The 72,089-nt window shown below is 44.3% G+C and overlaps 4 protein-coding genes and 1 non-coding gene across 5 annotated transcripts; 3 read left to right on the top strand and 2 right to left on the bottom strand.

The window, feature by feature from the left end:
- Positions 1 to 564: 564 nt before the first annotated feature.
- Positions 565 to 903, bottom strand: LOC136460533 (uncharacterized). Its single transcript, XM_066460193.1, has one exon. The coding sequence runs from the start codon at positions 901 to 903 to the stop codon at positions 565 to 567; it is 339 nt and encodes a 112-aa protein (XP_066316290.1).
- Positions 904 to 6,980: 6,077 nt separating this feature from the next.
- On the top strand, positions 6,981 to 7,088 carry LOC136462152 (small nucleolar RNA R71). Its single transcript, XR_010760670.1, has one exon. It is a non-coding gene; the product is annotated as a small nucleolar RNA R71 (small nucleolar RNA).
- A 26,089-nt stretch (positions 7,089 to 33,177) lies between these two features.
- Positions 33,178 to 33,567, top strand: LOC136460532 (TPD1 protein homolog 1B-like). Its single transcript, XM_066460192.1, has one exon. The coding sequence runs from the start codon at positions 33,178 to 33,180 to the stop codon at positions 33,565 to 33,567; it is 390 nt and encodes a 129-aa protein (XP_066316289.1).
- A 10,278-nt stretch (positions 33,568 to 43,845) lies between these two features.
- LOC136460531 (3'-5' exonuclease-like) lies at positions 43,846 to 44,463 on the top strand. Its single transcript, XM_066460191.1, has one exon. It carries the CDS (start codon positions 43,846 to 43,848, stop codon positions 44,461 to 44,463), a length of 618 nt encoding a protein of 205 aa, XP_066316288.1.
- Positions 44,464 to 46,149: 1,686 nt separating this feature from the next.
- LOC136460530 (uncharacterized) lies at positions 46,150 to 46,788 on the bottom strand. The gene has a single exon (XM_066460189.1). The coding sequence runs from the start codon at positions 46,786 to 46,788 to the stop codon at positions 46,150 to 46,152; it is 639 nt and encodes a 212-aa protein (XP_066316286.1).
- Positions 46,789 to 72,089: the final 25,301 nt, after the last annotated feature.

The following is a 72,089-nucleotide window of genomic DNA, read 5'->3' as shown; positions in this document are numbered from 1 at the left end:
TACTATGGCGGCACTGAGGCTAGGGGTGGTGAACGATGGGATCCATGAAGGAGAGGTGGAAAGCAGCGTGGGACTGCTGCTCGGTACCGACTGTCGGCTGTGCGCCAATGTTATGGATGAGGGTCACGAGGATGTCCATCTGGCGCTGCAGGTGGTCGAAGGTCGCCATCCACTCATCGAAGGCGTCTGTGGAAGGTGTAGGCTGCTGCACAGGCAAGGGCACCACAGTGGCTGTGGCGGTGGTGAACACGGGTGGAGCTGCGGAGGACAAGGCCGGTGGTGCTGCGGAGAACAGGGCCAGCGCAGCCTAAGGATGTGTGCCGAGCGGCATGGAGATGGGCACAACGGCGTAGGATCTGGCCATGGTCTCTGATACTAGATTGTTATGGATGGCGTTGGGGTTGTTGGGATCGAGAGGAGCAACCATGTGCCGAGCTGTTGAGGCCCGTTCTGGCATTCATATGCGCGTGCCAAGCGCATCACCTGCTGTAGGTCTTGCGGATTGTGGAGCTCGACATCCACACAGATATGATCTAGCAGTCCACCGGTGAATAGCTGTGCTTGCTAGTATGGCGAGAGGCGGCCTTCATGCGCCAATCTGGCCTGGAAAGCGTCCAGATAAGCTTCAACATTCGACGAGAACGGCAGCCTTGCCAAATCAGCGAGATGGTTGGTGCTAAGGGGAGGGCTGAACCGCTGCTGACAAAGCCGACTGAAATCATCCCATGTCGGTTGCCCGACGTCCCGCTCAAGAACGGTATACCACATCTGGGCCTTGCCGGTCATGTGGAAGGAGGTGAGCCACACCCAATCGACGGCCCGGGTCTGCTGTCCTCTAAAGAACTGCTCACACTTGAGCAACCATCCCAATGGATCTTCCGCCCCATCATAGCACAGGAACATCAGCTTGTGGTAGCGTGGCACAACTGACTAGTTAGGGTCTGAAGGCCGGTGATGCACTAATGTTGGCGACTGCATTGGTGCATGTGATCCAGAACCATGCATGATCTAGGACAGGGAAGGTACTGGCGAGGGGGATGGCGGAAAGGAGATCTCCGTGATCGGCACGCCTTGTGACGTCGGTGGCGCCGCCATTCGCCTCGGGCTAGCACTGGTCGCCATCTGTGTTGTCAGTGTGATCGGAGGAGCCAGTGAAGAGAACGACAGCTCCCACCCTGGTCTTTGTGGAGGGAGACCACCATAGCATGGCAACCCGTACTGAAACATGGAGGAGGAGGGCGGGCTTTCAATTGCAGACATGCGCAGTGACAACTCCATGACTTGGCGCTGCAACGCGCCCATGGCAGCGGTCATCCCATTGAACGCCTGGGCAAGGTCTACCGGGGAGAAATCTGGCTATAGCCCGAGCACCATCACCGAGACAATGGGCGCTGTCATGGTAACTATGGCGGCGGAGTTGACAGGCGTGGTGACTGATGGGTTGGCGGTGGAGGAGGGGGGCGGTGTGGGCGCGGAAGCCGTAGGAGCAGACATGGCTGATACTAGGTTGTTGCGGCTTAGGGACCGAAGACTATAGGAGTGGAAGGTGCGGGGCCTGGGCTTGAAGCCTCGATGATGAACTGGCGGCGCCGTGCTCGGTGCCTGGCTGAAGACTTGTGGCAAGAGATGGATCGTGAATAGTAACGCCTAGGAACCAAGGTGAGATAAACTCAACCCTAGGCTAACCTTTATTGATCCATAGAGTTTGATACATATAGGACTCAACTTAACCAACTATCCCTATCTTTTAGGACTCTTTAATCTCGACTAACCAAACCCTAATGACTATGAATCCCAACTAACCCAACCCTATGCGCCCCCTAGTGACCCCCCCAGCTCGGCACACGGTTGAGTCTAGCCACTACGGCGTCTATAGACTTTGCCGCACATAACACAACACCTTCGTGAGACTGAAATGCTAGCTCTAGGACATTGATAACAATGTATATGGAATTTATATATTTAATGATGGATTATATATATTCTTGTGAATTGGACTTGTAATTGTAGTTTATAGAATACTCTTGTGCTTGTAGTCATGGTCGTGGGGTGTTCGGCAACGCGAACGCTGGTCGCGGGGCGTTCGGCAACGCAAACATAGTTCGGAACGCTGGTCGCGGGGCATTCGGCAACACGAACACGGTTCAGAATGTTGGTTGCGGGGTTTTCGGCAATGCGAACGTGGTTCAGAACGTTGGTCGTGGGACGTTCAGCTACACGATTTTGAATTGTAAATTTGAATTTTTTTGGCAGGAAAACATACTGTAGGGGCGGTTCTAGATTGAACCACCCCTACAAATACCTATTTCCTCTGGTTATCAACCAAGTCATGGACCAGGTTGACCTCACCTAAGAAGGCTAATCCCTGCCTACGCAACGAAGAACACAAGCAAGAACAAGAAAGAACACAACCAAATTGCAGATGAACGATTAATCTCACGAGTTGGGGTCTCACAAACCGATGAACGGCGAAACTGTTCCCGACAGAATAATCTAAGCAAAACACAAAACCTAATGTAGGTGGCGGCTACTGATTATATAGCCTAAGGGACATCCAAGGATCCCTCTTCACGCCCTAAAGGTGTCCCAACATGTTACAAGGCCCAACGGCCCAAAAGACGACGACGCAGCGCTGTGACTAGATTCTAGATGTCAATTTGTTTCAACGATTCCCATTGATTCTGATGTAATTTTGATGTGGTACCACTTTCCATTGGTTTCCTTATGAAATTATCTTTCCATGCATATGTGGATCATCGAAAACGGAGTCCGTATGCGACCTGTACGTCTATTTTACTACACGCTGGTCCTAGAGCTCGAGATGGACTCGAACTTCAAGTTGGACTAGGCTTCCGGCTTAGGTTGGACGTCCTTGCTGGCCTCCTAAGGTGGTGGCCAAGGAGGAGGAATGTCCAAGGGCTTCCTTGGTGGGTTCTCCAAGTCCTTGGGGTGTGCTCCCACTTGGGCCAGGGTCCCAAGGATGAATAACAAGCCCATGATGACAGTGTATCCCTCAGCAGAAACAATAACATAATATCTTGATGGTTTGGAGGCTTTGCTGACATGATATTGAGATGAGACTAGATCTATTTGAAAGCTTATCAAACAAGCTTTCCATCAAGTGCTTATTGACTTCGATCACACTACGGATGGCTGAGTTATGGCCTTTCCAATGAAGCACTGTCGAGCTGCCAATGAACCTAAAATTCAACTTTGATGAACTTGCACGTTGAGACACATTTGTACCTACATTCAAATAATGACATGTACATGTGGAACCAAGTGAATTATAGGAACGAGCTCACCTTATAAACAATGGTCGTATCTGATGGTGGCATGTCCTCATCATCCTCCCCTTCTTGACAACAAACCGTCCTCGATTTGGGATTAGCTGAAAGAAACGTTGTTGATAGTAGCCAACATTGCTCCCCTTCTTGAAATTTATCATGTTTCTTTAAAACAAAACTAGGGAAACTCGACATGACAAGATTATAGCAATTGCAATCCTTTGGTTGATCATACTTTTGCGCAATATTTGGAGATTTCATATTTGAACAAATATAGACACGATGCACCATATACTCTCCTTTACAATTATATTTCCCAATAAAATGATATGTACAAGTAGACAACCACGGCAATTCAACACATTTAAGTTTCTCTTCTAAACTACTAAGAGCATATAAAGTATCAAACTCAATATAACCCAAAGTATTTGAAGAATACAATAATTTCTTTTCTTTTTTTTCGGTAGCAATGGGAAGCAAACGTTTATGTTCAGCATAAGTAATTGGTTCCAAAACATGGAAAACTGAAGCATCATCAACTAATTCATCTTTATCACAAGGAACATCAAGTAAATTATCATGGGACAAAGATAAATCAAGAGAGGGTTCCACTAACAATTGCTCTATGATAGCATGGTTTGTGAAAAAATTTAGTACATTAAGATAATTTTCACCTTCCATGAGTGTAGCACCATGGGCATTACCTGTGTTCTCAGTAGGAGTAATAGGTGCATTGTGAAGTGATGGTTCTGAATTTGCATATGAGGTTGTGAGCTCCTCATTTTCTTCCATGTCATCCTCTCGCTTATATACATTATCCTGTAGAAGGTTAGTCATAGCAAGAGGAATAACAACAGACTCTTCCTCTAAATGGTGCACCTCATCAAAAGAAGTCAAAACAGGAGGTGGATTAACAAAGGTTTCTCGCATAAGGAGTTTCATATCATTCTAAGTTTGAGGTTTATTAGAAGGATCTAAAGACTCCCACCAAGATAAAGCAGAATGTCGTAAAACACTAGCTGTATTTTTTACCTTCCTCCTTGGACACATAAAACGAGTAGCAAATATGTTATCTATGGCAATTTCCCACTCTATGTACTCATCAGCACCTATACCATCATAAGTCGGTGGATACGAACAACCTGTCATTGTTAGAAGACAGCAAAAGACAACACAAAAATATTATCCCTATCAAATGGCTACGTGGTTGCAGTGGTGTCACTTTTGACAACAAGTGGAAGCGTCTTACCAAGCTCTTACAAAGTTCTTACCAATGCAAGCAGTGGGCGGTACAACTGGTGGCTGGTTCGTGATACCTATGAGGCAGTGGTACCGAGATTGCAAGGACCTTTTTTCTGTACTGATCTGAAGTATATATGTGGAGCTTAGGAGGCATGAAAAAAAACAAATATATATATATATATATATGTGGCACACAAGTCAGTGACAGACAACAATATTGAATAAATGTTCAGAGCACTTGTCCTAGTTGCTGGCATATACGTGTTTCTATCACCAGTTGTGATAAACAAGAGAGGAAACAAGGATGAAAGGAAACAAGTATTAAAGGTAGCAACGGATATGAACAAGGCAAAAGGTACCACAAACAATAGAGCTATTGAGTGTTCCTTATGTGCTCCTTTTTGATATATTCTATTCTCTTTTACTATTTTTTTTCTTTTATTTTTTTGTCCAATATTTTTTTATTGCTTTTGCTCTTTTGATATTTTTTTCTCAGCAAGGAGCACACAAGAATAAACCACAAAAAATTTGAGCTCAATTGAATAAAAGATGTGGCCTATAGAAAATTAGAACTGTGCTCTAAAAAGCATACCAAAACTTGTGGGCCCAGAAACTCAATTTTCCTAATCGAATTTCGCAAATCTAATTTTTTTGAACCCAGAATTGCTGGGATGAAATAGATCTAAAATCTTCTAGCGTTCTCCGTAGATATAAAATTTTCCCCGTTTCGAGTTCGGATGCAAAAGTTATGACTTGTTTTAAGCAAGCTACTCGAATAAGGGTTTTAGTGGACACAAGATGCAAACCGATGGTGATACAGAATAGCGGTGGGTGGAGGGATCAACACAAACTAGAAAAGAACACAATCTAAACTAGCAACAAGACTTTGACCTAGGACACAAACTCAACAACGGAATCTGAAACTGAAATATGCAAAGGCTATAGTCGCGGAAGGTTCTAGGACAGGAAATAAAAGTATGGCACTGGACTATGGGACGAATGCGAAACACTCAAAACTAGGGAATAAATGTGAACCTGGCGGTATACCTTAGCTCTGATTACCACTTAATGGAGACAGGGATCCCGATCTTCCGTCAGGTACAGGTAACTATCGTTGTGGTGGAGAATGACACACCGATCCGGCTTCAGATCAAAAGATCGAACCCTGCAATCTTAGCACCACAACTCCTCTGGTTATCAACCAAGTCACGGACCAGGTTGACCTCGCCAAGAAGGCTAATCCCTGCCTGCGCAACGAAGAACACAAGCAAGAACAAGAAAGAACATAACCAAATTGCAGATGAATGGTTAAGCACTCGAAGTTAGGGGTCTTGCAAACCGATAACATCGACTGTTTAGGGGCAGCCTAGGAACCGCCCCTACAAATGCATGATTTGTAGAGACCCTTGCATAGGGGCGGCTGGGCAAACCGCCCCTACAAAGGGTTACCAGCCGCCCCTAGAAATTCTTTTTGTAGTAGTGATTAGTCCATTACAGAAAGGCATTATATTGTGAGATGAGGCCTACTAATGAGAGGGAATAAGGTAAGGAGGATCCTTTATAAGTATATAGTAAGGTTTGATACCTTTATTAGTTTATAAGAAAACTATAGACCGCGTTACATAATTTGCCATCGATCGGGGGTACACATGATGTGCACATTCTAGCGTTACCTTTTATACTTCAAATGTAGATTATTATAAGGCCTTCCATAAAACATTGCATCTACTAAAAATGATTTTAGGGTAACTTGGACACAGTAACATATGTTCTGAGAGTGTTAAACTTTGTTCTCCACAACTTTGTGATTCTATATTTTTATTATAGCTAAGTTGGTCTTTTATAGCAGAAGAAAAACTATTCATTTTAGTATTTATGTTTTCTAGGACCTTATCATTAAAAGCAAGCTTTTTAGAAATATTCTCATTAATCTTAGCTTGTTCTAAGATCAAATCTCTCAAGGATGGTTGTTTAGGATTGAAAGAATTATAGTAATTACCTGGGTACTTACCTTGGTAGTTTGACCGTTGTTGTTGTTGCTCCCATCCTTGCCTTTGTTGTTGTGGAATGGAATTATTGATGATAATGATTACATCCTCTTGAGATTCAGGGAAATGAACCCCAAATATTCTCCACATATGTTTTGGGCATTGTAAGCATCTTGAATAGGTTGACGATGCTTCTTGTAATTGGCTCATTGTTCGAGCCAATTCAATAGTATGTCCATCTTTGTTGAAAGTGCATAGACCTCTTCTGGTACTTCTTCGCTCTTATTGCATGTTTGAATATTGCATTGAGACTAGCCTTGATTAGAAGCTATCGTCTCCATGAGAGCTTCAACTTTTCCAAGGGTGAGTGACATAAATGCTCCTCTAGTAGTAGCATCTAGTTGTTCACTGAGCTTTCTGAGTTAATCCATGGTAGAAACTTTGCATGAGCAACCAATCTTCGATCCCATGATGAGGACAATCTAAAATGTATTCTTGGAAACTGTTCCTATGCCTCTAGAATGGTTTCTCCTTTCTACTGTTGAAAATTGGAAATCTTTCCTCTTAAGGCATTGGTCTTGCCTATAGGAACAAACTTTGCTAGAAAGACCTTCGAACATCTTGCCCATGTATGTTATCTTTGTTGGTGTAAAACCATTGCTTCGTCCTTCCCACTAACGAGAATGGAAATATGCGAAGTAGTATGATGTCTTGAGCGACGTCCTTGATGGTGATCGTGCTACTAATCTCTAGGAAATTCTGGAGATGAGCACTAGCATCTTTATGTGCCTTTCCTGCTGAATGGGGTAGCTTGCACCATGTTGATGAGGCTTGGCTTGAGCTCAAACTCAAGGTTGTTGGTTTGGAGTGTTGGTCCAGTGCGAATGTTCTCGGTGCTTGGAGCAGAGAATTCTCGTAGTGTTTTGTCAACCATAGTTTTAGGAACTGGTGTTGAGCTTCCTCTTGATTGACTTGATTCTGATTGATGGAGATTGTTGGTGAATCACAACCAATCCTACAATACCCTGTATAAGATATGAACAAAGACAAACAAGGGTAAGCCTGCTAAAGCAGAAGTGTATAGTTATGATTTCATCAATAAGTATTTATTTGATCAATTCTCTTAGCCTTGTGCCCCTCCCCGGCAATGGCAGCAGAAATACTTGTTGGCATTTCTTAGCATCACTCTTTACTAAGTTGTCATCCCTAGCAATGATGCCAAAAATGCGTCTTTGGTAATTATTGAGAACACTTGTAAATTTATATACATATATATATATTAAATATCCATAAACGCACATATAATATACCATTGTAGCATTTCACCTAGGAGTATACTAGGTATCGTTATTTATATTTTACCATAGGGAGGAGCGATGGGGTGGCTAGAGATGTTGACAAATATGCATACTTAAGATAAGATCATCAACTCTCATGCTTTAACAGGGGTAAGCCAAATGATAAATAAATGATAAGTGTAAGGCATTGATAATAATCCAGAGATAGGAATATATACTTATAAATGTAGTATGGCTAGGTAGGGAGATTAATGAAGAGAAAAGATTCCTAAGTCATTTTTTATTTACTAAGCCATTTGTACACTCTAGTATATATACTTTCATCCATAGCATAACCAACTCTGTATCTATGCATAAGGAACATTACTAAGGAAGATCAAGAATAGAGCTTGACTCCCTTCGCAACCATGTTCTACTTGTTCTACAAACGGAGAGTGGACTACAAAGGACTCAACGAGAGTGTCATACTCATGATCTACCACATGGCTCGGAGTGTAGAGTGCATCAGCAGGTAAACAATATTTAAGCACCACGCTTACATAATGTCAACCACTTAACTCACTCGAGTACTGAGCTAAGCGCTTTGCGAACATATGCATAAATTCATTATCAATCATGACTATATCAAGCATACTACCAAAGCAAACTAGGAACATAATAGATAGAAACATAGTATTGAAGTAGCACAAAGTCATAAAATATAGAGGGATACAATGGCTTTACCAGCCTCCAGACGGCGAATCTGGAATCCTGTGCAATAGCCCAACTCTACTTAAATCTTGCTAGCTAGCCTATACTAGAACTTGAAGAATTAGAGCTATATTCCCTTCTCTATGAAAACCCTAATTTTTGATCTGATCTTGCAATGATTGAATGCCTTAGGGAGGGCAGTAGGGGCTAGTATATATAGGCTGGGGCATCAATTCTAGACCCTCAGATCAAACAGACTTGAAAGAACGGCGTAGATGCAATCTAGAAGGTGGTGGAGAACCGACGTTCGAAGCTGGGGCTGACATGTGGGAATAGTGGGCCAGCCGGCTGGCCCCACCTATCATCCTCCCATAGTCTGCTTCAGGGGGATGGTTTCTGGTGACCTTTGATACCTTCTAGTGCCATTCTCGCCGTGGATAATTATGATTTAATTTGACGATTTGATCCATCTTGATAGTTTTCTAGATAAACCCTGCTAAAAACACAGATTCACCAAAACTTATCAAAATTGTTAGTTTAAACCCCTATGTCTATGTTGGTGATCATTTTCATGCCCTTTTTCAAGTTATGTGATGGTTCATGATGGATGATAACTACCTGTCAACAAACACCTTACTCAAGCTCTCAAGCTATTGGCCTAAAACTATCAAAAATATGTTAACTAAGCTCAAACCTAACCTTGGATTTGATCTCTAAGTTCACATATGGTGGCTTAGTGTTCTAACATTTGCTCTAGGTTCTCATAACTCAAGGGCACTCGAACACACATGAAATGGTTGGTTAAGGGAATATTTCTAGCCCACCAAAAGCTTCTGGCATTGAGAAAAAGCCTACAAACACAAACATCACTAGATGATATGATGCCCCCTAAAACACCTCATCAGATAGTCTAGTAGGGTACCTGACCATTTCTAGCTGTTGGCATTTGAACCATTGCCACAAGGTCCCACATCACTGAATAATTCGCTAGTTGGCACCATGTTGTCCACCATATCATCTGATGGCACACTCCATACAAGTGCCCACATGCCTCTGAGTAGCACCAGAAGAACAACCACCTCCTTTAGCTTCTTTATTGTATGAACCATTAGCCCTTTGACCAAGGCTTTCAATAATGTGCACACTTATGTTCATTATTGCTTGATCATGTGGCCTTCACTTCTCCTCGCGATATCATATGCTGAACTCTTGCTTCACTGTGCATCATCTTTTCACGTCACCATATGATCTGTTGGGCATGATCAAGTGCTCCAATGAAGTATCTTCACTTTATCTTATTTATTTTTGAATCTTGATCATTCTTCTTCTAGTTTGTTCATTAGCAATCAAATTCAAGAATTATCTAATGCATATTTGTTTGACTATAGCCAGCATATCAGAAGGCATTATCCTAGTGATCATGCTAGCAACTCTGTTTAACTATAATGCCAATGGTAGCTCCAATAGATCTAGGATAGCTAACATTTTGGCTGCCAAGTTGTGTTGCTGCATATGTATATAGAGTGGCACAGATTCTATAAGGGTGTGATTGATCAGGTGTAGGGCTTAAGCCTAGGTGCCCTAGTTGCACTATGATGTGTACTTTTTTTGAATTTAGTTACTTGTTTGGCTAGCTGCATGTATAAAGCAGTTAAGTTGAAGATATGCTAGATTCCTCTTATGGCCAGGCTTCATGTAGAAGGTGCTTCCTACAGTTTCTATCGATGTTAGAGAAGACTGACAAAGAAGAGAAATTGGCGAGAGCATGAACTGAAAAAGTGGATTACCTACTTCTTGCCTCGCTAAGTCAAGATAGTTCTCCTAGTCAACTATTAGAGAAGCAAGCAAATATATAGGCCAAAAGTTTTAGAGTGCAACCCAATAGATCATTGGCTTGGCAAGTACTCAACCCTAGAAGAGATCCCAAACAACTAACCCTATACTTATTCTATACCTAGCTAGCCCATCAAAAGCCCATGTCGAGGTTCCACATAAAAAAGTAGCTAACCTTACATCCTATCTACTACAACTCCTCTCAAAAACAAAATCAACAACCCTACCGCTCCTAGTTACACCCTCCCCCACTTCCAGCTAATGCGAAGACGAGATTAGGGTTGAAGCCCACTCACCACCAACCCTACAGTGCTCCCACATGCCACAACCCTATGCTCAACATGCCCTCACTGCTAACCATAGCCCATGTCCCAAAATCCTATAGGCCACAACCCTACTCACAAGACGCAACACATGAGGTAGTGCTGCTCATTTGCTCCAATTCAAGCTTCTCAAACCCCAAATGTGCTCATCTGTGGAACACCTAGATTCGAAGATGATGAGCTGCTACTTCACTAGATCCATGACCACGGTGATGGTGGAAGTTATCTTTGATGGTGGATGTGTCTACCTCCTATGTACTCAAAATCGATTAGTCCTTTAGATCCAATAGAGTGTGAAGGAAGGTGATAGTCAATCAATTTCTATGCGTGTGTGAGTGAGTGTTCGTGCTAGATAGGGACAGATCTAGCGGTGGGATAGGAGGGGCTCAAGAACCCCCTACTACTTTCGCACAAATGGAGCATTTCCTAATTTTGTAGACATGGAAGAAAGTAAGGAGGGGCTCTAGAATGTAAGGAGGGGCTGTAGAGGTTGAAGGCGACTTGAGCCCCCCTCTTCTCTAGATTCTAGAGCTGCCACTAGTGCTAGATGTGTATAACTATTTATTCTTTTTTACAAAGCATATGGCCATTTACTTCTAGACTGGTAGAGTAATAACTAATAAGAAATATGTGTATGTTTAATGGATCATGGATGTCATGTGAATACGTGATGTATGAAGAACTGATGAACATATATGGGTGACGAATTGATGAACATGTGTGGGGATTGGGAGATATTTCTCGATGATAATTCCCATTGCCATCCCTAGTCCTAGGAGCATCGTTGAACATTCAGACAAACATGGGCGTGTTTGGTTGGTCGGACTGTTGGCTGCATTGCATCCTCCTGTGCGTACATTCGTGGAGAGAAGCATGTTAGATACGCTGCATCTGCTAGCGACATCCTGGCCCGGTAGAACCAAAATACGCTCAGATGCAGGCTTTGTCAAAAAATGTCCGAATCGATCGTATCTCTAGAGCCAGGCTCCATGGATGCAAGGATAAAATGCCAGGTCCACATGTCAGTCACACAGACTAAATTGATTGCATCCACTCCTATACGTAACCAAGCAACATCTTAGATTTTTTTGTATCCGCTCATACAACCTCACCAATTAACACCATTCTTTTTAAAAATACGGTTCCACTCAACCTGCGTCTCCTCATCCGGATATACGATGCAACTCCAATGTGACAACCAAACACACCCCAAGTTGACTTGGCCAATGACCATTCAACATGACGAGGTGACATGGCAATGTGTGGATGGTCCAAAAAAACCATAGGCCAGTTCGCATACGAGTAAACATCGCATCTAATATTTCTATCTTTAACCATTAATTTCTAGAAATTCATATTGTTTAGCATCATAAGATTTATACTTTTACATTCATAATGAGAAATATATTATAATATATAATTTGCATGTTTTTAAACTATACAAGGTTATAGGGAGTTTGATGGTCAAAGCTAAAAGTTTTTGACTTATATGAAGTTAGAACTATAATAATTGTGAATCAGGGCGTAAGTATTTTTTTTTCAAAACGTAAATCAATCAAGGTATTGTCGGTGTTTCACCACTGATAGCCTGCCTCAGGGGTACTATCGATGCGGGACCCACTAGGATACCCCGCAAGGGAGAGAGAAGATCTAGTCCAACTAGGATTCTTCCCATATAATCGTAGTAGTAGAACTATTAGGTAATCCTATTAGGAAATCTCATTGCAAACCGACTAGGACTCTGGCCTCCTGACTATATAAAGGAGGGCAGGGCTCCTGAGAGAAGGGCAGATCATAATCAATCCAACGCAAAGGCTAAGGCCGACTAGGACGTAAGGTTATTACTCGATCTACTGATCGAGGGCCTGAACCAGGATAAATCGGCTGTCTCTTGCGTAAACCATCGAGTTCAACATACGTCGAAGCCCAAACATACTGCCCCGGGTACCCCCGTGGCAGGCTATCGGTGGTGAAACATCGACAGCTAGGCGCGCCAGGTAGGGGATTTCAGGCGACTTTGCTTCCGAGAGCTCGATGGACCTCGACAACATGATTTTCCCGACGGGATCAACTTTCATCTTCGGCTCATGGATCTACGAGGCAGACAACAGCAGCAAGCTTCAAAGCCATCTCCTCAAAGATCCAGATCATCTAAAAGAAGTTCCTATTTCAACAACTACAACGGATCAGCTCACCAGAAGATTCGCGCAGCTCATAGTATCCGAGTCAAATCGGATTTCACGACCACTCGTATCCGATTCGAATTCAAGCTCCAAGGCGAAGTTTTATCCGAGTGCTTTCAAGAAACCGAGTTCTTTTTTGGCAAGATTCCAGAGCACAACCCAAAACAACTCGGATTACCCCCAGAATTCTCTCAAGAAGTCGAGTTCTTTTTCATTTGGGCTCGACAACATGGCAAAATCCTATCAAGGATAGGTCGAAAGATTTTTTAATCCAAGATTCGGGATACCACTGATAGGAGCTAAGGAGGGCCTCATGCTAACGATAACATCGCAGGACTGTATCATCCACTGGCCGGATTCCGTTCCTGAAGGTAGCGGAACCCAACTAGTCGGCACAACAACAACAGCTATTTTACCTTACCAAGAAGGAGACTCGATCTACGACACCGAGGCATCCACTAAAGTTATCAGCGACTCTGACAGTATGAAAACTAACGCTAATAACAGAACGACTCATGCGCGAGAAGTGCTCATGGTTCGACGACCGCGGTCACCATTAAATCCCCTGGAAGCACCCGATGTCAGATCATCAGATGAATCAGAATCCAACATATCACCCTTTGCCCAGGGCTACGACGGAGAAACAGATAGTCAGAAACAAGCTAGAGAAAGAAAAAACAAGTTGAAGCAAGGGCGCCAACACCGTGCTAGGCAGCGCAGGGAAGCTTGGACCAGATACGAGTCAGAATTGGCTGAGTACGACAAAAGAAAATCACAACGAGAAGTCGAAGGGAGACGCACGGCGAATACGCCTTACGATAAGATTCGAGAAGCATTAGAAGAACTTGGAGCAACTTCGCATCCTGGTGAGAAGTATGAACAGCTCCAGGACTTGCTCCGATCGACAATCCCGAGAACACATGAAGAGAAAGCTCGATCAAGACTACCCGCCAGATCAACAACCCACCGGCAAGAAGATCAAAATCAAAGGAAATCCGCCTTTGAAAGACTTGGGCCGGGTGGAAGCCATGACGGAGGAAGTAGGAAGGAACATAATCAAGGCCACCGATTTGAACAACTAAGAAAGACTAGGAGCAGGGTTCCTACCTAGTCAACCTCGCAAAATTGTTCCCATCAGAACGACAGTTGGCCAGAGGAAGGCGCCGAATCTGAATTCAAAGAAACCAAGGCACACGATAGGTTCCCCTGCTTCGCGAACAGGCTCGCATTGGTGCGATTACCTCACAAATTCAAACCATCTAATCACTCCAAGTATGATGGCAAAACTGAACCAAAGCAATGGCTCAGAATATATTCACAATCGATTGAACTAGCCGGAGGAGACGACAATATCAAAGCCCTTTTCTTCCCCATGGCACTGGAGGCCATGCCCCTCCAATGGTTCGATAAACTAAATCCAGGATCTATCAGAAATTGGGAGGATTTGCAGAGAGCTTTTTGTGAGAATTTCACAGGAATCATTACACACCCAATCACTCATGCAGAACTAAAAGGACTCAAGCAAAGGGGAGGTGAAAGTCTCAGAAACTACTATCGACGATTCGGCGAACTGCGAGCTCAAGTGCACGACATAACCGAACGAGAAGTAATTGAAGCTTTCTCTCACGGAATCATGGCTAGATGGCAATTTCAAGACTTCTGCAAAGAAAATCTAAGAAACAATGAAGAATTCAGACATACAGTAGAAAAGATGATTACTGCAGAAGAAAAAACACGAGAGAGGTTCCCGGACAGAAGCAACCAAGACAACCAGGACAAGCAAAGTCAATGAAATAGCAGACTTCAAGAAAGAAAACGTAGACCAGACAATACTGTGGCAATGGCCGACAAATCAAAGAAGTTTCCCAAACCAAGAAGATATGATGACATTGAAAACATACGTTGCCCATTGCACCCTAGTGGGAGGCACACCATCGGAAATTGCTACACTTTCAATGATCGATACACAAGAACAGATAGTAAGGAAAACACCAAAGAGGACAATCAAAAAAGAGAAGAAGACAACCACGAGGACAAAGGATTCCAAAAACCTAGGGGAATGGTAGCAGTGATTTTTTCAAGGGGCTCCGGATTGCAGAAGCAAACATCAAGAAAAACTAGCGCTGCGGACCATTATGACAGCAGAACCGGCTACACCAAGATACCTCAATTGGTCACAGTATCCTATCCAATTTACCAGAGAAGACCAATGGACTAGCGTGGGAAACAGCAGGCCATTATCCATTGGTTCTGGATCCGACTATTGCTGGTATGACCGTCACCAAAGTACTAATCGATGGAGGAGCTGGGCTTAACATCATCTTTTCAGAAACTCTAAGGAAAATGGGACTACAACTCGCTGGGACGATTACGCCAACAAGCACACCTTTTTACGGAATAGTACCCGGCAAAGCAGCCATGCCACTCGGACAAATTACTTTACCCGTTACCTTTGGAACTCCTTCAAACTACCGAACAGAGTTTATCAAATTTGAAGTCGCCGACTTCGATTCATCATATCATGCAATCCTCGGACGTCCAGCACTGGCCAAATTCATGGCAATACCACATTACCCATACTTACTACTTAAGATGCCAGGACCCAACAGTATCCTTTCCCTTTGAAGCAATTTAAAGCGCGCTTTTGACTGTGACGTTCAGGCGATCCAAATTGCAGCTAAAGCGCAAGCCGACAATGGAAGAAAAGAAATAACCGCAATCGTTGTAGAAACAAGCCAAGAAGAATTAGAAATATCGGCTAAAAAGCCCAGCATCATCGCACCACCAAAAGAAGCCGACGTCAAGCAAATCGACTTAGGCACAGGCGATACCTCCAAGACAGCAACTATTAGTGCTCACCTCTCGGCAAAATAGGAACTCGCGCTCACCAACTTTCTTCGGGACAACAAAGATATCTTCGCTTGGAAGCCTAGCCGACATGCTAGGAGTCCCAAGGGAGTTGGCTGAGCACAGAATTGATGTTAACAAAAGCTCCAAACCTGTAAAACAACGGCTACGACGATTCTCACCCGACAAGAAGGCAGCAATTAAAAAGGAAATAACAAAACTAATGGCAAGCCGGATTCATCAAGGAGATCCTACATCCAGATTGGCTAGCAAACCCGGTCCTTGTATAGAAGAAAAACACAGGACGAGTGGCGTATGTGCGTCGATTACACAGATCTCAACAAACATTGCCCAAAAGATCCGTTCGGGCTACCACGCATTGACCAGATAGTTAACTCGACAGTAGGATCTGCGTTATTATCTTTTCTCGATTGCTATTCAGGATATCACCAGATCGCACTAAAAGAAGAAGACCAGAGCAAGACATCTTTCATCACCCCGTTTGGTGCCTACTGCTACAAGACCATGTCGTTTGGACTAAAGAACGCTGGCGCCACGTACCAAAGAGCTATCCAGACTTGCCTTGGGAATCAAATCGGTGAAAATGTGGAGGCATACTGTGGACTGATGTGGTGGTGAAAACAAAGAACCCAGACACTCTAATTGAAGATTTAAAGCAAACCTTCGAAAACTTGAAGAAATGGAGATGGAAATTGAACCCAAATAAATATGTATTTGGAGTTCCCTCAGGACAACTACTCGGATTTTTGGTCAGTCAGCACGGGATCGAAGCCAGCACCAAGCAAATTTGAGCTATAACAGAAATGGGCCCACCTAGAAGTGTCAAAGATGTGTAGAAACTAACAGGATGCATGGCGGCCCTCAACCGTTTCATATCAAGACTCGGCGAAAAAGGGTTACCTTTCTTTAAACTACTAAAGAAAATAGACAAGTTCGAGTGGACAATAGAGGCCGACGAAGCTTTCAAAAAACTTAAAGAATACCTCACTTCATCACCTATCCTGACACCTCCAAAGAAAGATGAAGATATGATGCTATATATCGCAGCAACTCCTACCGTAATCAGCACAGCAATAGTCATAGAAAGAGAAGAACAAGGGCGCGTGTATAAAGTGCAACGTCCAGTATACTACATCAGCGAAGTACTGTTAGAATCCAAAATCCTGGTACCCTGCATGTACAAAAACTACTCTACGCTCTACTCATTACCTCACGGAAGCTTCGCCACTATTTCGAAAGCCACTAAGATTACCGTAGTGACAGATTTTCCACTCGGAGACATCCTACACAATAAAGACTGCCACAGGGCGCATATCCAAATGGGCAGTTGAAATTGGAGCTCTTGACATCAATTTCACTCCACAGAAAGCAATCAAATCTCAAGCCCTCGCCGATTTCGTGGCCGAATGGATAGAGATTCAACAGCCCTTATCAGATACAATCCTCGACCACTGGAAGATGTACTTTGACGAATCACTCAAACTAGGCGGGGCCGGTGCAGGCGTTCTCCTCATTTCTCCAGAAGGAAAACAACTCAAGTACGTCCTTCAGATATTATGGCAAGCTACAAATAACGAAGCAGAATATGAAGCCCTCATCCACGGGCTACGAGTCGCGATTACCCTCGGAATAAAAAGATTACTCGTATACGGCGATTTAGCAGTGGTCATCAACCAAGTCAATAAAGATTGGGACTGCACCAAAGAAAACATGGGTGCTTATTGTGCTGAAATACGGAAACTTGAAAAATACTTCCAAGGATTAGAAATTTTACACGTCCTACGCGATTCCAACATTGCAGCAGATGTCCTTGCCAAGCTCGGATCAGACAGAGCAAAGGTTCCACCCGGCGTATTCATAGAAGAGCTATCAGTTCCCTCTATCAAACAACCCGGTGAAACAACACATGCAATTCAGGCTAAAGGCGTTCAGATTTTGATAATCAACACTTCATGGACCCAAGTTTTCATTGACTATATCAAAGAAAATAATCTACCAGCAGATAAAGCAGAGGCCACACAAGTTGTTCGGAGAAGCAAAAACTATGTTCTAGTAGAGGATAAACTCTACAGAAGAGCAGCATCATCAGGAGTAGTACTAAAATGTGTCTCATTTGAAGAAGGCAAAGAAATCCTAGATGAAATACACTCAGGTTGCTGTGGAAATCATGCCACTTCAAGGACACTGGTTGGCAAAGCATTTCGCACCGGATTCTACTGGCCAACCGCTTTGAAAGACGCAGAAGAGCTTGTTAAAAAATGCAAAGGTTGCCAAATGTTTGCAAGACAAGCCCACGTACCAGCTCACAATCTTATCTGCATCCCACCCGCTTGGCCTTTTTCCTGCTAGGGGCTAGATCAAGTAGGACCCCTGAAAAAAGCGAAAGGCGGCTTCAAATACATCTTCGTAGCAATCGACAAATTCACCAAGTGGATTGAATACAAACCACTCGCGAAGTACAGCACAACCAAAGCAGTCGAGTTCATCCAAGACATTATGCACCGCTTCGGCATGCCCAATCGAATCATCACAGATCTAGGCTCCCCTTTCATAGCTATAGAATTCAAGGGCTGGGCACAAGACTGTGGTTTCAGTATAGACTATGCGTCTGTTGCACATCCAGAAGCCAACGGACAAGTAGAAAGGGCTAATGGACTCATACTAGCCAGATTAAAGCCAAGATTATACGAAGAACTAGTGGACTATGGGTCCAAAAGGATAGAAGAATTACCGAAAGTAGTGTGGGGACTACGAACTCAAATAAGCAGAGCAACAGGCTACTCACCTTTCTTCCTAGTTTACGGGTCAGAGGCCGTACTACCCGCCGACTTGATCTGGACATCCCCAAAGATAGAGCGATACGATGAAGGAGAAGCGGAACACACAAGAAGATTAGAACTCGACAGCTCAGAAGAAATCAGAGTAAACGCTACCCTCCAATCAGCCTAGATACCTACAAGGTTTAAGACGGCATTACAACAAGAGTACCCAACCTCGATCACTACAAGTCAGAGACTTAGTACTAAGAAGGATACAGAAGACTGACGGACAACATAAGCTACTCAGTCCATGGGAAGGTCCCTTCATTATCACAAAAGTCACCGGACCAAGCACATACAAGTTAATAACTGAAGATGGAAAAGAAGTCAGCAATACATGGCACATCAGCAAGCTAAGAAGATTCTACGCGTAGAAACAACTCAAGAAAAAACAGATATGCAAGCTACAAAGGACCAACGTTCACAATCGACGAAAAGCAATACTCTTCAACAACATATGTAGTAGTTTATACTCATGATCAATAAAGATGGCATTCATCCACAGCATGTCTTGTCATGACCTTCAACGAGATGTTTTCACAAAACAAAAAAGCAAAATGGCTGAAAACATGCCTGAGCATCCCGGCCGAGAGCAAAATAGCTGAAAAAATGCTTGAGCCCGCCGATGAGGGTAGCTAAAAGCTAACACCCGAAACAAAAAAGCAAAATGGCTGAAAACATGCCTGAGCATCCCGGCCGAGAGCAAAATAGCTGAAAAAACGCTTGAGCCCGCCAATGAGGGTAGCTAAAAGCTAACACCCGAAACAAAAAAGCAAAAAGGCTGAAAACATGCCTGAGCATCCCGGCCGAGAGCAAAATAGCTGAAAAAACGCTTGAGCCCGCCGATGAGGGTAGCTAAAAGCTAACACCCGAAACAAAAAAGCAAAAGGCTGAAAACATGCCTGAGCATCCCGGCCGAGAGCAAAATAGCTGAAAAAACTGCTTGAGCCCGCCGATGAGGGTAGCTAAAAGCTAACACCCGAAACAAAAAAGCAAAATGGCTGAAAACATGCCTGAGCATCCCGGCCGAGAGCAAAATAGCTGAAAAAACGCTTGAGCCCGCCGATGAGGGTAGCTAAAAGCTAACACCCGAAACAAAAAAGCAAAATGGCTGAAAACATGCCTAAGCATCCCGACCGAGAGCAAAATAGCTGAAAAAACGCTTGAGCCCGCCGATGAGGGTAGCTAAAAGCTAACACCCGAAACAAAAAAAAGGAAAATGGCTGAAAACATGCCTGAGCATCCCGGCCGAGAGCAAAATAGCTAAAAAAACGCTTGAAGCTCGCCGATGAGGGTAGCTAAAAGCTAACAAAAAGCAAAATGGCTGAGTCGACCGAAATTTAACTTCAAAAGACCCTCCAGCACTTCAGTTCCGAAAAGCAAGAGGCTCGGGGGCTACATCCAGATAGGAATACTTTTTCCTCAGAAAAGCACAAGCGCCACTCAAGAAAGCACTCGGATGCCGAAGTTTGTCGAGGCAACATTCTATACCTGAGTCGTTTTACATAGCGCAGGCGAAAGGTTGTTAACGCAAAGATCTACATCTAACAAGTCATAGCACGGACAAAGCACTCGATGGATCACAAAGGAGGAAGAAAAGAAAAGTACTCGACAAATCGAGGGGCCTCAGTCAGAATAACGCACAGAGTTGTTTTACGGAGCAGAGACGGGAACAAGACAAGGTACTCAGCAAGTCACGTAACTTCAACCGCACCCAGGCAAAGAATACATCGACAAAAATAAAGAATCTTCATTTAAAAAGGAGTGTAATATTACAAGAGGATGCTCAATCGAGTCAGGCGTTGTCATCAGAAAGGGAAATATCAATATTTAGACTATCTACAACCCTACTGGCTAGATCTTCAACCTTCAGGCTCCATCCTTTCAACGGCGTCAAGATATTCTTGGCTTTCAGCTTCTTCTGCTATCTTGAAGAGAGGCGCCTCTGGAGCAAGGACCCGGACCTAGGCCAGCACATTCTTGGTACATACTTGGGCACTCCTCTTCGCGAAACTCTTGGAAACGAGTCGGAATCCGGGGAATGAACTGCGCCCAAGATTGCCCGTCATCCGCTAGGAGTCCGGAGGACATCGGCTACTGAACGAAAAGATTTCCACAAAGCATTCCAATTCTCAGTAGCCGTCAGCCAGCTTCCCGAACAAGCCTTCAATAGTTTTTTGGGCCTACACAAGATCTCTGTTCAGCTCCATGCCTAATCAGCCTAGCAAGGGCGAGTTCTTCCTCAGCATTGAGTAATTACCTCCTCAGCTCTATTATGACTAGAACGGACAAGGGCCCTCATTTCATCAATACTCTCTGAGAGCTTCTGCTTCTCAACTCGGAGAGCTAGATAGAACACCCAAGAACAAGTCAGCGGAAAAAGAAGTCAAAATACAAGAAGAAACAGGCAGAACCCGCGGCACCTTTGCATTCATTCTTCGTAGACTCCACCGCAGCATCTCTCTGTTTCTCCGTCTCCACTACCCAGGCGTGAAGGGCTTTCTCCTCCTTTTGGTGCATTTGACGCTCTATCTCCAACTCAACCCGGAGGAGGTCAAGATCGGCTTTTAGAGCGTCCACCTCTAAAGACAACTTCCTCTCATTTTCAGATGAGAAAAAGAAGCCAGAATGATCACGAGAAAAAGACTGAGCAAAAAGAGGCAAAGAGAAACAAAGCGTAAGGATAGAAGAAAAAACAAGCATGCAAAAGAGGAGCGGCAGTAAAACCTACCTAGAGCTTTTCACCAAAAGAAGTCGCGAGGGTCGACAAGCTCCCCCAGGCTGTGGTCAGCTCCGATAACCGATGAGTGGCATCGAACTGTTGCACCACGTCACCGGACAAGGAGGGGCCGCCGGAGGCAAGAGAAGGGGAAAGAGAGGCCGGCTGGGGCAAAGAAGGAACGACCAAAGCAACCTCCAGGGAAGCCAGAGCCAAACCCTCAGAAGGACCCAGCGCGATAGCCATAGTTACCTCCGGAGCAACCAAGTCTGTGACTCCGCCAGGTAGCTCTGAAACCCCCACCGCGACTTCATCAATAGAATGCCATGAGTCTCAAGGCTCAGAACTCGTTGGCACGGCGGGAGGCAGAGAAGAAGTCGATGAAGAAATTAGAGAAGATGAAACACTAAAAAGTGACAAAAGGAAGCACCAATGAGAACCAGAGGAAGGAAGATAAAAGCCAAAAAGATAAAGCTAGAATCTACTCACCCGACTACTTTTTTCTTCGCGAAGCCAAGAGAAAGCCTCACAGGGGGAACCACGACGGCGAAGACGTCCCCGCCACCTAGCAACGGGAGCGAGACAGCCGACAACGGAGCCGCGGAAGAAGCCAGGGCTAGAGCCGTAGAAGAACTCCGCACCAGAGGAGCGGTACAGCTCGGGACAGAGGCAACCAAAGAACTCGACACCGGAGCTTCAGAAGAAGTCGGTGCGGGAGCCTCGGAAGAACTCACACCCGACCTCCGATTACTTCAAAAAGTTCAAGACTAAAATTCAAAACAAAGAGGAGAAATTCAATGCAACAAGAATATGAAAAACAACTCACCACCGCATGATGAGGGGGACTTCATCATCCTCTTCTTCCTCAGCCAACGAAACCAGAGCGCCTGCTGAAAAGGAGATGAAAAGTACTCGGTTCAAGAGAGAAACATGAAAATAAAAGAACAAAGAGTATTAAATGTGCTCACCTAAGAGCATGCTAGCAACAACTGGAGTACCTGAGGGAGTACTTGGTTTGCGAGGCTTCTTGGAGACAGGCAAGCCAGATGAAGACCCGTCCATTCGCCCCCTCTTCGGGACACTGCGAGGACCGCGAGGGACTAGACGAGGAACATACTCTTCATATACATCAACAAATCTAAAAGAAACCCCAGGAAGGGCTGTAAAGGTTTGAAACTTACTAATTGCAGAAGTACCAGCTAGACGATCCCCAGTCTCCGCCATGGCAGGGAGAACATCAAGGGGGATCGGATCAACAAAGTTCCGCCCAAGCTCCTGCGAAAAAAGATAAAACACCTGAGACAAAGAAAAGCTAAGCAAGAACGAATGCAGCAAGAGTACATAAAGAACTCAAATAAAAAAGATAGACAACTCACAGCTGGGGGCGGGTTGATGGCCGAGAACTCAGAGACGGCAGGAGGAATGACGCTCACTCCTTTCAGCATCTTCTGGAGGTGCTCGAGTACCTCCTCACCTGGTCAGCTCAAGAGCTAGGACCATGCGTGAAGGATCCTCGGCCCCAGAATACTCAAAGCCGAGATGTTCCCGCTCTTTCAAGGGCTGAACCCGGTGACGAAGGAAGCTTGAAACAAAACCAAAGCCGGTCAAACCCTGCTGTTTCAGCATGCTAATCCTATCAAGGAGTGGCTGGATCGCTTGAATCTCAGCAGGTGACTCAAGCTTCTTGTCCCATCGGTCATTCACCACAGGACCGGATCCGGAATGAACGACAAGAGAAGGGATCAAATTGGCAGCATAAAACCACTCGGCATGCCAATCTTTGACAGAATCGACCAGGTCATAATCAAAAAACTTAATTTTGAGACCCTGGCGAAACTAAATCCCACAACCGTCGAGGGCGCTGGTTTCTTCACGGCGGGGTTGAGGTTTCAGACTGAAAGAAAAAGCGAAAAAGAGATAGAGAAGGAGGGATCCCAAGGAAGGCTTCAGCAAAGGTGAACAAAAACAGAAAGATGGAGAACGGCATTAGGGGTTAGATGGTTCAGACTAATCCCGAAATAACCAAGAAACGGATGAAGGAAGGCGGAAGCAGGAAGACAAAGTCCAGCGTGGACAAAGGAAACAAAAAGGACAATCTCACCAGGACCCAGAGCCGGAACCCGATGCTCAGCCCGGAACTCTCCATTCAGCGATGACTTTGCTTTGGATCAAGCCATCACTAACGAGCTCGCACAGCTGGTCTTCGCTTGTTGTTGGAGCCGGCCAAACCTTCTGAGCTGCCCTCATGGCCACGAACTCCTGATTTTCAATCAAAGACAGGGATGACTCCTCATCCACGAAGGTCGCCTGAGATTTGCTTGTGGTTTTCTTCTTTCCCATGAACTGGCGGAAGCAAAAAAGGCGCTAAGGAAGATGAAGCTAGAATGATGGTGCTCGGGTGATGGCGATAATGACTGGCGGCGGATTTATGAGAACTAGGGTTTAAAGGCAAGAGCTGGGAGACAAGGGAAAGGAAGATAAAAGGTCTTTAAATAGATTTCTTCAGTGATACAAACGGCCCACAAGGCCCTGTTAAAGCACAGTGTGGGAACGCAACGGTCCATTTACCGACGCAGCTAAAACTGACGGAGGGCATGAATCCTCACAACGGTAAAAACCAATGGGCAGATTTCAGACTTATCCGTCCAACGCCACGGCAGGATTATCAGATTGATACAAGAACAACCCGTCAAACCAAGAAGAAAGAAAGAAGAAAGAAAGGGCTACCTCACGAGGAACAAAAGAACCCAGTTATGTAAAGAACTCGGTAGAACGATAGGGATCACAACAGAAAAGTCAAAGACAACTCAGAAGACAAGACTCGTTACATTACAAGCGACTTCAAAAATAGAAGATTACAAATCTTACAAGACCCAATGAACTCGGCACCATGAAAAGCAAAGTAGCAAAGAGGAACACAGGACACGACTAGGCTCTGGAACGACTACGTGTCCCAAATTGCTACTCGGAAGGACAAACCGCCATCAGTTACACTGTTTTCTTCAAAGGACGGACGTAGTGCATCCAAGGCGGAAATCGATAGCACGGCAGGGCAACATGGAGCATAGAAGGCCGGCAGGCATCTGTCTACCCAAGACCGATGTGATGCTAGGATATGGTGTTGATCTGCACCGGACGGTCTCAAGACAGGCGACTAGGATCAACCCAGAACTGCCGGACTGAAGGAACGAAGCCCACATCACAAGACTTCCTCCAACTACCACCACGTACATCCTGGCACAATGCTGTCGCGGGATCAGCCTACCTCTAATCCCTATCACAAGACTTCCTCCAGCTACTGACAAGACACACAGAAACTACAAAACATGCCCGGGGGCTGCTCTACTTCACAAACTACCATGTTCATGACCACCAAGGTTTCAACAGAATATCCAATGAATGAAAACAAGCACTCCAGGACAGTATTTATAGACCAAAGGATCGGCGCACATGGACTAGGAGTACCAACGAAATAGGCCTAACAAAGGACACAGTGAAAAGACAGGACACAATAATGGACGACTCAGGCGAGAGGAAGCAGTACTCAAAGACGGGCATATTCGGAAGAATATACCAGCACAGTACAACCCGTGAACAAAAGGCATTTACACTCAACCACCACCATACAACTACATTTGACAATAGCAAGACTATCAAAGAATACGCCAAAACCATGCATCCGAGTTCTTCCTGAACAAAACAACACGGATATACGCTCGGGGGCTCGGCCAGCATCATAGCTTAAACAACACTGAGCTAGGGAGCTCGGCCTTCATTTTCAACTACTCCCGGAGGCTCGGAACCAAAGACAAAGGACCAAGAATATAAGAAACTCAAGACTACAACGACGACACATCAAGACTCTTCATTCGACTTCTTTTCTAAAGAGAAGAACTCGGAGAAAGCACGGGGCTGCGGGAGACCCTCCAACTTTTGCAAACAAAAGCAAGAGGCTCGAGGGCTACACTCAGTGAGTGTAATTTTTACAAAAAATTGCAACCACCCAAGAAGAACCCGGACATAAGCTCGGAGGCTGCTTGCCGCAAAACTACTCAGATGATGACATAATCCAAGTCTCGGGGACTACTTCAGAACACAAATTTTCAAACAACATAAAGGATCAAGACCCTCCAACTTTTTGTTCCAAATAGCAAGAGGCTCGGGGGCTACACTCAGTGAGTGCCTTTTTCTTCGAAAAAGCGCACATCACCAAAAGGCTTCCTCAACGTAGACCACTTCAAGACATTACGGCAAAAAGAACCCGGAACAAGCCATGTTCGAGTTCTTTTTGATAAAATTTCAACGAACAATCAGAGCGACTTCAAGACAAGATCCTCCAGCTCCTTGTTCCAAATAGCAAGAGGCTCGGGGGCTACAACCAGATGGATGCACTTTTTCTTCAAAAAGCACTCACCACCCAAAGATCCCAAGAAGCGCTACAAGGTTTCACTCCAGAAAACACTCGGATGACATTTTGTTCCTACTCAACAAGACTTGAAGGAGCAAAGCGAGTTTTTCAGAGCTCAACCATGAAGTGCTCGGGGGCTTGTCAATGCGGGACCCATAGGATACCCCGCAAGGGAGAGAGAAGATCTAGTCCAACTAGGATTCTTCCCATATAATCGTAGTAGTAGAACTATTAGGTAATCCTATTAGGAAATCTCATTGCAAACCGACTAGGACTCTGGCCTCCTGACTATATAAAGGAGGGCAGGGCTCCTGAGAGAAGGGCAGATCATAATCAATCCAATGCAAAGGCTAAGGCCGACTGGACGTAAGGTTATTACTCGATCTACGATCGAGGGCCTGAACAAGGATAAATCGGCTGTCTCTTGCGTAAACCATTGAGTTCGACATATGCCGAAGCCCGAACATACTGCCCCAGGTACCCCCGTGGCAGGCTATCGGTGGTGAAACATCGACAGGTACCCGGGGCAGTTTGTTCGGGCTTCAGCGTATGCAGAACTCGACGGTAAATGCAAGAGACAGTCAATTTATCCTGGTTCGGGCCCTCGATCGTGATCGAGTAATAGCCCTACGTCCAATCAGCATTAGCCTTTGCATTGGATTGATTGTAAAGTGTTGTGTTGCATTCTTATGTTCTGTCGGACCCCCATCTAAGGAGCCCTGCCCTCCTTTATATAGTCAGAAGGCTAGAGTCCTAGTTGGTTTACAATGTAGAGTCCTAGTTGGATTACAGGGTGGTATTACTACTAGGATTACATGGGAGGAATCCTAATCAAACTAGATGTCCTCTCTTCCTTATGGTGTATCCCGTGGGTCCTACATCGACAAGCCCCCGAGCACTTCATGGTTGAACTCCGGAAGCCTTGTTTTGTTCCTCCATGTCTTGCCGAGCAGGAACAAGCGTCGCCCGAGTGCTTTCTTGAGTGAAACCATGTAGCGCTTCTTAGGATCTTTGAGTGGTGTGTGCTTTTTTGAAGAAAAAGTACTCCCATCGTGTAGCCCCCGAGCCTCTTGCTGTTTGGAACAAGGAGCTGGAGGGTCTTGTCTTGAAATTGCTCTGATTCTTCATCAAAGGGCTCCCAAGCATATACCCGGGTTCTTTATCAAAAAGAACTCAGATATAGATCGGTCTGGGTTCTTTTTATTGTGAGGTCTTGAAGTGGTCTGTCTTGAAGAAGTCTTCTTGGTGACGTGCGCTTTTTCGAAGAAAAAAGTGCACTCACTGAGTGTAGCCCCCGAGCCTCTTGCTATTTGGAACAAAAAGTTGGAGGGTCTTGAATCTTATGTTGTTTGAAAACTCCTGTCTTGAAGAAGTCTTCTGAGTGATGTGTGCTTTTTGGAAGAAAAAGTGCACTCACCGAGTGTAGCCCCCAAGCCTCTTGCTATTTGGAACAAAAAGTTGGAGGGTCTTGAATCTGAGTTGTTCAAAGAACTAAAAACCTCTTCTGAGGATATGTAGGATCTTGTAGACATTCTCAAGGGTGTATCCAAGTAACCCGCGAACTGCAGTAGGCTATCCATATACCGTTGCAAGTCAACACAGTTGCGCCACCGAGTACTTTCCATAATTAGCTTGCGTGCTTGATGTCTTCTTGCATGCTGCTGCATGTCATGCCTCTTCCTTTGTTTCGCTTGAGTAATGAAAGTACATATAAATATGCATGTGCATCCTCATATTCGTGCTCATCTTGCTGAGACAAAATCTTCTCGTTCGACCATGATCCGATCCAAGCAAGGCAACCTAGATAATCCATCAAAAGGCTTTGGGTGGGCAGTCCCCTCACCGGAGACCCTGTATCACCCCCACCTTAGAATTTACAAATCACCGCAACAAGGTTGACCTTAGCTGTTGAGTAGTTGATCACCCCAATGGAGTAGTCGATCACTACGGCCAAGTAGTCGAATGTCCTAGTGAATTGTAGAGCAGCAACCGAGTAAGATAGCGCGGGGCATGTGTCTCACCCAACGAAGTAGTGGCCAAGTAAGGCAGCCAGCGGTGGGCGAGCTCCTTATTTGATGATGTGGTCTAGAAAATGGTTCCCTTTCCGGTGAGTAGGTTTCACGGATTAAGGCCTCAGCACCCTAGGTAAATCAACTGTAGTAGAGCCACGGAGGCATATGGATAATATCCAGAGATGATGATTAAAGAATATTTGAAAAAATATTAAACCATGATTTAGCTTGATTGATGGCCGCATGGTAGAATCAGCGCGTGATCCTGACATTTTGCGCTCAGGAGACCCCAGAGGTTGTAGCCCCCGAGCATCAGCTTGCGAGTACTTGGACATGAGCTGTCGAGTAGTTGGTCACCGCAGCCAAAGTAGTCGAAAACTATGATGAGTAGTCAGATAACTGGCTTGTATCAGCCATTTTGTTTTTTGGTTCGGGTGTTAGCTTATTAGCTACCCTCATCGGTGGGCTCAAGCATATTTTCAGCTCTTTTGCTCTCGGCCGGTATGCTCATGCATAATTTCAGCCATTTTGCTTTTTGGTTCGGGTGTTAGCTTATTAGCTACCCTCATCGATGGGCTCAAGCATCTTTTCAGCTCTTTTGCTCTCGGCCGGTATGCTCAGGCATAATTTCAGTCATTTTGCTTTTTGGTTCGGGTGTTAGCTTATTAGCTACCCTCATCGGTGGGCTCAAGCATCTTTTCAGCTCTTTTGCTCTTGGCCGGTATGCTCAGGCATAATTTTAGCCATTTTGCTTTTTGGTTCAGGTGTTAGCTTATTAGCTACCCTCATCGGTGGGCTCAAGCATCTTTTTAGCTCTTTTGCTCTCGGCCGGTATGCTCAGGCATAATTCCAGCCATTTTGCTTTTTGGTTCGGGTGTTAGCTTATTAGCTACCCTCATCGGCGGGCTCAAGCATCTTTTAAGCTCTTTTGCTCTCGGCCGGCATGCTCAAGCATAATTTCAGCCATTTTGCTTTTTTGGTTCGGGTGTTAGCTTATTAGTTATCCTCATCGGTGGGTTCAAGCATCTTTTTAGCTCTTTTGCTCACGGCCGGTATGCTCAAGCATAATTTCAGCCATTTTGCTTTCTGGTTTGGGTGTTAGCTTATTAGCTACCCTCATCGGTGGGCTCAAGCATCTTTTCAGCTCTTTTGCTTTTGGCCGGTATGCTTAGTGAAAACAACTGGGGGACAGCCATAATAAGACATATGTTGTCGAGGAACACCATCTTTATTGATCATGAACGTTGATCTCTTGTGGCTTGTATATATATTCTTCCTTGAGTTGTTTTCATGTGTAGAATATTCTTAGTTGGCTGATGTGCCATGTATTGTTGACTTCTTTTCCATCTTTAGTTCTCAACCTGTACACGCCAGCTGTCGATGTTTTGATGACTTTGTTTGTCTAGGTTGTCTCGGTTGTTTCTATCTGGGAACCTCTCTCGTGTCTTCTCCTCTGCAGTAATCATCTTTTCTACTGTGCGTCTGAATTCTTTATTGTTTCTCAGATTTTCTTTGCAGAAGTCCTGAAATTGCCACCTAGCCATGATTCCGTGAGAGAAAGCTTCGATTACTTCTCGTTCGGTGATGTCATGTACTTGAGCACGTAGTTTGCCAAATCATCGATAATAATCTCTGAGACTTTCGCCCCCTTTCTGCTTGAGTCCTTTTGATTCTGCGTGGGTGATGGGGTGCGTAATGATACCCATGAAATTTTCATAGAAAACTCTTTGCATGTCCTCCCAATTTCTAATTGACCCTGGATTTAATTTGTCGAACCATTGGAGGGGCATGGTTTCTAGGGCCATGGAAAAGAACAAGGTCTTGATGTCATTGTCTCCTTCGACTAGTTCAATCGACTGCGAGTAAATCCTGAGCCACTGCCTTGGTTCGGTCTTGCCATCATATTTAGAGTGGTTGGACGGCTTGAACTTGTGAGGTAGTCATATTGAAGCAAGTCTGTTCGCAAAACAGGGGAATCTATCATGCATTCTGGCTTCTTTGTATTCTAATTCGACGCCTCCTTCCTACCAACTGTCGTTTTGGTGAGAGTAGTTCTGCAGGGATGTCTGAATGGGTGCTTCGCTTCTGATCTTCCTTGGTTGTTCGATTCGGTAGTTTTGACTATGGTCCCTTCTACTTTCTCTATTATGACTCCCACTTGGTCCAAGTCTCTCGAAAGCGGACCTCCTTTGATTTTGATATTCCTTCCTATAAGATGTTGACCTGGCAGGTAGTCTTGAGTGGGTCCTTCCGTCGTCCTTAGGGCTGCTGACCAGAAAAGGTCCCGAAGCTGTTCCTGTTTTTCAATAGGAAGTGATGTCGCTCCGAGTTCTTCTAGTGCTTCTCGGATCCTATTGTAGGGTGTATTCGCCGTGCGTCTTTCTTCGACTTCTTGTTCTGATTTTCTTCTATCGTACTCAGCCAGATCTGACTCATATTTGATCCAAGCTTCCTTGCGCTGCCTAGCACAGCATTGGCGTCCTTGTTTCAATTTGTTTCTTCTTTCTCTGGCTTGCCTCTGATTCTCGGTCTCACCATCGTGCCCCTGGATAAAGGGTGATATGTTGGACTCAGATTCATCCGATGACCTGATGTCGGGTGCCTCCAGGGGGACCAATGGTGATCGAGGACGGCGAACCATGAATACTTCTCGTGCGTGAATTGTTCTATTATCGGTGTTGGTTTCCACATTGTCGGAGTTGTTGATTATTTTAGTAGAGGCTTCAAGGTCGCAGATCGAGTCTCCTTCTTCGTAGGGTAGAATTACTGTCGTCATCGTGCTGACTAGTTGGGTACCGCTATCCTCAGGAACAGAACCTGGCTAGTGGACGATGCAGTCTTAAGATGTTATAGTTAGTACGAGACCTTCCTGAGCTCCTGTCAGTGGTATTCCAAGCACTGGATTAAGAGATCTTTCGAGCTGTGCCCGATAAGACGTTGCCATGTTGCCGAGACCGAATGGAAAAGGACCCGTCTTCTTTAAAGTACTCTGAGTGTACTCCGAGTTGTATTCTTGATAGGTTGATGTCGTGTTTAGGAGCCTTGTCGGAAAAGAACTCGGTTTTCCGAAAGAACTCGGATAAGACTCCGTCTCGGAAGCGGAGACTGAGTTTGAATTGGATGCGTGAAGCCACGAAATCTGAGTTGGATCGGACATCGCGAGCTGCACGAATCTTCTAGCAAGTTGATCTGTCGTAGTCACCGAAATAGAATGGTCTTCATGGTGATCTGAATTTTTGAGGAGACGGCTTTGGAGCTTGCCATTGTCACCTGCCTCGCAGATCCATGAACCGAAGGTGAAGGTTGATCCTGTCGAGAAGATCATGTTATCGAGGTCCATCGAGCTCTCAGATGCAAAGTCACCGAAAGCCCCTACCTGGCGCGCCAGCTGTCGGTGTTTCACCACCGATAGCCTGCCTCGGGGGTACCCGGGGCAGTTTGTTCGGGCTTTAGTGTATGCAGAACTCGACGGTAAACGCAAGAGATAGTCAATTTATCCTGGTTCAGGCCCTCAACCGTGATCGAGTAATAGCTCTACGTCCAGTCAGCGTTATCCTTTGCGTTGGATTGATTGTAAAGTATTGTGTTGCGTTCTTCTGTTCTGTCGGACCCCATCTAAGGAGCCCTGCCCTCCTTTATATAGTCAGGAGGCCAGAGTCCTAGTTGGTTTACAACGTAGAGTCATAGTAGGATTACAGGGTGGTATTACTACTAGGATTATATGGGAGGAGGAATCCTAATCAAACTAGATGTCCTCTCTTCCTTGCGGTGTATCCCGTGGGTCCCGCATCGACAGGTATGGCCTAGGTCAAACAAGGTACTTTTTTTAAACTATAATTGTTTTTTGTGAAGGGAAGGGGGATTATATTAAAACCTGATATAATATATCTCCAAATTAGACATGAAAAAACCTAAAACAAAAAAGATACAATATTCTATATAGATTCTTCCATCATCTTCCTTAGTGGCTTTGAACATCGAAACTAGAGTGTTGTCCTTATACTAAATCCAACAATGAACCCTCAAATATTGGACATGCCACAAGGTCCAATGTTTTGGAACCAATCCAAAACACATCTAAAGCAATAAAAGAACATCGACAGTTGCATTGTCGACTATATTATAGGATGCAGATTCATCACCTCTAATCATTGCATCATGCTGGCTGCCTAATTTTCTCTTTGAGCGCCCTCCACTTATAGATAATAATGGCCACAAATTGGGCTCTTGCTGATGAAACCGATGCGATAGTGAACTCATCGTGGCAATCTCTGGAATCATCATAGGTAAGATGATCCTGACAAAAAATCATCTAATTTCACCGATAGATTTATTAGATTGAACCTAGGCAAATTAGATCAAAAAATTGTTAAGAGATGAGTCTTCTCTCATTCTTGTCATCAGCGGACTCGTCGGAGAGGGGCTTGAAAGTGCTGGCTTTGACTAGCAAATCTTTACATTACACAATATCTTAAATCAACAAAATTATATATTTTGAAAAGATATATTATAAAGTTCCGATGGAAATAATTAAAATTAAAGAGTTTGACCTAAGATAAGGAACTTAGATGGACATATGTCTCTCATAGAAGTAAGTAAATAAGATTTGAGGCCCTCCGAACGTGCCAAGAGATATGGCCCTGATAAAACATGATCAAATATATGAATCATGACATACCATGTTTGTGGCCACTGCCTCATGAACACGCAAGCTCTCTAGTCTTGTCTGCCACAAATTCACCACGCTATATATCTTCTCCTCAAACGCATCCAGTCAATATTTTCATTGGAAGCCGTGAAGCGTATGACGACTATGACCACTCCACAATTTCTCGTAAGAATTTAATTACTGCCTCGCTCTCCTCGATAACTTACAAAAAGACGCGCACAGTAAAGAGTTCACACCGATACAAATACTACGAGGCTCCGTAGCATAGCATGCACTTCTTCCGAGCGGGGTCCCTGCCTCGCTCTCAGCGTCGGCATTGACTGCGAATGGAAGCCCAGCTACCGCAGCTGGACGACGACGACGACCTCTAAGGTTGGCCGGCCATCCTCCAGCTCTGCGCCGCGCCGACACCCGCTGCCTCTTGCTCCAGCTCTGCGCCGCGCCGTCGACCGCATGGGTTGCCCTCGACCTCGAGAGGGATCTGCTGTCGCGATTGTGTTCATGGCCTTGCTCTTCCTCCTAGCTGGCCAAGGTCTGCGTGCTGTATTTGTTCCTCTCTTATCAGTCACCCTTTTCGATCGTCTGTTGCATGATATGCCCCACAATGGCTGACCAAACGATTTACTGATCACTGAGCAGCTGGAGTGTCTTGTCATCCGTCTCCCACCGTAGCGACGAAGCATCATCAGGCAGTGCACGTCCGCAAGCTGCTCAACAACACCAGCAGTAAGAAAGATTTGCAGTTTGGCACGTTGTTTTCATTTTTTGCTTTCGGATTCAGAAAAGTTTGATCGACTTAGCTCATCCCTGTTGCTGTTATGTGCACTGTCCTGTACGCATGCATGTGTTGATGGATCGATTAGCCGGCGGCGGTAACTCTCGCGGAGCTGCTGCTGTGGCGTACGCGGCATCGGCGGACCTCTGCTCGGAGGAGGTGGTGGAGGTGTCCCAGGGCAACGCGGGTAGCCTGCCCAATGGCGTCCCGTCCTACAGCGTGACCATCACCAACACGTGCCTGGACTGTACCGTGCGTGACGTCCATGTCTCCTGCGGTGAGTTTGCCTCCACGGAGCTCGTCGACCCCAGCGATTTCCGGCGCCTCTCGTACGGCGACTGCCTAGTCAGGAACGGTGGACCTATCGGCCCTGGCGAGACCATCTCCTTCGAGTACTCCAACTCTTTCATTTACAAAATGGAAGTCGCGACGGTCTCATGCGCCGACATATAGGTTGGTGTTGTGATGTCCCGGCCGTCAGCCGTGTCTTGTCAGCGTCGTCGTCCACCCTAGCCCGATGTACAGAGTATACAGTCCATCAGTTCAGTAACGCTTTGCCTTTGTTGAGAACTTGGGATGATGAACTTAGGTTTTGTTTAGATTGCCTCAAAATTCCAAGTTTTTTCACTCTCTTTCCATCACATCAATTTTTGGACGCATGCATGGAGCATTAAATGTAGGTAAAAAAATAACTAATTGCACAGTTTGGTTGTAAATCACGAGACGAATCTTTTGAGCCTAGTTAGCCCATAATCAGACAAAGTTTGTCAAATACAAACGAAACGTGCTACAATGTCCCGATTGCAAAAATTTGCAATCTAAACAAGGCCTTATATATGCAATGAGATGGGTTTTATTGTCAACATCAGGGGCTGCCTTGTGTACAGGGGTGCACATGCACACAACCCCCCCCCCCCCCCCCCCCCCCCAATATGCAAAAATAGTGAGTTTAGAATTCCACACCCACAAGGCAAGTGCATCTTCTCTAATTTACTCTAACTTCGCCACTAGTCAACATAACATGAATGAAGCTCATCTAGTTTCTTTGCAAATTTGCAATCTCTACACCTAAAAAGACTCTAACGTTATCATTTACCGGTGATACTAAATCTTGATCCCTGCTCACGTGTCTATGACCAATACGAATCATCCTCCAATCAAAGCTCGCGCGTTCGCGTCCTACCAAGTTCTGATTCGAAAACCAGATCCACTTCTGCGTTCAATACGAAGTCCTCAGAGCACACACGTCCGTGTCTGATTACTGAGGTTCGGACGAAAAAATTATAACCCCGGTGCAACGCACGGGAATATGTCTAGTCAAATGTAATAATGCTTTAATAATGTATATTCGTTTGATAGCTAGTATACCAGAGGAAGGCATATTATCCCAATGATCCTGCTTGCTGATAGTTACGAGCAAATGTTGGGTTTCAAAGGTCATGTAGAAAAGTCATTATGATAAGTTATCTATAGAATATCATTAAAAAAATATTGATAAAGTTATTATCTTTTGTTGTGGTAATATAAGTTATGCCCCTTAAAATTTTATGCTCGAATGTCATATGTATAACTTTGTGATAACTTTCTAAAAATAGAAACTTGTGGACACATTTTTTCAATAAGAAATGTTGCGGGATTAGCTTGTCGTTCACTTGATTCTAATCCAGCGAGCATTCGTTGATTAGTGGCTCTGTGCTCCAACAGCGCTCTGCTCTCTCTATTGTCTTTCACTATATCCAAACCGTAGCAGTAGCAGCAGCGGCCAACGACATTAGTGACCAAGCGCCTTGAATCAAATTGCCAAGCAATGGTACACGGCTACGCCGTTGTTGCTTCGCCGGTTAATGGTTATCCTGGCGCCAAGACCTAATGGAAGGAGAAAAGGATGGTGCCCCAGCCCTTTTGTTGCCAGTGGCGGTGCTACTGGCATGGCGTGACCTGCTCCCCAGATAATCTATTTTAGCTACAGGCCTACGACTATGGCGGTGGCAAGATTTGGCTGAGCTAGAGAGCGAGGTGCCTGGAAGCATTCTTATGCTTAATTGATTACATGCTTAAGTCGTACGACCACTACACTATGTGTATTCTTATAATATGCCATGTTTAAGGCATATGATAACTGTTAGAATAAACTACTGCTTTCCTTGTGTGAACACAGCAAGGGAAGGCGCCGTCGAAAGGCCCCCTGCTGTGATACTGTAGTCGCTGTAGGTGCAGGTGCCGCACGGCTCACCTGCAGCACTGTAGCCACATGCAGAGGCCAGCGCAGAGTCAGCCCTGTATGTTATCTAGTTACTATTACAGCATGTGCGTTGTACTAGGACTAGATGTATAAGTTATATAAATAGACTACCACTGACAACTCAGTAAAGAGAGTTCAGATTTGCCATCTCTCATACAGGGCTTCGGCCAACGCTGGTGTCTTGTACTGTATGTGTATGATCTGTTCTCTCTCCTTCTTCTAGCTCTAGCCATGGTGTGTGGGACGGGCAACGCTTGTTCGTGGTCGGCACGGCTAGTGGGTGCTCGGACAACACTAGCGGGTGCTCGGCAAGACTAGTGAGTGGTTCACTTCACCTGAGTCGGTGATCCTGGTCAGCAACAAGTGGTATCAAAGCCGTAGAAGCGTCGTCGCCAGACTAACCGCTAGCAATGACGGACGGTTCTGAGATGGGCGACAACAGTGGCACTGCTGTGGCTGCCCAGCCACGACCGGAGGTAGTTGTTCGCACGATGCGGAAGGTCAGCGGACACCAGTTGGCCGACGCTGACTAGCACCAACTATGAAGAGTGGTCGGTGACCATGAAGGTCAAGCTCAGAGCCCGACGGCTCTGGAATGCTGTTGACAATGACACCGACAATGAGGAGGATGACATGTCATCGTTAGAGGCTATCCTCGCTACTGTACCGGCGAAAGTACAGGGAGCTGTTGGGAACGAAGAGCTCTTCTAAGGAGGCGTGGGAGGCTATTGCGGCGATGCGCGTCGGTTCCGACCACGCAAAGAAGGCGCCGGCCCAGCTTCTGAAGCAGGAGCACGCCCTCCTCAAGTTCAAGGATGGTGAAAAAGTGGAGGACTTCTCTCTCTGCCTATAAACGCTCATCAGCAAGTCGAAGAGCCATGGCATCACCATCGACGAAGAGGAGGTAGCCTCCAAGTACCTCCACTCCATGCCGGTAAAGTACATCTAGATCGCTCTCTATAGAGACGATGTTAGACTTGTCCACCCTCACCATTGAGGATGTGACAGGCCATCTGCGGGTGGTGGACGAGCGCCTGGAGTAGGCGACAACAATGAAGGACAGTGGCAAACTGCTGCTGACAGAAGAGGAGTGGGCTGCTCGGAGGAACGCCAGAAAGGCAGCCTCCTCTAGCCGCGGTGGCGATGGCAAGCGCCATGGTAAGGCTTCTTCGGAGAAGAAGAAGCAGGTCGACCCCAACGCCTGTCGGCGCTGTGGGAAGATGGGCGATTGGACACGGGCGTGCCCAAATCACAAGCAGAAGAAGAAGGATGAGGCTCATCTGGCGTAAGCTGATGATGAGGATGAGGTCACTATCCTTATGACGACGTTCTGTGCACTGCACGACGTCGAGGCCAAAGAGAGGGAAGAGGCGACGACGGTGGAAAGACCTAGGAAGTCCCTGAAAACCATCAACCTCGACGAACCACACGCCCAAGTCCACCTCGGACATGTGGGCGCCGACCAGGAGCAGCGGTGGTATCTGGACTCTGGTGCCAGCAACCACATGACGGGCTCCAAGGCATCATTCTCCGAGCTCGACGATGATGTTACCAGTACGGTGAAGTTTAGTGACGGCTCATGGGTGCCAATCGAAGGGCGCATCACCATCATCTTTAGGTGCCTAGAACAAGGGAGCACCGTGCGCTAACAGATGTATATTACATTCCGCATCTGTGTTCCAGCATCATCAGCATTGGTCAGCTGAATGAGCGTGATACTGATCAAGGACGGAGTCCTTAGGATCAGGGATCAGGAGCAGCAACTTCTTACTAAGGTGAAGAGGTCCCTGAACCTGGTTGTACCTGCTCGACCTAAAGGTAGAGCAGCCGGTGTGCCTGGCGGCAAGGCACTTCGAGGAACCGTGGATGTGGCATGCCCGATTCGGACATCTCAGCTTCGACGTGCTTGGTCGGCTAGAGAAGATGGTCCGAGGGCTACCCCACATCAAGCACAGAGGCGAGCTATGTGATAGCTGCCTGGCCGGGAAGCAGAGGAGGCTACCATTCCCCAAGGTGGCCAAGTATCGCGTGAAGGACGCTCTCGAGCTCGTCCACGGCGACCTCTGTGGGCCAATCACGCCAGCTACAAACAGTGGTCAGCAGTACTTCCTCCTGCTCGTGGATGATTACAGTCGCTACATGTGGCTACAACTCCTAATGAGCAAGGACGAAGCGGCGGTGGCGATCAAGAAGTTCAAGATACGCGCGAAGGCCGAGAGTGGCAAGAAACTCCGCATGCTGAGGACTGATCGCGGTGGTGAATTCACTTCGGTGGAGTTCACTGCGTATTGCATGGATCAGGGTGTGGAGTGACACCACACCATGCCATACTCCCCACAACAGAATTGCATGGTGGAGAGGCAGAACCAGACGGTGGTCGGCATGGCCCGATCCATGATGAAGGCCAAAGGCATGCCGGCAAGGTTCTGGGTGAGGCGGTGACCACGGCGGTATTCATCCTCAACCACTCTCTGACCAAGGCCCTGACAGGCAAGACATCATTCGAAGCTTGGTAGGGACACAAGCCAAGCATGTCATTCCTCTAGACATTCGGCTACATCGGCCACATCAGGAGGATTAATCTGAACCTCACCAAGCCAGAGGACAGGAGCACACCGATTGTGTTCCTGGGCTACGCGGAGGGTACCAAGGCGTACTGGCTCTACGATCCACATGGAGACAAGGTGCTTGTCTCGCACGATGTCGTGTTCGATGAGAAGGCGGCTTGGGACTAGAGTAGTCCGAGCATGGGGGAAGCTGGCGGCTTCACCAGCACCTTCGTCATTAAGCACTTGGTCATCCACAGTGGTGGAGACACTGGGGAAGAGGTGCCGAGCACTCTAGCGGCAGAGCCAAGCACTCCTAGGGTGATGTTGAGCACTTCGGGAGGGATGCCAAGCACTTAGGGAGGAGTGCCGAGCACTCCTGGAGGGATGTCGAGCACGCCAGGAGTGGCGCCGAGAGGTTTCTATAGTGATGGCAACCACTCCAGAACGAGTGCTGAGCACTCCCGTGGTAGAGCCAAGAGGGCTTGCAGTGGTACCCACCACTCCAGGACTGAGGCTGAACGCTCCTATAGTGGTGTCGAGCACTGTAGGAGTAATGACGAGCTGTCCAGAAGTAGTGCCGAGCACTACAACCAGGGTGCCGCGCACTCCAGGTGTTGTGCCAGGCACTCCGATGGAACAGGGAACTCCATCGACGTCCGATCGAGTTCGCCTTACCTCCAAGTGACATCATTGAGTTCGTGGATGCCTTCCACGAAGGTGAAGAGGTGCGGTTCCACAAGCTAGACGACATCATCGGTGACATAAAACCCTTAGGACTGGCTGGTCGGCTGCTCAATGACTGTAGAGCTGCTGCTCATCAGTGCAGAGGAACCACCCATGTTTGCGCTAGCCGAGCGGGACTAGAAACTGGCGATGGGCGATGCTAGAGGAGATGAAGGTGATCGAGGAAAATGAGACATGGCAGCTCGTCGATCCACCTCCAGGATGCCGTTCGATCAGCCTAAAGTGGGTGTACAAAGTCAAGCGGGATGAGCTCGGCACCATTGTCAAGCACAAGGCACGCCTTGTCGCCCGAGGCTTTGTTTAGCATGACGTCATAGACTTCGAGGAGGTCTTTGCGCCAGTAGCGTGCATGGAGTCTGTCCATTTGCTACTAGCCTTGGCAGTAGCAAAGGACTAGCGCATCCATCACTTGGACGTTAAATCAGTCTTCCTCAATGGCGAGCTAGCAGAGACGGTCTTTGTCAGGCAACCTCTAGGTTTTGCCATCAAGGGAGAGGAGCACAGGGTGCTCCGACTGTGCAAGGCACTCTACGGGCTGTGGCAGGCCCCATGAGCATGGAATGCCAAGCTTGACGCCACGCTAGGCGATCTTGGGTTTCAACAATGCGTAACCGAGCATGTGCTCTACACACGGTGACGGGGGAAGGAGGAGCTCATCGTCGGCATGTATGTGGATGACTTGATCATCACCGGTGCGCGCACGGAGGACATCAACAGCTTCAAGTGCGAGATGGTGGCTCGTTTTCGAATGAGCGATCTCGGTGCACTCTCCTACTACCTCGGCATCGAGGTGAGACAGGGGAAGGAGGAACTCACGCTCGGTCAGAGTGCGTATGCCTCCAAGCTATTGGAGAGGAGAGGCATGGCTGAGTGCAAGCTATGTGTGACTCTAATGGAGGAGCGGCTGAAGCTGATGAAGGCCACCACCGCGGCGAAGGTGGATACAACACTCTATCGGAGCATCATCGGCGGTCTATGCTACCTAGTCCACATGAGGCCGGACATTGCGTTCACCGTGGGCTATGTCAGTTGCTTCATGGAGGATCCCAGAGAGGATCACTGGGCTGCGGTGAAGCGGCTACTGCGCTACATCAAGGGGATGGTGGATCATGGGATCATCTTCCCAAAGACCGGCGGGAGTAGGCTGCAGCTCACTGTGTTCAGCGATGCAGACATGGTGAGGGACATCAACGGACGATGGAGCACCTCTGGGGTGCTCGTCTTCCTTAGGTCATCCCCAATTTTATGGCTATCACTGAAACAGAAGGTGGTGGCGCTATCTACGTGCGAAGCAGAGTACGTAGCAGCGGCCATAGCGGCGTGCCAAGTTGTGTGGCTACGCTGGCTGTTGGGCGAGCTGACCGGCATGGAAGCTCACCCACCAGCACTGATGGTGGACAACTAGCCCGCCATCGCTCTCGCGATGAATCCGGTTCTACACGACTGGAGTAAACACATCGACGTGAAGTTCCACTTCCTCAGGGACTATATCGATGGAGGACATATTGTCATCGAGTTCGTCGAAACTGGTCGGCAACTCGTGAACGTCCTCACCAAGCCGCTTGAACATTTTCGACTCATGGAGCTAAAGGAGATGATCGACATGGAGGGGGTACGAGGGATAGCAGTAGGTTTAGGGAAAGAATTGTTAGAATAAACTACTGCTTTCCTTGTGTGAACATAGCAAGGGAAGGCGGCGCTAAAAGGCCCCCTGCTGTGATATTGTAGCCGCTGTAGGTACAGGCGCCGCACGGCTCACCTGCAGCACTGTAGCCACATGCAGAGGCCGACGCAGAGTCAGCCCTGTATGTTATCTAGTTACTGTTACAGCATGTGCGCTGTACTAGGACTAGATGGATAGAGTTGTATAAATAGACTACCACGGCAACTCAGTAAGGAGAGTTCATATTTGCCATTTCCCATACATGGCTTCGGCCAATGCTGGTGTTTTGTACTGTGTGTATGCTCTGTTCTCCCTTCTTCTTCTACCTCTAGCCATAGTGTGTGGGACGGACAACGCTTGTTCGTGGTCGGCAACACTAGCGGGTGCTCGGCAAGACTGGTGAGTGGTTCACTCACCTGAGCCGGTGATCCTATGGGCCAACAATCACTACATTATCACTCACTAATGGGAACTTGTAAACTTTCCCGAGATCCATTTTGTGTAATTTGGTTTGGTGCAAAAGCAAAATTTATCCTTCATATTAGAGGTATCAAAGCTGTTTTATGCCATTATTTTGCAATTAATAATTTGTGATTAATACGTGAATGTGGTATATATGTGCTTTCTTTTTGGGTTTTGGTTGAGTTAGTGGCAAGGGTTCGTCGTATCTAGTTTTTTTCTATGTCCTCCATTGGGCTTTATGCTGGAATACAAGTATAAATCCTCTTACACTGGCGATTGGTATATATAAAGCTGCTGCCAATGGAGATGTGTGTTATACTGGTGGTTCAAACTGACGCCAGTGGTAGCTAACAATTTCTAATGGCCTCTCACACTAGGCACTATTAGTGAAGATCAAAATATGATTTGTTCTTAATAGTGGCTTGCTTTACATGAAAAACGAGAGATTGATAGTTTATTGGTGTTGAAGAATGAGTCAAGAATGCATAAGTGAAGAAATGGCAAGCAAAGGTCAAATGACAGGAGACAATATATAATGGATACAAGTTGGCCTCATATTGGTTTGCTTGTATGGACAAAGACTTGAAAAAAATACTATGCATTGATATTGATCCAGTTGGATGAATGAAGATGAAAATTATCAAGAGTGATGTATTATGAAGAAATATCAATCCAAGGCCCAAAAGTAGAAAGAGACATAGTCATATGCATACCTATGGTCTCACTATTTAGTATTGTGCTTACATGATGAAAATAGATATTGAAATGAAGATTAATGGTCTTAAGCCCAAAATAAAGAGGATATAAGGAATCATGAATTGGCTTGACCATATTGATATTGATTCAAGTATGTCAAGATATATAATAAAATGAAGATGACGCAAGTCATGTATTTGAAATGTGACTTAAATAAGGAATCTTGGGGCTCTGTTCTTGGTTGTTATGGATAGCCATCTGAACAAGCTTGCCAAAAAGCATAAGATCATTTAAATCGAAGTTCGGAGTGAAAAGTTATGTCATTTTCAGTGAGGTGATCTATGCTATTTTGAATAACTATGGAAGTCATACAGATTGGCACAGAAGTTCTGCAGCATGGAGGTTCCACGTGCAGAAGTTCCGCTCTATGCAGGTTTAACGACTAGTTTTAGAGCTATTACGACTAGTTTTTTGGGGTGAGCATATATACCTATCCCACTCCTCTCGGAGAGGATGCTGATCTTTAGATGATCTTAGACACTCTCTAAGCCTTGTGTGAGCTCTCCCAACCCCTTTTTGTAAGGTTTATGTGATTAGTATAAGATCTAAGTGTTGAGTTGAGAGATTTCAAGTTAGAGACCAAAATAGATCAGCAAGTCAAACCTTGAGCACTTGTGAGCTTCGTCAATTTCGTGAATCATTTGTTACTCTTCGAGGTGAAGCCTCCTAGACAGCTAGGCGCGTTGCACAACAATCTCTCATGCTTGTGGCGAGCCATGAGAAAGTTTATGAGGGTTATGATCTTGCACAGGAAGGGAAAAGATCAACTAGAGGAGAAAAGGAAAGTTTTCGAGAGGGATCCAACACGAGCACGAGTTTTGTGAGTTGCACACCGCTACCTCAACGAAGATGTAGGGTTTAAGTGGGAACCCAAACTTCGTTGAAACAAATCACTTGTCTCTTGTGTTTTGAATTGCAACATGTATGTTTCTTTCCATTCGGTCTACATACTTAGTTTTGTGAGTGCAAGTACTTCATGGACTTGCTACTAGGTATCTCCAAACAGATCTACAAGTTTGGTTTGAGTTTCAACTCTCTAGGCGTAGTAAACTTCGTGTTATTCTATTTTGTGTAGAAGTTCCACATAATTGCATGGAAGTTCCACACTTTGATAATCTGCTACGAAGTTTGGTTTGTTTTTAAATTTCAGAAATGCCTATTCCACCCCCTCTAGACGACATCAAGGTCCTTTCGGCTAGCAAAAATTGTTTCTATACTAGTGAAATACATCATAATTAACTCGATGCAAAGCTAGTCTCAGTGGGAGGTTTCATGTCTCCATTTCTAAGATGATATAAAGCTAGTCTCGATGAGAGATTTCATGTCCCTATTCCTAAGATGTGTCTGTCTTGGAAACTAGAACATGAAATAACTTGTCTCGGTCCAAAATTTCATTTCCAATTTTCATATGCTATTTACAACATTTAATTTTTACATAGTGTTGTGATTAAATGTGCTATATGAACAATATAGCCACTTGCATACTATCTAAATTATGTACTATCATAAAATAATATCAGTGAAAATAGTTCAATTTACTTTAATATTCGTATGATATAAAAAGTATATAGAATATATTGAGTCAAATATAAAAAAATTGCATATAGCGCATGATAATTCTGAGAGTGTGGTGCACAATGAGGATGTGAGCTGCGTGAGATCGGCCAAAAACACGTGCAGATGAGATGGTGAGCTCTCAATGCAAGTTTTGTTGTAATTTGATTCACAAGAAAACAATGTCAGCTAGGTTTTAAGGGATAATAAACAACTCATCATCTCTCTCTTATTTTCTATGCAACATTATTACTTTTGCTAATGTAACATATGTATATTCAGCAGGCAGCAGTAGCGCACAGCACGACGGGCCTAAGAGGCCCAGGGTTCCATCAGCGGCACAACAAGAGCTTAGCGCCGAGCCTGTAGGACACGTACGCATGAACCAGGCATCGCTGATCTTGGACTTGACGCTTCTCCCAGTCGGTCAAATTTGTCATGGAAACTGTGGAGGCGTGAAGCTAATATGACCACGCCCACAATTTCCCATAGGAATTTAATTACTGCCTCGCTCGGTAACTTACAAATTATAAATGATGTCGACTCTTTGGGATTGTGCTTTGACGACGCTCCTAACGAAATGTTTGTTCGTGTCACCAAACATTAATCGCTCAGACGGATCAGCTCGTGCATGCGTAGTTCACACCAGTATATAAATACGAGAGCTTCCTAGCATTCTCTTACTCCTCACAGTACAATACAAAGCCGTAGAGAGCAAAGAGCTATCTCTTCCTTCTTAGTCCTTACTAGCAGCTACTACAATGTTTGGTGGTCGTTCCAACAGCTCCACCACTCGCCTCACGGTCCACTTCGGCTCCGCCATGATCGACACCACCGTCACCCGCGACGCCGCGGTCGCCGACGAGTGGGTCCGCACCGTGCGCGCCGCCAACCCGCGTGGCGCCCGGCTCATCGTTGGGCTCGACTGCGAGTGGAAGCCCAACTACCGCAGCTGGACGACCTCCAAGGTGGCCATCCTCCAGCTCTGCGCCGGCACACGCTGCCTCGTCCTCCAGCTCTTCTACGTCGACCGCATCCCGGCGTCCATCAGGAGCTTCCTCGCCGATCCCTGCGTGCTGTTCGTCGGCATCGGCGTCAGCGAGGACGTGGCGAAGCTGGACGCCGACTACGGGCTCACCTGCGCGGCGCACCTTGACTTGGAAGGCCGCTGCAACGACCACCTGGGCCACTACACTGGGGGGAGGAGGCTGGGGCTCAAGGGCTTCGCCAGGGAGGTGCTGGGGCTGGCCATGGAGAAGCCACGCAGTGTCACTATGAGCAACTGGGAGAAGCATGACCTCGAGGAGGCCCAGATCCGGTATGCATGTATCGATGCGTACGTGTCTTACAAGCTGGGAGAAAAGATCTTGGCCAACTAAATGCATGGAACGTGTTGTCGTCATCCCTGTGCTCGTCGGATTGTTCGTCATGCATGTTACGACTATCTTATCATTATCTGCTTGTGGTGCTTGCAGTTGTGTTCACTATTTATGTTATCTATCTATCTATCTAAATTAGATTATTAAATGTATCGAACTACCTTTAGTATAATTATTTGAATTTCGTCTGGTAGCAATTATTCTTGGTTTCCACTGTCATCATCTTGCTAATCCTATGCACAGCTGGTTGTTCTACCTAGAGGGTCTATTACTCCTACCTTATTACCATAGCTCCTTTTGCTAGTACCATCATCATGAACGGTGGTCAAAATTGATCCCCGTATGGTAATGTGCAATGTTGGAGTTAACGAGCATTTGGTTAGAATTTAGAAAGCACGTTTGGTTTTGAATTACATTTCAAAGTTGTAAGCTAATCGTTGGAGCGAGACGTACAGAAAGTAAGCTGGCGTCATTTTGTCAGCTATAGGGCATATAGTTACTACTGACATATATATAGAAAAATACTCCATCCGCCCTAAATTATAAGTTATTTTAACTTTATAAGCATCTCAAGTTTGACTTAAATTATAGAGAAAATTACACGTTTTTTAAATGCAAAATTACACAGATTTGTGACATTAAATATGTATACTTATAATTTGGAATGGATGGAGTACTTTGTGTGCTCATTTTGGTAAAGGTCTCTTGCATCATTTAACGATACAAAAATTCGTGTTATGAACTGGACTACTACGTACTGGTAATAAGTTCTTTAGCTTCCCTTTGTACTTCTTCATAGAATGAAAATAAGTGTCATCCTAGGATAGGGACAGCAATATATTCTAACTTCCACAAACAATAAGATTCAACTATACGGATATAGTCTCAAGTATACTTTTTTAAAAACACATCTTTGTCCTGTTAAAATCCATTGAATCATTGGATCTGAATTTCTGATCGGTAGTCTCATCAAACACCCTCTGAAAATAGCAATCTGTACTAGCAATCAGGTTTTCACCAAATGCTTTGGTTTTAAAAAAACCATCAAAGAAAATAGTCACAGTTAACTGAATTGTTATACAAATTGATTTCCCAGAGAATATAAATATATATTAAGCATGCCATAGAAGGATGAAGCTTTGAGTATGTAGTTAGGGCAGTCCCAATCCAAACACTAGATGGTTGCTATGTTCATCAATTAGAAAATTAGGATGCTAACTAAGCAAAATGATGATATGGCATTGAGGTTAAAAAAGAGATAGGAGGAAATGGTTTCTTAGGGCACCCTCAACAATATAGTGAACTCACTAGCTCATATATCAACAAAAAATAATAAAAATAGAGTAACCTAATATGATAGTGTACAAAAATATGTAAGCATAGACACATGAATTATAGAAAAGTGTGTAAGCTTAGCTCTTCGTGAAGAGCAAGCTTATCATTCTTTCTCTATTGAATAAAATTTTGTGAGCTATCTGGTTTAACACTGTTGGAGTTGCCCTTGAACAAGAAACTACATCAGAAAAGACACGTGAATGAACAAAATTTATATATTGAAGAAACTATACATTGAGACTATGGCTACGATGCGTAGTGTTCATCCATAAAAATAAAAACTATATCATGATCGGGACCAAATTTAGCAGGTAGCGTAGCACGACGGGTCCAAAGAGAACCATAGTTCCATCAGCAGCCCAACAAGACCTTCTCACCCAGCCTGTATGACACGTACGCATCAACGCAGGCGTAGCCAATCTGGCACATGCTCAGATCACGCTTCTCCCAGTCGCTCATGCCCACGCTATCGGGCTTCTCCATGTTGAGGTCCAGCACCTTCTTGGCGTACTCCTTAAGGCCCAGCTTGTCCCTGCCCGCGAGGCCCAGGTACGCGTCGCAGGGGCCCGCTAGCTCCACGGGCGCCGCGCACACGAGCCCGTGGTCGGCGGCCAGCCTCGCGGCGGCCTCCACGACGCCGACTCCGACGAGCTGTACCCGGGGGTCACGGAGGAACTCCCTGAGAATCTCCGGGACGTGGCGGAGGTAGAGCAGCTGGAGGACGAGGCAGCCGGTGGCGGCGCCGCCGCCGGCGCAGAGCTGGAGGACGGCCGACTTGGGCGCCATCCACGCGGGGCTCCTCGTCGGCTGCTTGTTCCACTTGCAGTCGAGACCGATGATGAAGGGGGCGCCGCGCGGGTGGGAGGCGCGGAGGCCGCGCACCCACGCGTCCGCGACCGCTGCGTCGCGGGTGACGGTGGTCTCGATCTCCACGGACCGGAAGCGCAACGTGGAGACGGAAAGGCAGCAGGCGTGGTAGGACATGATCATCGGTATTTTTGGTTGGTAATAAGCAACCCTAGTTGCGGATACGATGTAGATTGTCTCAGTTATGAATAAGGCACCCTTGGAACAAAGGATTTACAAAATATAGGAATAAGAAGAACGTAGGAATGAAATGCACTAACACTTCAAATTCTACATGAAGAATATGTCTTTGGAAGCAATGAAGGAAAACCATAGGAAACAAAACAATGAGGTGGAGCTCATGTTTAGTTTCCTCCAAAATTCCTTTGGAATGACCCAATCCATAGGAATTTCAAAGGAATTGGTGGGAATCGAAACATTCCTTTGTTCCAAACGGTTTTATAGGATTTTTTTTCTATAGGATTTGGGTCCTTCAAAATTCCTATGCTTTTCCTCCATTCGAAAGTGGTAAACTGAGCCGAGGTTAGTTTAGTCGAGTTTCATGTGGTGCCATGTTAAAGTCTTGATATTGATGGTTGCATTTTTTCTACATTTAGTTCAAGATTTAATGACATTGTCCTTTCCGTGGTAAGCAACATGTCCATCGACAGCGATAGTGACTTTATTAATTTCGAGATCTGCCAGCTCAATCGAAATCTTTCAGATACCCTCGTAGGTGTGCGTGTAGTATGAGTGTTTGCGTCTATACTATAATTCACAAAGAAATACATGTGCATCTGTATGGAACTATTTGGGTGCGAATAATATCAGCCACGAATATTTTTTATATTAGGTTAAAGCAACACACCCATTATTACATGACCACTCCACCTTTTGCATTTCATCCAAAACTTACTGATCTTCGAATAAGTTGGTTCCTGGTCGGGCATGTCTTAGTGGGCAATGCTAACCAGAATAGCCCGAACACGAGTTTAGATATGACAAAGTCGACTAGCTAGTTAATGTTGACGTGAATGTGATCGATTAGACATAAATTACTGTATTAGGCTTACGATGTGCTAATGTAGCCACATAATAGTTAATTAGCATACTTATGTAATCAACATTTGGGGCCCTTGATTTTTAGGGCTCTGTGGACGGTCGACTATATTGCCTCTGCCAATCAACGAGCCTGCGAGCCTGAGTAGTAGCATCACAGTAGCGAGTGGATTTATCCACCTCACCAAAGCAAACTGCATTAGTGTGTTGATAAGCTATAAAAAAAAAGGTTTAGGGCTCGTTCAGTAGGCGGGGATTGAGCTCTGGAATCATTCCGGTTTGCTGAAGCTTATATAAATTACATAACTAATCTAACTGGATTCCTTCCGGAAGATGATTTTGTCGATAACCAAACGAGCCCTTAGGGAGTGGGGGGCACGACACTACTGGTAGTTGTGTAGAATGCAACAAGCATTGTTTAGCTCTGTTTTGTAACACTATACTTCTTTTTGTGCCGTTCGCCTATTAATTTATTTCCGGTAGGGGCTCCTTGCCCCTCCTGTTCTTTCAAAAAAAAAAAACCCCCTCCAACATCTTATAATTTAGGTTGGGTTGTTACTCTTGTATATAATTATAAATAATTATAATTATTTGTTACCATTGTATAATGTATAATGTTTACATTTAAATGTTTGTTGAATATTTTTGGGATATTGGTCGAATATATTTGGCTAAATTTTTAGATATCGGATATGTTATCTAACACACCCAAAGGCTAGTTTGTGATAGCTTATAAATAGCTCTGCCTCTCTCCTTGTGCTAGCTGTTGGGATGCCTTTCACTTTGCATACACGACCAGAAGCCACTAGTTCTCTTCCAAACCTCACTTCATGGGTGTAAGGCGATTAGAGAGTGAAATCCTTAGTTTGGGTTGATAGACTCATTGTGTGAGAAGCCTAAGTAGCATTAGAGAGCTTGTGTATATAGTAACACTAAGTGTCAACTGTTGAGCACTTGAGCAAGTTAAGATTTCGGTTGCTGTATTTGTTACTCTTGGAGGTTAAGTCTCCTATATGGCCAGGTGTCACTGGCAAGCATCCAAGGTCGTAGGTTGCTGCAATAAGTTTGTGAGGGCTACGATCTTGCCCCTAAAAGGGAAAAGATCACTTGGTAGTTGTGGAAAGTGGTTGAGAGCAAACTGGCGTAAGTGCACACTGAGTGGTCATTCATGGCTTCGACAACGCATACATACGATCCAAGTGGGATCTGAGCTTTGGGAATTACATTGCTGTGTCTCTTCCTTGGTTCGCCTCACATTTGTATTTCCACTGCACGTATTGTGCTTCCGCTTGTGTGTCAGACCCGGTTTTAAGGTTAAAACCGAATGCACATCACATGTATGCTAGATCTGTTTATTCATACATGCGGCGACAATTACAGCGATACAAATCCATATTTATTTCAAAAGCTTAACTTATTACAAAATGACCAGAGGGTCTAAAACAAAATTTTCATCAATCTATCAGCGAAGGAGGGTCTCCATCCACGCAAGTAGCCGACCAGGGGTACACCAGCCTATCATCGACACCATCTTCGAGAAACACCATCTTGTAGTTTGAACAACTGGGTGGGGTAGCAAGGGGACAAAGAGAAGGGTGAGTACATCGAAATATACTCCGCAAGTGTAGGAAAGTATGACATGAGGGCCAACACAAGGAAAAGCTTACAAGGTTTGACACAATCACTTAAGCGTCACATCCTATTTTTCCTTAAATCCTTAGCACCTATTTACTAGGTGAAATCTGCCTTCTCCTCAAAGAACCACTTAGAACCAACACTTTGATCCCATCCGAGCCAGCCAACTGAACCAACCATTCCCTTACCAAGGGTACCATCCAACCAACCAGAACCATCTGATCCCGAAGCTGCTCTTGACTATGAGCACATCTGACATATTAGTTTTACACTTTGCAGAGGTTGTACACTTTCACCATGAGTAGTGATTCCTGTTTGCCAGGAGTAGCAAGCCCCATATCATATTTCCATGGATGTGTGGCCGGGTACTACTACAATGCCTTTACAAAGCCCCTCCAAGCCTATTTTATCTCCACTAAGGCTTCATCCGCTAACAGTGGGTACCAACACCAGTTTAGAAGTACCCTCTTGTGCCACACAAATTGACCCAATGTAAACTAGAATTGGGAGGAAACTATTAATTAGCTAGGTCTAGCCCATCTAGACCTTATGGTTGCGCTGTTAAACCAGGTTACATGCTCCGAGAACTGGTCCTTAAAATCCAAGCATGAACGCACAAGCCCAAACATCCAACCACCATATCCTAACACATATATAACAATATCCAGCATACCATGGCACAAACCAACCTCAGCCAAACTTTCCACCCTGCTAGATTTCTAATCTCCATGTTGCTAAAAAGATTACCATCCCATGTTGCATAGATCATTAGTCAAGATTAAATTATAACCTTCCTAACCCAAGATATCAAGCTAAGCATGACATCTACCCAACCCAACAAGGTTACGATGATGATATATCAAAGTCTAGTAAACCCTAACATGTGATTCAAATTTATGACTCAGCATGCAACTAATGGTCTAACTACACTAACTAAAAAATAAAATAACATAGGTGCGAGTATGGTCAAGGATACTTGCCTCAAAAGCTATTTAGAATGGACTAAAAATCTTTCTGGTTCATCCTTGATCAACTCATCTTTCCATTTGGTTCATCCTTGATCAACTCATCTTCGATAGACAACAACCATAGGAACAAGCATAAAAATAGCATGTCAATCATAAGAAAACATATTATAAACTGTTGCTAACACATAGCCTACATCATTACGACCCTAATGTAACAAGAATGGACTAAAACGGAGCCAAAACATGCAAGATATGGCTAAACAAGGTCCAGTGGCAAAATTGTAGATTACTGGAACTATTTTCACATTTAAAATGATTAAAAACTAAAAACAAAAAGGGGTTTGGACTGTAGGTATAAAAACCAATGACCTCAAGGGCTAAAATGTTAGAAACAGACGTCTTCCTAATTATTTTTAACCATGATGGACCAGTGTGTAGATTTCAGGAAACATGAGGGGGTTGTTTGAAAACATCCAGGGCTGACTGGGCTACTGACAAGGTTGACCCGTGGCTGCTGGCGTGGCACATGGAGTCCACATGGCCGCTGACTTAGCTGTTAAGTCAACTACGCTAACTTGGTTAACCAGTCACCGATCGGATTGGGGCCACCGGATGCAGATCGAATAGTAGGACGACTTGCGCGACGTTGACTAGGCGACAACGATGGTCAGCGTGACCTGACACGGTGGTGCTACCATTGCTGCCGGTAGGAGCCTACTGGAGCATGGTGGCAAACACCCTACGGGGATCGGCAGGCTACTGCGAAGGGCATAGGGGCGCGGAGTTCGACATCGCGAACTTAGGTCGGTTGATCTCAATAGCGAACGACAGCAGGAGGCGGCAGAGGACACGACGATGCTGACCAGGGACAACGGTGCCCCTATGTTGAGGTATACTAGAGACTCCCCTGTGGCCTTGCGAAGCACATCATGGTGACCTCGTCATGGGAATGCGGTAGTCACGGAGATCGACTAGCGGCGCACCCCAAGCTCAAAGGCACGGCTATGGCGGCGTGAGAGCTAGGGTACGAGGCAACGGTGAAGGCTGTGGTGCCAAGGGTCTCTTCTTATAGGGTCGAAAGGGTAGGAAGGAGTGGCGGGGAGCTCTACATTCACTTCCATGCATGGAGCGTGTGGGTCTAGATTTGGACCGAGGCTCGATGAGGATGGAATAGGGGACTCGGCACGCGCGGCCTGGTCCTCAGGTTGCCCGGTCTACGCAGCAGGCTCGGGCACACGGTGATAGTAGAGCGAATAGGTGCGGAAGGAGCCTGGAGGAAGGAGATGATATTGTAGTCTGGTCCCCTAATAGGTGGGGCCCATCTATCCATGACTGAGAGAGGGGGAGGGGCAGGGCCCGATGGTAGAGATAGAGAGGAAGGGTGCGTCATGGCTGGCAGCTAGGGTTCGCACGACAGTGAGAGGGGAGGGGTGTTGGTGGCCTGCTGCTGCTACGAGGATGGGCTACGGCCTAGAAAGGAGAGGAAGGGAGGTTAGGGTGAGGGGGTGGTCTCAGCCTGAGAGGAAAGGAGGGAGAGGGCGTGAGGGAGAGAGGGACTAGACCGAATTTTGCCCAAAGTAGATAGAGAGTTTATTTATTTTTCCTTTTTGTAAATTCATTTGAAGCTCAAAATCAACTCTTTTTAAACCAAACTTTAATCAAAATTATTTTAAAATATTTTGTAAAATGAAATTTGACAATAACTTTTAAAAATAACATTTTGAACTTGTTTTCGATTAAAACTTAAATACTTTATTATATAAATAGAGCAAGACCGATTTGCATCTAACGAATTTTGGCAATCATTTTTCATGTAATAAAATTAAATGCAAAGGTATGAATGCAACAAATATAGCAAATTAATTATAAATAAACTTTTTATAAAAATCATATTTCTCAATATTCAAATTATCAATAACCTATCTAAATCTTGAATTTTTTTAGAAAGTTATTAACTCCTTCATTTTATTTAATGTTTTCTATTCACAACCCTAAATAGAAATTTATTTACTTGCTTGTGCTTGTGTATGACTGCAAGGACAATGTGAATTCAATTTAGATTTCCAGAATTGCAGACATGACTTGCTTGTCCTGTTGCTTCAACTAGTTTTCATGTACGGTAATGATACTGTGCGGGCATCCGTCCCATCCGGGCAACGCCCGCCTAGGCCTGCGGCCCAATAGAGCGACGCTCATGCCAAACAAAAGGAGGATGCCCGCAATCGATTCCTCTGACCTTGCCATTTCCACACCAGCTGCTCCCCATCCACCACCACGTGCCTCCATCTGCTCACTGCCATCCCGCGCTCCCTCCCACCCCTTCTACGACCTCCATTGCACCCCATGCTCCCCAATGACCTGGCTCTCAACCCCACCGGAGATGAGGACGACGGCGGCGACTCTGACGAGGTAGGTCAGGTTCTTCTCTGGATCTGAGCCCTCCTCCTCCTCTAGATCTGAGGGACGTGGTGGTGGCTAGGGTTCTGGCAAGCTCTGGGGTCCTATTCCCTCTTCCCTCAAGCGAGCTCGAAGATGATGGGCCAGGGCTAGAGCAGCTGAAAAGTCCTAATATGGCTAGAGAGGGGTGAATAGCCTATGTAAAATTTTTACAAGGCACTAGAGCAATTAATTAGTACAATAAATGACGTAATGTAATTTTGCTCTAGCTCTACAAGGGTTGCAAGCCACCTATCCCAACAATTCTAGTTGCTATGATCACTAGCACACACAACAAGCTAGGTCACTACTCACTAATGCCCTATTCGCTTGGCTGATAAGCCATGGCTGAAAGTATTATTGGCTGATTTGTTGTGAGAGAAAAATATTATTCGTTGGCTAAAAAGTACGACTTATAAGCCAAGCGAACAGAGCATAAGCTAGTGTGCTCTCAAAGACTAACTAAAAAGCCACACTAACCAAACTAACAAGCTCTCAAAGACTAACTACACTAAAGAGCTTGACAACTAGTTTGCAAGGAATGTAATTGAGTGAGTAGGGTGATTATACCACAACATCGAGGAATGAACCAATCATAATGTGGAGACAATCAATCACTAGGAGAAATCCAATCACACAAGAGACACAAGATTTTTCTCCTAAGGTTCACATGCTTGCCGACACGCTAGTCCTTATTGTGTCGACCAACACTTGGTGGTTCGGCGGTGAAGAGGTGTTGCACGAACCTCATCCACACAATTGGACACCAGTAAGAACCTACCCACAAGTGAGGTAGCTCAATGACATGAGGAATGTACTAGAGTAGCCTTTGATGCTCCGCCGGGGAAGGCACAAGACCTCTCACAAGCAACCGATCAAGGCCAGAGATAATCGCCTAACTCCGCTCAATGATCCTCCAATTACTAGGCCATCTAGGTATCGGACAAACACCAAGAGTAACAAGCTCACAACCAGCCCAAATCACCCAACTAGTGCCACAAGGCGATGCAACTCAATGCAATGCACAAGAGGCTCTCCAATCTCACTCAAGATGATGAAATCAAGTGAACAAGTGGGTGGAGTGTGTTGCTCAGCTTCCAAAGGGTGTGCATAAGTGTAAGAGGTGCCAAGGGAGTGGCCAAGGTTGGCCACACCCTCTATTTATAGCCACACAAGCAAATAGAGCCTGTTATACCCTTTAGAGCTATTTTTGCGAGGTCACCGGACTAGGGCAGTGCCTGGCACCGAACATGGCGGTTACCTGTCCATCGGTCGAATTCCAACGGCTACAAACTAGCCATTGGGCACCGGATAGGGTGGTAGTGGCACCGCATTGGGGGTGGCGGTGACCACCCTAGCCGAGCCTCTGGTTTTCCCTCCTCTCTAGAAAAGGGGCGGTGCACCACAAGTTAGAGCCAAGTTAGCATTTCTCAAAACATTTTGGATAAATATTTTTGCATGCTCTTCGATGTGCACTAGGCCTAAATGCAATACATGAAGTCCAACACCTAGTGGCACTAGATGACCAAATTGTCTAGTTAAGAACCCCTCTTAATAGTATGGCCATCTACCCTAAATGTGATCACACTCTCTATAGTATCTTGATCACCAAAACAAAGCCCCTATTTATACCTTTGCCTTGATCTCCATAGGGTTTCATTTTTCTCTTTCTTCTTTTCCAAGTTGAGCACTTGATCATCATCACATGTGGACATCTCATCATTTTGTGTGATCATCACCATCACTTGAGTGCCAACATGTTTCACACTTGGATTGCACAAACCTAGCTCATATCATAGCTCATGACAAAGGTTAGTGCATAGGTTTCATCAATTATCCAAAATCAAACTAGGGCTTTCAATCTCTCCCTTTTTGGTAATTGATGACAACCTATTTACAAAGATATTCAATGAAATCTTTTTGGATTCATGTTGCTTGCCCAAGCATTTTACCATGTGTAAAGGATATAGACAAGTTTCATCAACCCAAATTGGTAGTATTAGGCTCCCCCTACATATGTGCTAAGAGTTTGGATTTGAAAGCTTGCACATATGCATGGATTGGAAGTTTGGGAGAGTAATAGCTATAAATGATGCTAAGGTGTAAAGAATGGACCTTTGAAGCATGTACAATTGGAGTTGCCATTTGAACACCACCCTTGGCACCATGATTTGCTAGATACCACTTGAAAAGCAAAGACAAACTAGATACCTCATGAGATCAACATTGGAAACAAGGTTCTAGTACCACTTGTATAAGTTCAAGGTATATCTAGCTATCCTATGCATGCTAGTTTTCATTGCATCAATCATTTTCTAGAGTCTAGCAGACACCACACAAGCATGGATAAGGAATTTAAAAACTTGTGCCATGCAAGCAAACATATGTAATGCACATTCAAATGCAACATACAAGTTTATGAGCTTGCTCCCCCCTACTTGTGTGCTTCAAATTTTAATTGATCCCCTTATAATGTCATTTCATTTGTTTTCTCCCTCTATCTTACTATCTTTGTGAATTTCTCTCCCCTTTGTCAACAATTAGCACAAAAGGTGAGCTCAAATTTTAGATAGGTTAGGGTGAAACCATGTGAAGTGAGGATCATTTTCCCATATTTGGTTCAATCTAGATCACTTGCAAAAGATATTTAACTCGGTTTGATCTAAGGACAAGCTTTTTCACACCTCCAAATAAGGGTTATCTTATACCATGTTGAGTTAAACACTTATAGCTCATTCTCTAGATTAAACACTAGGTTCACAAGCCCACAAACATGTCATATGCTACCACAAGATCATATCAAGCATACAAGCAATAGTGGTACCATATAAGCATCAAATTCATTTGATTTTCATGAATGAGCCTAAGACATGTGAGGAATGACTAGATGCACTAAGCAAGTCCTTAGCAATGGATGAATGACATGTCAATCAACTTTACCTTGCTTTGCTCAACGGAGAGGCATGTCATATAATGTGGTGCATCAACACATATTTGAGAAGTCAAGTATGTTCAATTCATTTCTTAGCTTGCAAAACCTCTTCTCATCAAGTGGCTTGGTGAATATATCGGCAAGTTGATCATCAGTGCCCATATTCTCAATGCAAATGTCCCCTTTTTGTTGACGATCTCTTATAAAATCATGGCGGACATCTATGTGCTTTGTTCTTAAATGTTGAACCAGGTTGTTGGTGAGCTTCATGACACTCTCATTGTCACATAGCAATTGCACTTGTTTTAATTTGATTCCAAAGTCACTCAAAGTAGCCTTCATCCAAAGTAATTGAGCACAACAACTACCGGGCAAAATATACTCCGCTTCGGTGGTTAAAAGTGCTACACTATTTTGCTTCTTTGATGACCAAGACACAAGTGATCTTCCCAATAGTTGACATGTGCCCGATGTGCTCTTCCTCTCAACTTTGCATCCTGCATAATCAGAGTCTGAATATCCAATCAACTCAAATCTTGCTCCCATGGGATACCACAATCCAATATTTTATGTGTGCTTTAAGTACCTCAATATTCTCTTGGTTGCATTCAGACGACTTTTTTTTTGTGAGGCTTGAAATCTAGCACATATGCATACACTAAACATCACATCCAGCCTTGATGCGGTCACATAGAGTAGGCTTTCAATCATAGACCGATACATCTTTTGATCCACCATGTTGCCACAACATCACTATCCAAGCTTCCATTTGTCCCCATTGGTGTACTAATAGCTTTAGCATCATCCATTCTAAACTTCTTGAGCATGTCTTTGATGTTCTTGCATTGACTTACAAATGTGCCATTTTTCATTTGCTTGATTTGAAGACCAAGGAAGTAACTAAGCTCTCCAATCATAGACATCTCAAACTCACTTGCCATCATCTTCTCAAACTCTTTACAAAAGTCTTGATTGGTTGATCTAAATATGATATCATCAACATAGATTTGCAACACAAACAAGTCAGTGCCTAGCTTCTTGGTGAAGAGAGTGGTGTCAACCTTGCCCATCTTGAATCCCTTAGAGAGTAGGAAATCCCTCAATCTCTCATACCTTGCTCTTGGTGCTTGTTTCAAGCCATACAAAGCCTTTTTCAACTTGTAGACATGGTTGGGCTTCTTCTCATCTTCAAAACCAAGAGGTTGCTCAACATATACAAGCTCATTAATGTACCCATTGAGAAATACACTTTTCACATCCATTTGGTACAACTTGATGTTATGGGCACAAACATAGGCTAACAAGATCCTAATTGCTTCCAATCTTGCAACCGTGGTATATGTTTCTCCAAAGTCAAGACCTTCAACTTGAGTATAACCTTGAGCCACTAATTTTGCTTTGTTCCTTACAACTATCCCATCTTGATCTTGCTTGTTCTGAAAGACCCATTTGGTTCCAATCACATTATGATCCTTAGGCCTCTCAACTAACTCCATACTTGATTTCTTATGAAGTTGTTTAGCTCTTCATGCATAACATTCACCCAATCAACATCCAACAAAGCTTCATCTATCTTCTTTGGTTCAATGATGACACAAATGAGAAGTGTTCACAAAATGATGCCAATCTTGATCTTATTGTACACCTCTTGAAATATCACCAATTATAGAGTCCAATGGATGATCTCTTGCAATATTAGCTGGTTGGAGCACTTGCACTTGATTGCTTGCATTTGATTGATCACTTGGTTGAGATGATAAACTAGCCACTTGTTGTTGATCTTGTACTTTGTCATCACTTGCACTAGCTTAATTTTGATCATGAGAACCACTAGCTTGCACATTTGAGTTAGAGAGCACTTGATTCTTGTCATCTTCAACATCAATTACCTCTCTAGGCCTTATGTCACCAATGTTCATGTTCTTTGTTGCATTGACCAATTGAGTGCCTCTCACATCATCTAGATTCTCATGTTCCTCTTAGGAACCATTGGTTTCATCAAATTCCACATCATGCACCTCCTTAAGAGTACCACTAGCCAAATTCTAAACTCTATAAGCCTTGCTAGTAGTTGAGTAACCAAGCAAGAAACCTTCATCACATTTTTTCTCAAACTTACTCAATCTTGTGCCTTTCTTTAATATGTAGCATTTGCAACCAAAAACCCAAAAGTATGCAATATTAGGCTTTCTATCATTCAAGAGCTCATAAGGTGTCTTCTCCTTTAATGGGTGACAATGAAGTCGGTTGCTATAGTAGCAAGCTGTGTTGATTGCTTTGGCCTAAAATGAATGACTCACATTGTACTCACTCAACATTGATCTTGCCATGTCAATCAAAGTTCTATTCTTCCTCTCAACTTGGCCATTTGATTGTGGAGTGTACTTGGCCGAGAATTGATGCCTAATTCTAAATTCATCATACAAATCATCAACTCTTGTGCTCTTGAACTCACTTCTATTATCACTTCTCACTTTCATGATGGTGGTCTCAAACTCATTGTGAATTCTCTTGATGAATGTCTTGAAGGCTACAAATACATCACTCTTGTCAACAAGAAAGAACACCCATGTATATCTAGTGAAATCATCCGCAATCACAAATCCATATTTGTTTCCATCAATGCTAGTGTATGTGGTTGGTCCAAATAAGTCCATGTGCAACAACTCAAATGCCTTGGATGTACTCATCATGCTCTTCTTTGGATGTGTGTTACCAACTTGCTTTCTGGCTTGACATGCACTACAAAGCTTATCCTTCTCAAATGTGACATCTTTCAAGCCTCTAACTAGATCATGCTTGATCAACTTGTTTAATTATTTCATTCCAACATGACCAAGCCTTCTATGCTATAACCAACCCATGCTAGACTTAGTGAGTAAACATATTAACAATTGAGCTTCTCTAGCATTGAAATCAACCAAGTATATATTCTCATATCTAAATCCTTTGAATATCAATTTAGAACCATCTACACTTATGATATCTACATCATCCCCACAAAATATGCACTTGAAACCAAGATCACACAATTGGGCTACTGACAATAGGTTAAAGTTCAAGCTCTCTACTAGTAGCACATTGGAAATGCTCAAGTCATTGGATATTGCAATCTTACCAAGACCTTTGACCTTGTCTTTGCCATTGTGACCAAATGTGATACTATCAATACCATTGCTCTCATTTGCATTGATTGAATTGAACATTCTTGAATCACCGGTCATGTGTTGTGTGCACCCACAATCAAGCACTAAATGCCTTCCTCCGGCTTTATAATTGACCTACAAAAGAAGATCAATTCTTTTTAGGTACCCTAAACTTGCTTGGGTCCTTAAAGGTTATTTACTAAGGTCTTTGGTACCCAAATGGACTTTCTTCTTTGAGCCCATAATTGGTGTACCAATAAACTTAGCCTTCACACCATTGGCACCCTTAACAACATGTAACAATAATCAAATCTAATTGAGGATATATTAGGTTGCTTGTTCTTGTTAATCTTTCAATATTGCTCCATATGCCCAACTTGCTTGCATCTATTATAAAACCAACCATTGCCCTACACAAAGCTAGGTTTGGGAGTGACAAAGGCCATCTTGCCTTTCTTAGGGGTATAGCCTAATCTCTCTTTGTGGAAAGAAAACCTTTGGCTACCCAAGCACTTTAGCAAGCGGGCATCTCCAACATAGGCATTACCTAAGGCAAGAGTGAGCTCATTCACCTCCTTCTTGAGGGTCTCATTTTCCACCATTAGTGAGGCCTCACAAAGTGAAACCATCACTCAAAGGTGAAGTAGAAGTGGAAGTGCTACAAGAAGGGTTAGTGGGAGCAACAACAATAGGCTTATAAAAAGATTCGTCAAGAATGTCACATGTTAGTCCCACATCACATGACACAATCACTTTCTCCTTCTTGGCTTCCTCCTTCTTGACTTGCTTGAGGAGAGAGGTGTGAGCCTTTTCAATCTTAGAGTGAGCTTTGCCAAGCATCTCATGGTCTTTCCTTAGACTCTCATGAGAAGCATTGAGCTTATCAAAGGATTGCTCAAGAGATTTGATCTTCTTGCGCAATTCTTTATACTCCTTTCTCTTCATCTCAAAACAAGTGTGTACTTGCTCACACATGTCCAAGAGCTCCTCCTTGGTGTACTCCTCATCATCATCACTCCTACAATCATCACTATCAAATTCATCATCACTCACATCATATTTTATCTTGGTGGGCTTTGGCATGAGGCATGTCGATGGAGTGTCGAAGATGGAGGGCTTGTTGTTGATGGCGATGCTTGCTAGTGCTTTCTTGATGGATTTCTTGTCATCATCACTAGAATTATCACTATCCGAGGAGCCATCACTATTCCATGTCACCACATAGCCTCCACCCTTCTTCTTTTGCAAGGTCATTTTCTTCTCCTTCTTCTCCTTCTTTGCCTTCTTGTGCTTCTTCTTCTCATCCTCATCATTGTCACTAATCACTACTAGGAATATCCACTTCTATGACTAATAGATTTCATCACTGAAGGAGCCAAATTCATCATAATTTCAGTTTTATGATGAATTTATGATGAAAAATGGTTCATCATAGAAGTCGCGTCACTCTTGCATATCTATGACGAATCTGACAAAATCATCATAGAAGTGTCTTGATCTATGATGAAAAATAGATCATCATAGAACTATTTTGGCATGGGTGGCAGGGGGCTGCCATGCTGGTGGGTGCTTCCATTGGAGATGCTTTCCACGTGTACATGCTATAGCCCATGTGTACATGCTATAGCCGGTTGCATTGGAGATGGTTTGGGTACGTGTCACCTTCTTATTGCACAACATGGCCACCTCTAGTTCTTGCACATATCAAGTTCTTACTAGACCACGTGTCGGGTCCCTGTTGTTCCACATGTTAGTTTTCTATTGGCACATGTGTCTTGTTGCGGTTAGATCATGTGTCACTTCATCATTGGACCATGTGTCATATTTTTATTGGTCCACGTGGCCGCTTCTTACCCGACCGCGTGTCACGAAGCTGTCCATCTTCATTTCGTATTTTTATTCGGCCATGTGGCTTCATGACTTCCTTCCACGTGTTGGATTTTAATAGCCCATGTGTTGAGTCCTGGCTATTGCACGTGTCATGCACTGGTTCGTCCATGTGTTGCATTTTTATTTAATCATGTGGCCTGTCCTAGTTCTACTATATGGAGTACAATTAATTCGTCATAGAAGTAATTTGAGATCATCACTACTATATAGATTGACTACATGACTATTTAGCCTAGCAATCAAATAACAACAATTAACATTTTACACATCAGCAGTGAATCACTGACAGAGTATCACCACATCAAACCAGCATACAAGTCCATACATCAAATTGGCACATGAGTCCACACATCAAACCACAAATGTTCACTGCATCAAGCCGCATGAGTTGAAGATTGAGAATTACCAGAAGAGTTGATGCACGTGCATAGCTCACAGAGATTGTTGTACTCCTCCTATTGTTGTTTCTTGTATTCCTCAAGCTCCCTTTCAGTCTTTTCTGTCTTCCTCTTTAGTTCATCCACTTGATCAATGAGGGTAGCAAAACTTTCCTATTCAGCAGCAAGCTGTTCCCAAAGCATTCTCTCCACCGATGTCTCTGTTCTAGTGGAGCTTGTCTAGATACCAGCATTCTTCAAAAAAGGTTGTTGCCACTTCTCTAGGAGGGGGCTTTGCCCTAGTAGATGCAGAGGACCTTGTAAACAACATTAGCACTAGTAATTGGTTCTTGCCCATCAACAATGGGTTTTGGTTGCATAGTTTCCATAGCTTTCCTATGAAATTCAATCAGTAAAACATTAGGTTATAGATGGTGTAAGAGGACATCAATTGAAAAGCTAAGAGATTGATTCATAACAAGTAATGCATAGGTCTTCCTCAGCCTACTGCTGATAGAGATTACATATGCTTTAGTAGATTTCCATAACACTAGGCTCCTGCTACGTTTCCTTGTTTTATGGCAATGGCTTCAATAGATTTCAAGGGAAGCAAAAGAAGGTACTTACAACTACTGCTCTTGCAACATCGCTCAGACCCTTTTTCCTACTAGTATGGAAGTCCCTGAAGACTTCCATAGCATTAACATCTTCATTAGGTGGACCATTTTCTTCTTCAAGTCCTCGATCGTGTTCTGCTGCCTCCCTCTTGTTCTCCTTCTATTCACATTACACATGAGTTTTGGTTTATATTTATACAAAGGCAAGAGTAACTATAAAACACAACCATCACTTACAAATTTTTACATCTGGACAACATAGGAGCAAGATCCTGTAGCCTGGTGGTACTTCACTTTTGCACAATTTCACTTGTTCTTCTCAGATGTTTCCTATAGCTTCATTTTTGTTAGACTGCAGCACAAGTAGACCATGGCAAGACTAGACAGGAAATCGATGGGTTCACACACCTTATTCTTAGCACTAGACCAAATCTTGACAAGTTCACACCACTGTGTATCATTCATGGATGAGACAAGACTAGGTCATATGGATCTGATTAGCAGGGATGCCATTGAAGTATTTTCTCTTCAACCTATAGTGTTCCTATCGTACCGCAGACTGCATTACATTTTGGCAAGCTTCTTTTGTTGGTGAGTGAGGATCGTTAACATACAACCTTCCCTGCACATAGTAGTGTGAATGAAAAGTAAATCCATTAAAGTTGCTCAAACTAGAGTTGAATGTCAAGAGGAGATATCCATACACTACATTTAGCCTCTCCACAAATATTTTGCAATAGACGGCGCTGAGCCTCTTCCCCTTGTATTGTTTCCAATGTGTCAAAATTGGTACTTCACTCCTGACTACTACACCTACCTCTGAGGCAAACTTGGCAGCTTGCACTGGATCATGTGGCCTTCTATTCCCCTTGGCAACAGAGATGCACATTCTCACTCCTCCTCGGCTTCCTCACTCTTCCCGACAATGGTACTACACAATTTCATACATTCAGATTGTTAGAAAAGTTCCATGGATATCAAATAGCTAGTGCAAATTGATTGATAGACATCTATAAGGTAATACCAACCTAGGCAACTTTCATCATTTTGCGGGTGGGGGAAGATGGGAGTTTGCTGAGAGGGCTCCTCTTCAGCTGGGCTATCATCATCTAGGCTGTGAGGAGTCTCTCTTAGGGCTAGGTAGGGTGCCATCCTAACCAATGTCTCCAGTCAATTGATGAACTTGGAATTGATCCCTGGGTCTAGGTGTCAGTCGTGATGGAGAATTATGTTCACCTACTGCTGCTACCTCCACCCTTTTTGCTAGCAGAAGACCTCTGAGTACAAAATCCATGAGCAGCCACTTTTGGTGGTGTTAACCTCACTCACTTGGAGAGCCTTCACCCAGGACTCATGGTAGCGCTGCTGTTAGTATAAATTAATACACACAGAATAATCCGCAAGCGCACGGATATTATACCGATGTAGCACTTCACCGGGGTACCTAATTTTATATCGATCTCAAGGAAACATGTGTGAGAATAACCAAATCTAACTTAACCCAACTTCACTAATCAAGGCTAGATAATAGAAGCTTAGAGGAGATCACAGAGGTCTTCTTGTTCTAACTTTGGTTAACTTTATCTTCTATTGTTCAATTTTGGGGATATTACTAGAGAAAACACTGGGCAGAGTATGTTTCCTATAGTAACAAGGTCCTGCTAGGCCTACTAATGGGAGGTGGACTACAAAGGATTCAACGAGCCTATAAGAGTCACCCTCGTGAGCTACCACCAATCCAGAAAGTAGGGTACATCCATGAGTAACCGAGTCTAAGAACCACGATTACACTACGAATATTACTTTAAACCAGGAGCTACAAGGATTAAAGTACTAAAAAAGAGTCACAAACCTAAAGAACAATATGAACAAGATGCTTACCTCAATTAGAAGTCAATTACCAGAGAAATCTCAGAAGCAAGCTCAAGAAGAACTTGATTCCACTAGGGAACAAGCCATAGAGAGAGCACCGACAAGCCGGGACTCCTCCAAAACTCTTTCGTCTCTTTACATTACCGCAAACTAGTTGTCAAGCTCTTCTAAACTATCCATTCATCCGGGTAGTAGTAAAATGCATCAGGACTTGAAGACCCATTTTTGGTGGACCAAAATGAAGAAGGAAATTACAGCTTATGTTGCTAAATGTGATAATTGTTGCTGAGTTAAGGTTGTTCATTTGAAACCTGATGGACTACTTCAACCACTGTCCGTTCTAGGTTGGAAGTGGGAAGAAGTTAGCATGGATTTTATCATTGGACTTCCACCTACTCATAAGAATTTTGATTCCATGTGGGTGGTTGTGGATCACCTAACTAAGTCTGCACATTTCATTCTAGTTAGAACCAACTATCGACCGCATGAGTATGCTGAGTTGTATTTCTCCCACATAGTACATCTACATGGTGTACCAAGGACCATTGTGTCTGATAGAGGACCTCAGTTCACTACTCGTTTTTGGGAACATTTGCACAAGATGTTAGGCACCAACTTAGTCAGAAGTTGTGCCTATCACCCTTAGACCACCGGGAAAACTAAACGTGTAAATCAAATATTGGAAGACATGTTGAGAGCTTGTGTCATCTCTTCAAAAGGTTCATGGAAAAAATGTTACCTTTAGCTGAGTTTTCCTACAACAATAGTTATCAAGAGAGTATTAAGATGGCTACTTTTGAAGCTTTGTCTGGCCGTAAGTGTAGAACTCCTTTGAATTGGGTTGAACCCAGAGAAAGGAGATATTATGGTATTGATTTTGTCAAAGAGGCTAAGAGCAGGTGCATATCATTTAACATATAGAAGCCGCTCAATCAAGGCAGAAGAGTTATGTGGACAAGAGAAGAAGTCCCATTGAATTTGAAGTAGGTGATTATGTATACCTAAAAGTGTCACCAATGAAAAAGGTACAACGGTTTGGGGTAAAAAGAAAGCTTGCATCCAGATATGTAGGTCCATACCCAATCATTGAGAAAAGCAGAACAGTAGCCTACAAGATTCAGTTACCTCTAGAAATGAGGGCTATCTTCAATGTTTTTTATGTATCCCAATTAAAGAAATGCTTACGTGTTCTAGAACAAAGAGTGGAGGTTACAAATATCAAGTTAGAATCGGATCTAGCCTATGAAGAGAAGCCGATACAAATTATAGATAGCTGTAACACCCTAAAATTTGCATGGTTTTAAAATAGGAGAAAATAATTTAATTATGCATTTTGTGAGCATTTAAATTAGGAAAATAATAACTTTGTTAAAAATTAAAATCAAATATAGGTCTAAATACATGTATGTGCATACATGCTGCTGCATATTTTATTTATAATGCTTGGGTTTGGTTGAAATTTGCAAAAGAATTAAATTTGAGTTTAAATTGGAGTTGAAATGGTGTTTTAGAAAATAGAAAAAAGAGTTTTATTTCCCCTCTCCCTCTATTCAGCCTATTGGCCCAAGGTGCTGCCCGCCTTCTCCTCTCCCTCACTCCCCCACTTGGGCCTGCTGCTCCCGGCCTAGTGTTCTCCCCCTTCCTCTCTCGGCCTAGCTTCGCCCGTGGCTGGCTCGGCAGCGCGCCCGCGCCGTTCCTCTCTCCTGCTGACGCTGATAGGCGGACCCCATTGGTTAGTCATCTTCTTCTTCCTCCTTGCGCAAGACCGGGTCAGGTCAAGACCATCATCGCCGCTGAGTCCACCTCCTCTACACCGCATCCTGGCATGACCCGCACGCCAAAGCCGCCCATAAATAGCCGCCCTTGTGCACACCGCCTCCTCCTAATCCTAGAGCAAGTTGCCGCCCTCGCTTGAGCCACAGCAAAACCATAGCCCTAGCACCGCCGTCGAGTCAAGCAGTCGCCGCGTGTCATCGGTCCATCCCTGTCCTTGCTTTCAGTCTTGGTGAGTTCGCCTTGATCTCCTCTCTCTCCCTGTGCCCTCGCTTTGCTCTATGGTGTTCCGTAGGGCCTAAATCAATGTCGTCGGCGAGCTTCCTCGTCATCGTTCATGGCCACCACCATGCCGTTTTCTTCTCCGATGGGCTCTCTCTCTCTCTCTCTCCCTCCAATTTAATCGCAGCCATCCATCACGTGATCAACGTCCCAGATTCAAAGATACCCCTTCGCCTGTCGTTTTGCAAAAAGGCCATTATAATTATTTGGATCTCAACTCGCCGTCCTTGCATTTATTCTGAAGAACCCCTGTATTTCTTTGTTTTCATGCTGCAGTTCCTGGTTCAATTTAAAATATGATTTTATTAATTTAAATTCTAAAATCGAGTTTCATCTATTTATAGTTTTGCCACTAATCTTGTTTTAGCCATAAATTCTTTGTTTTAACTCTAATTTGGTCTGTTCAAGTTACGTTAGTTTCGTAATTGCGTAATCTACATGTTCATACTACTGGTAAGTATGTTTTCAACTTTTAAAATTCGAGGATTAGATTTAATCTTTTATTTTGTTAAAAGAAATCTTGTTTAATTCGTAACTTCTTCGTTTCAGCTCTGATTTCTATGATCTTCGCGTCTATGTTTTCATAGCGAGACGTAGATTTGTTTTACAAATTTTTCATCTTGATTTTATGCTGTTGTTGTTTTGTTCTAATCTATAGCCATTGTTTGCTATGCATGATTACTTCTGGATGCTTGTATGTTGCTGTGATTATCGAGTATAGACAGTGAGCAATTCGTGGGTGATCAAGAGTACTACTTTGACGAGCAGGATTAGCAGGAGCACTTTGTTCAAGGCAAGTATAGCATGGGATTATCCTTGTTTCCTATTAGCTTTAATACATTTAATTCATGTTGCATGTGTCATCTTGATAGGGATTCCCTAGAATTGAACTTATACCGTGTCTCCTATGGGATATGCATTGGGTAGCTTTGCTAGTGCTCAACTAAACCATGATCTTGTAACTTGACTAATGGTATATGCAATAAACATTAAAACATGACTTTTTAGCAACTTGGAAATAGGGGGCTAGAGTGTTTAGCTACTTTCTAAATGCTTCACATTCCTCTCACTAAGTACTTATCTGTAAGTGATCATCCGGGACTTATAGTACAGCTGTGAGAGCTACATGGCTCTGGCTTTTAGCTCAGTATGAGGACCTTTTCTAGCTTGTTAGTGGTTACCTTTATTGGCGTAAGAATGGCTTGTCGAATCGGGTATAGTGCTGCCTCTATCCCCATGTGTATACGCTACGCGTCAATGTGCCATCAGGAAGGGGGGCTCTACATCTGTTTGCCAAGTGAATCTAATGGCCCTAACTTGTTAGACGAACCTTTGAAATACTTCATAGTGAACCTAACCTGCTCACCTTGGAAGTGTTTTGGGAGTAATTAACCTGGGCATATGGGTATCATGACTCACAGTGAAAGTGTACAACCTCTGTAGAGTGTAAAACTAGTATATCAGCCGTGCTCATGGTCATGAGCTGCCTTAGAACATATATAGAATAGAGGATCACTAAGAATTATCCATTTATGCTATTCATTTTTCATGTTTACATTGATCATGTGTTCTACTTTGGGATTGAAACAACTTGTTGCTACTCTTATGCTAAAATTGTGACAATTAAAAGCTAAATGCTGTTAAACTTGTGTCAAGCCTTTTGAGCCTTATGAACCCCATGTTACACTTGTTGAGTACGACATGTACTTATGCTTGTTTATTTTCATTATTTGGATAAAAATCCTGGATGGGTAATAGATGACAATGGTAATGATGACTTTCCTAAGGATTACTAGACTTGTGGTCAACCAGTTGACGTCCCTATGATATGGAGCTTCCATGAGAGATTTTCCTTATACTTCCGCTACATTTATGTGAAGACTATGCCTTATTATTCATAATGTAATAAACACTTGTGATGATACTATATATAATTTATTGGCTTATGTGTGTGACTAATCTCTGGGTGCACATAAGATTATGCATCCCATTTTATCCTTAAAATCGGGTGTGACAGATTGGTATCAGAGCCATGTTGACTGTAGGATGCAAGCCTAGTTAGCAATGGTCATCTTAGCTACTTTTGCTTCACTTATTTCATGCTTCCCATTTCACCTTTGTTATTTGCTAAATTTTATGCTTTTTTGCCTCACTCTATTATGAAAATTGTTGCTTCTAATCTGACTAAATCTAATTCTATAGACGCCTCATGCCAATAAGACCGCTCGCATCAGCACTGGAGGCTACTACCCGCCTCGTGGCTTGTATGAGTCCATAGAGCCATGTGAGGAGGAGGAACCCTAGGAGCAAGAAGTTGACTCGCCAGCACCTGCACCTATGCCTGAGCCATTCTAGGAAGAGCCTAAAAGAAGAAGAATTCGAAGAAGTGGAGGTCGTTGTATTGTCTGATGATGATGATGGGGAGGACGCTGTTCAAGAAGATCAGCCTACCCCTGTCATGGGATAGACTACAAAGATTTGGTATAAGTCGGGGTGTGAATCCTCCATTTCGCACCACCGACTTATGGGAATTCTTTAGACCTACTACGCTAATTGGGACACAACTGTGGAGTACGTATGTAACAAGCATACACACCCTCTAAAGGACACTTATTAGAAGACCAGGGTGTGCATCTCCATCCAGGATGGAGAGAAGGAAGCATACCAGCTGGACTCGAACTATGTGCATCACGCTCACTGTTCCACCATGGAATATAGCATAGAAGATGCAGCCGCTGTAGCCTACATGGGTCTCCGTGGTTGTCGCTTTGATGATATGAAGGAAGATCAATATCGCTTCCTCCCTCGCCAATAGCCTAACTAGGGATGGGCAATAATGGACCTTGAAGGCATGGATCCCACTACTCAAGTGATGGTGCACTATGCCTATGAATTAGTAGACAAGAATCGACGGCTGGAAGATCAGTTGAAGGCCTAGGAGGTGACCCTTAAGAGATATCAACAAGTGATAGATGGACAAAGGGTGTGCCTCAACCTACCAAGGATCTATGAGGAGCTTCCCCATGAATTTCACCCATAGGTGTTGGAGTTCCTGTCTATGTGGTAAGACGTTAGTAGTACGGATCAAGTTGAGTCAAGTCGAGTCTAGTAGTGTGGTGTGAACTTTGGTGTGCCTAGTTGATTTATTATTATGTTTATGTGTAAGTTGGATTTTTGTACCGAGTGCTAGAACTTTGTGGGCATGTCCACAAGTTCCATAGTTAAGAATATTAAAGTTTGAGTCAATAAATAAATAGTTGGGTTTGGTATATCATGTTCTCTCAGATCTATTTTTCAGAGCAGTCTGCCCTTATCTCAATGCCAATCTAAATATACTTGACCAAAAACTATGAAATTTTTATGGGAGCAACTAGACTTAAGTATATTCCTAATGCCTCTAGAATCACCCTTATATCTGATCTGGTTTGAGAGATATAGCTATTTCAAGTTGAAGTTTCTGTGCAGTCTGGAATCTGAAATAGATTCTGTTGTGTCCTGTTTTTGAGTCACCTAACGACAGAATGTGGGAATGTAGTTTGAATAAAAGTTGTAGATAATTTCTTAATCTTTCTAACCATTTAAAGCACGCCTCTTTTGGATTTCTAGAACTCGATATATGACTATTTTACCAAGCTGCTGATGTTGAAACTCATCCAGAAAATTTTTAGAATATATTCTATATCTCTATAAGTGTCTGTAATTTGGAAATCTCTGAATTTTGAATATTTGTGTTGGATGTTAGATGTCTGGAAGAGGAAGAGGCCAAGGTCATGGAGGTGTTCCCCCACATCCACCATCACCACTGCCACCGACTATTGAGCAGCTTCTGGTAGTGCAGACACAGCTTATGCAAGCTCTAGTGCAGAATCAGCAGAATCAACCAATTGGTGGAGCACCGCTTGATAGACGTGGTGAATTCTTGAAGGGCCACCCCCTGGTGTTTTCTCATGCTACTGATCTACTGGAAGTAGATGATTGGCTTCATATAGTGGAAAAGCAACTCAACATAGCGCATTGAGATGACCAATAGAAGGTGTTGTATGCGTTAGGACAACTTCAAGGAGAAACTCAAGACTAGTGGGAGACATTTGAGTATGTACATCCCACTAATGCTCCTCCTATCACCTAGCAGGAATTTAGAGAGAATTTTAGATTTTACCATATACCTGAAGGATTGTAGAGCTCAAGCAGGAGGAATTCAGAGCTCTGAAATAGGGATCTATGTCTGTAGCTAAGTATCGTGACAAATTTGTTCAGTTGTCACATTACGCTCCGAATGAGGTGGTTGATGATGTTGATAAGCAATGCCACTTTCTCAAGGGTCTATATGACGGTCTGCAACTCTAGCTTATGCCCAATACATACCCCAATTTCTAGATGCTGGTGAATCACACCATTATTATTGACAATAAGCGCAAAGAGATGGAGGTTAAGAAGAGGAGGCTTCAAGGATAGGCCTCTAGAAGCAATACTCGTTCATGCACCAACCCTCAGCAAGGCTTCTAGCAGAGGTACCAGGGACCACCCAATCAGTGGAATCATAGTCAGTACCCTCAGCGCAACCCAAACCAGCAATGTTTACCATATTAGTAGTAGAATGGCAATCAACGTCCCCAGCAGTAGAGTGGTTAGCAGACACCACGACAGGGAACACCCAACAACACTCCCATGAAGACCAGTGCCCCTAGCACTCCCAACAAGTGTTTTCGCTATGGTAAAGAGGGTCACCTATCTTATAATTGCCCTGAGAAGCCAAACCAGCAGACCCCATAGAGGCAGGATAGTTACCAGAAGCCAGCACCCAACGTAGGAAAGGTGAATTATGTGTCTCAATTAAAGAAGTGTTTGCGTGTACCAGAGGAGCAGATACCATTAGAGGAGCTTATAGTTAAGGAAGATCTCACCTATAAGGAATTTCTGGTAAAGATTTTAGAGATGGCAGAAAGGGTTACAAGGAGTCAAGTTATAAAGATGTGTAAGGTTTAGTGAAATTGGTATACAGAAGATGAGGCTACTTCGGAAAGAGAAGAGGATCTAAGGAAAACATACCCGTAGCTTTTGGAGTAAGCATCATCCGAATCTCGAGGACGAGATTCATTTTAAGGGGGGATAGAATTGTAACACCCTAAAATTTGCATGGCTTTAAAATAGGAGAAAATGATTTAATCATGCATTTTGTGAGCATTTAAATTTAGGAAATTAGTAACTTTGTTAAAAATTAAAATCAAATATAGGTCTACATACATGTATGTGTATACATGCTGTTGTATATTTTATTTGTGATGCTTGGCTTTGGTTGAAATTTGCAAAAGAAATGAATTTGAGTGTAAATTGGAGTTGAAATGGTGTTTATGAAAATAGAAAAAATAGTTTTATTTCCCATCTCCCTCTGTTCGGCCTGTTGGCCCAAGGCGCAACCCGCCTTCTCCTCTCCCTCACTCCCCCACTTAGGCCTACTACTCCTGACCCAGTGTTCTCCCCTTCCTCTCTCGGCCCAGCTTCACTCGCGGCCCGCTCGGCAGCATGCCCGCGCCGTTCCTCTCTCCCATAGACGCTGATATGCGGACCCCACTGGTTAGTCGTCTTCTTCTTCCTCCCTGCGTGAGACTAGGTCAGTAATGACCGCCATCATCGCTGAGTCTGCATACTCTACGCCACGTCTTGGCATGACCCGCACGTTGAAGCCACCCATAAATAGTGGCCCTTGCGCACACCGCCTCCTCCTAATCCTAGAGCAAGCCGCCGCCCTCGCTTGAGTAGTAGCAAAACCATAGCCCTAGCGCCGCCGCCGCCACCATCGAGTCAAGCAGCCGCTACTCATCATCGGTCCATCCCCGTCCTTGTTGTCAGTCTTGGTGAGTTCACCTTGATCTCATCTCTCTCCCTGTGCCCTTGCTTTGCTCTGTGGTGTTTAGTAGGTCCTAAATCAATGTCGTCGGCTAGCTTCCTCACCGCCGTTCATGGCCGCCGCCGTGCCATTTTCTTCTCCAGCGGGCGCACTCTCTCTCCCTCCCATTTAATCGCAGCCATCCATCACGTGATCAATGTCCTAGATTCAAAGATATCCCTTCGCTTGTTGTTTTGCAAAAAGGCCCTTATAATTATTTGGATCTCAACCCGTTGTCCTTCCATTTTTTCTAAAGAACCCCTGTATTTCTTTGTTTTCATGTTATAGTCCCTAGTTTGGTTTAAAATCTGATTTTATTAATTTAAATTCTAAAATCGAAGTTTCATCTATTTATAGTTTTGCCACTAATCTTGTTTTAGCCATAAAATCACTGTTCGCCTAAACGGTCGTTTAGCCCGTTTAAATACCGTGTAAACGCTACACAGTGGTACGCCGTTTCCGTTTAATCACCTGTTTACCCCGTTTAATTGGCCGTTTAGCCCGTTTAATGGGATGTTTTGCCCGGATAATGGCTAAACGGTAGGTGACCGACTGTTTACCGTTTAGCGTT

The sequence above is a fragment of the Miscanthus floridulus genome, chromosome 6 (assembly GCF_019320115.1).
Source record: "Miscanthus floridulus cultivar M001 chromosome 6, ASM1932011v1, whole genome shotgun sequence".
NCBI lineage: Eukaryota > Viridiplantae > Streptophyta > Magnoliopsida > Poales > Poaceae > Miscanthus > Miscanthus floridulus.
Note: the sequence above shows the minus strand (reverse complement) of the source record. Positions and strands in the feature narration are given on the sequence as shown.

Bases quoted from the DNA above. Each gene is read 5' to 3' on its own strand.
- LOC136460533 (XM_066460193.1), bottom strand. From the start codon at position 903: ATGTTCCTGTGCTATGATGGGGCGGAAGATCCATTGGGATGGTTGCTC.
- LOC136460532 (XM_066460192.1), top strand. From the start codon at position 33,178: ATGCATGTGTTGATGGATCGATTAGCCGGCGGCGGTAACTCTCGCGGA.
- LOC136460530 (XM_066460189.1), bottom strand. From the start codon at position 46,788: ATGATCATGTCCTACCACGCCTGCTGCCTTTCCGTCTCCACGTTGCGC.
- LOC136460531 (XM_066460191.1), top strand. From the start codon at position 43,846: ATGTTTGGTGGTCGTTCCAACAGCTCCACCACTCGCCTCACGGTCCAC.